The sequence below is a fragment of the Carassius auratus genome, chromosome 23 (genome assembly GCF_003368295.1).
Source record: "Carassius auratus strain Wakin chromosome 23, ASM336829v1, whole genome shotgun sequence".
Classification (NCBI taxonomy): domain Eukaryota; kingdom Metazoa; phylum Chordata; class Actinopteri; order Cypriniformes; family Cyprinidae; genus Carassius; species Carassius auratus.
Window position 1 is genome coordinate 8164828 of NC_039265.1, and position 70006 is coordinate 8234833.

At 37.3% G+C, this 70006-nt stretch overlaps 6 protein-coding genes, 2 non-coding genes and 1 pseudogene across 19 annotated transcripts; 8 read left to right on the top strand and 1 right to left on the bottom strand.

The window, feature by feature from the left end:
* Positions 1-2910: 2910 nt before the first annotated feature.
* On the top strand, positions 2911-7171 carry LOC113041181 (DNA primase small subunit-like). Its single transcript, XM_026199581.1, has 13 exons — positions 2911-3108; positions 3311-3468; positions 4158-4264; positions 4343-4416; positions 4523-4659; positions 4773-4831; positions 4918-5027; positions 5247-5338; positions 5477-5612; positions 5947-6016; positions 6133-6239; positions 6357-6455; positions 6850-7171. Exons 1-13 carry the CDS (start codon positions 3000-3002, stop codon positions 6867-6869), a joined length of 1278 nt encoding a protein of 425 aa, XP_026055366.1. The 5' UTR covers positions 2911-2999; the 3' UTR covers positions 6870-7171.
* A 78-nt stretch (positions 7172-7249) lies between these two features.
* Positions 7250-14716, bottom strand: tfip11 (tuftelin interacting protein 11). 2 transcript variants are annotated; one of them, XM_026199578.1, is made up of 14 exons: positions 14620-14716; positions 13801-14013; positions 13554-13710; positions 12904-13057; positions 12631-12758; positions 12243-12398; positions 11965-12156; positions 10627-10941; positions 9720-9826; positions 9479-9647; positions 9150-9393; positions 8925-9067; positions 7860-8025; positions 7250-7757 (listed from the first exon to the last, which is right to left on the bottom strand). In XM_026199578.1, the coding sequence occupies exons 2-14, from the start codon at positions 14004-14006 to the stop codon at positions 7396-7398; spliced, it is 2499 nt and encodes an 832-aa protein (XP_026055363.1). In that variant the 5' UTR covers positions 14007-14013; positions 14620-14716; the 3' UTR covers positions 7250-7395. The 2 variants fall into 2 exon arrangements, with proteins under 2 accessions (XP_026055363.1, XP_026055364.1); XM_026199579.1 differs by having other exon boundaries at positions 13801-14010; positions 14620-14684.
* Positions 14651-22930, top strand: LOC113041177 (nascent polypeptide-associated complex subunit alpha). Of its 6 annotated transcripts, none has more exons than XM_026199569.1 (10): positions 14651-14763; positions 15631-15706; positions 18310-20111; positions 20151-20454; positions 21400-21485; positions 21604-21681; positions 21781-21927; positions 22198-22326; positions 22463-22585; positions 22806-22930. In XM_026199569.1, the coding sequence occupies exons 2-10, from the start codon at positions 15637-15639 to the stop codon at positions 22818-22820; spliced, it is 2754 nt and encodes a 917-aa protein (XP_026055354.1). In that variant the 5' UTR covers positions 14651-14763; positions 15631-15636; the 3' UTR covers positions 22821-22930. The 6 variants fall into 6 exon arrangements, with proteins under 6 accessions (XP_026055354.1, XP_026055357.1, XP_026055358.1 ...); XM_026199572.1 differs by having other exon boundaries at positions 20256-20454; XM_026199573.1 differs by having other exon boundaries at positions 18310-20051; positions 20256-20454.
* Positions 22044-22119, top strand: LOC113041777 (small nucleolar RNA SNORD59). Its single transcript, XR_003275473.1, has one exon. It is a non-coding gene; the product is annotated as a small nucleolar RNA SNORD59 (small nucleolar RNA).
* LOC113041776 (small nucleolar RNA SNORD59) lies at positions 22658-22733 on the top strand. Its single transcript, XR_003275472.1, has one exon. It is a non-coding gene; the product is annotated as a small nucleolar RNA SNORD59 (small nucleolar RNA).
* Positions 22931-23634: 704 nt separating the features above from the next.
* LOC113041178 (calcium-independent phospholipase A2-gamma-like) lies at positions 23635-33959 on the top strand. 3 transcript variants are annotated; one of them, XM_026199575.1, is made up of 12 exons: positions 23635-24109; positions 24336-24524; positions 26481-27975; positions 28489-29937; positions 30490-30639; positions 30738-30895; positions 31100-31194; positions 31713-31884; positions 31967-32024; positions 32117-32311; positions 32401-32596; positions 33388-33959. In XM_026199575.1, the coding sequence occupies exons 4-12, from the start codon at positions 28579-28581 to the stop codon at positions 33648-33650; spliced, it is 2646 nt and encodes an 881-aa protein (XP_026055360.1). In that variant the 5' UTR covers positions 23635-24109; positions 24336-24524; positions 26481-27975; positions 28489-28578; the 3' UTR covers positions 33651-33959. The 3 variants fall into 3 exon arrangements, with proteins under 3 accessions (XP_026055360.1, XP_026055361.1, XP_026055362.1); XM_026199576.1 differs by having other exon boundaries at positions 26481-27231; XM_026199577.1 differs by lacking the exons at positions 23635-24109; positions 24336-24524; positions 26481-27975 and having other exon boundaries at positions 29832-29937; positions 30432-30639.
* Positions 33960-34083: 124 nt separating this feature from the next.
* Positions 34084-48589, top strand: LOC113041175 (neurofascin-like). 4 transcript variants are annotated; one of them, XM_026199565.1, is made up of 27 exons: positions 34084-34593; positions 37515-37626; positions 37754-37859; positions 38069-38259; positions 38347-38469; positions 39296-39466; positions 39740-39851; positions 39973-40157; positions 40921-41052; positions 41133-41276; positions 41365-41476; positions 41637-41800; positions 41983-42130; positions 42239-42363; positions 42443-42544; positions 42643-42855; positions 44462-44538; positions 44651-44876; positions 44977-45092; positions 45177-45387; positions 45466-45588; positions 46035-46208; positions 46298-46429; positions 46520-46586; positions 46845-46856; positions 47605-47640; positions 47726-48589. In XM_026199565.1, the coding sequence occupies exons 2-27, from the start codon at positions 37539-37541 to the stop codon at positions 47955-47957; spliced, it is 3522 nt and encodes a 1173-aa protein (XP_026055350.1). In that variant the 5' UTR covers positions 34084-34593; positions 37515-37538; the 3' UTR covers positions 47958-48589. The 4 variants fall into 4 exon arrangements, with proteins under 4 accessions (XP_026055350.1, XP_026055349.1, XP_026055351.1 ...); XM_026199564.1 differs by lacking the exon at positions 34084-34593 and adding an exon at positions 34876-36660; XM_026199566.1 differs by lacking the exon at positions 34084-34593 and adding an exon at positions 36673-37420.
* A 2175-nt stretch (positions 48590-50764) lies between these two features.
* LOC113041180 (acidic mammalian chitinase-like) lies at positions 50765-60302 on the top strand. The gene is made up of 11 exons (XM_026199580.1): positions 50765-50874; positions 50968-50994; positions 51181-51385; positions 51801-51857; positions 51943-52108; positions 52505-52629; positions 52771-52894; positions 53036-53224; positions 53328-53444; positions 53530-53662; positions 59854-60302. The coding sequence occupies exons 1-11, from the start codon at positions 50847-50849 to the stop codon at positions 60120-60122; spliced, it is 1440 nt and encodes a 479-aa protein (XP_026055365.1). The 5' UTR covers positions 50765-50846; the 3' UTR covers positions 60123-60302.
* A 3262-nt stretch (positions 60303-63564) lies between these two features.
* Positions 63565-70006, top strand: part of LOC113041182 (acidic mammalian chitinase-like) — a 7832-nt pseudogene continuing 1390 nt past the window's right edge.

A 70006-nucleotide genomic window follows, 5' to 3' on the forward strand; every position in this document is an offset into this window, starting at 1 on the left:
TTCCATATTATAACCAGTGAACATTTACATTTAATCATTTAGCAGACGCTTTTATCCAAAGTGACTTACAAATGAGAATGTAGCATGTACTCAGGTGAAAGCCAACCATAAAATCAAGGTAGATTTACTGAAACCTGAACCTGTACTCTCAAGACCAGCATGGTAGATTTTTTCCATGTTCATGTTCATATATATATATATATATATATATATATATATATATATATATATATATATTTGTAAATAAACTTCAGATCAGGGCAAGTTGTTACATTTTATAAATTGTTGTACAATTTTAATTAATTAATTAATTGTTTTACACTACCATTACAAAAATTGGGGTAATATTTTTTACTTTTTAAGTCTCCTTTGCTCACTAGGCAATGAGTCAATTAAATATAGTAATGTTGTGGAATATTACTTTAATTTAAATTAACTTTCTATTTTAATATTTTTAAAAGTGTAATTGATTTCTGTGGTGGCAAAGCTGAATTTTAAGCATCATGACTCCAGTCATGATCCTTAAATATTCATTCTAATCTGCTGATTTGAAACATTTATTATTATTATTGATATTAAAAACAAGTGAGCTAATTAAGATTTATGTGAAAACAATTATATATTTTTTTCAGGATTCTGATAAATAAAAAAGTTCAAAATACCAGCATTTATTTGAAACAAAAATCTTCTGTAACTTTTTATCAGAGTCTTCGCTGTCACATTTGATCAGTTTAATGTGTCCTTGCCTAATAAAAGAATTTATTTCTTTCAAATAATTATCTTACTAACCCAAACTTTCAACGGTAGTGTACATATGTCATCTGGGTTTCATAATTGCTTTACTGTTATAATTTAGCTGAAAAGCTATTTAATCATAGGTTGCATTATGACAGCTTACCTCCTTACAGTACAACAACATGCTCTGCTATTAGAGGAAAGCATATCTTCAAGAACAGGAAGACAATTATTCAAAGTGCTGAAAAAGGATCTGTGAAGGACGACAGGAAATGCACTTCTTCAGGGAAGGATATTAAGCCTAAAATAGCACTGACCAGTTGCTACATGAGAACGTCTCTGCTGAGCCACTCAGGAAGCTGCTAGTCATTAATATAGAGGCTTGCTGACGAAAGTAAAATCCTATAAAATGCATAAGGAACAACTAGGCATTGCTTAACCTGAACGTACTGAATTCAAAACGAAATAAAAGAAAGTCAGTGAGAGGAGTAAATGAGACTAGTACACTCAGACACAAGTGCTCTCAGTCAGACACTCTCTCTCTGTGAGAGCACTCACTTGTACAAGAGTTCCTGTGAGCTGCACTCCATTAGGATTTACAGTCAGTTATTCAAATAAAATATGAGGTTTCTTTAAAGTGTTAGCGAGAGGATGCATCCCAGTTTCTGTTTTAGTGCATGATGCCTGGGACAGTGTTTGTTGTTCCATCACTGGATTCCTTGGTGGGGCCTTTCATTCACTGGCACCGGACAAAGGCCTGGGATAATATTCCTGGTGATGGGCCAGTGCAACATCATACCCACACATCTTTACATAGACACAGGCATCATATCAAACATTTATACACCTTCACCTGTTTACTGCGGTGACTGTGGACTCAGCACATTGGATCTACAGAAATGTCAGCTGCAGAATTATCAATATGCATGCAGTCAATATGACTGTCGCAGTCTCTCCAGTACTCAAGTGGTTTCTGCCCTCCTGTGGTAAGACAGAGACTCTGAAAGAGAAATGTAGTTCAGAAAAAAGCATGTCAGTGTTGGATGGTTTTATGCTGAATGCAGATATTAAAAGGTTGACTGGTTTTCTGTTTGAGCCACATATTTTAGTACATAACCAATAATATTTGAAATGGCTGTTACCTCTGACATTTACAAAAAAACATCTTAAAAGGATAGTTCACCCAAAAATGTAAATCCAATCTCATAAGACTTTGATTAGTCTTTGAAACACACCTTAAAGGGATAGTTCACCCAAAAATGAAAATTCTGTCATTAATTACTCAGCCTCATGTCGTCCCAAACCTGAGAGACCTTCATTCATCTTCGGAACACAAATTAAGATATTTTTGATGAATTCTGAGAGCTCTCTAACCAGACAGAATTTTCATTTTGGGTATCCCTTTAAGATATTTTAATGAAGCCTGAAGAGGTTTCTGTCCCTCCACTCAAAGTCCAGGTAACCAAAACTTAGGATATCCCAAAAGGTCCTAAAGGCATCATAAAATACAATGAACTTCAAAAGATGACAGGATTTTCATTTTTATGTGAGCTATCCCTTCAAACACACTATTCACACTATTAGTACTTTATTTATTTTGTCTTCTAACAATGTTTAGTGGTACATTCAGCAGCATATATTTTAAACAAATAAAACAATTCTACCTTTTGTGTTTAATAGCATTCTAGTTAGAAAATTATGTATTTAGATTAATATTTATACATTTTTTTTTACAACTCCTTCCTTTTGCTAAGGCTAATTACGCATTTAGCATTCAAATACCCTTAATACACACACAATTTATTCACATTTCTTGCATAATAAAAAGTATACTGTCCAAGCCTGATATTTAACAGATGTTCCACTGTTATATTCACAAATTTCACAAATTTCTCAAACTCTTCTATTGATACTGTTGTCTTTTAGAAATGTATTGGGGCAAAACTGTTAATCTGTACGAGTTCGCCTGATGTAAATCACACATTCACCATCCATCTTCTACCCGATGTAACGTCTCGGGATTGCAGGAGTGCGAAACAGGTGTGTGGACTGTCTATTTTTAATCACGAGTCTGTATAATCATAATCATAACCCACTCCTTTCCGAACCTTTAGGTGGCAGCACAGCAAGCGGAAAATAGTAACATTACCCGTGCGCGAGACCAACGAACAAGAACCGAGTACGTCATTTCCTACTTACGTAAATTTTCCCGCGCTGTTTGTAGGGTCAGCTGTCACTGAGAATAAACACTGTACGATTTAAGTATGTCAAACTCAGATTATGATCCAGCTTGTTTGCCTGACTTGTTGCCTATTTATTACCGCAGACTGTTCCCGTTCTCACAGTACTATCGCTGGTTAAGTTATGGCGGGGGTAAGTACATTTCTCAGCCACTAACTTGCCAATGTCGGACTGGTCGGTAAAATGCTGTCTTTCTGTAGTTCTTGTACTATTTGTTTTATGAGTTTTTAGTTTATGCAATATGTCTTTTACATGCATACTTTATCTTTCAACAACATTTATGTCTCTACCTCAACACTATTAGAATCAATATTTCTAATTTTGCCTCTTGCAGTGTCTAAAAATTACTTCCAGAACCGCGAGTTTTCCTTCACCCTGAAAGATGACATTTATGTGAGATATCAGTCCTTCACCACACAGAATGAGCTGGAGAAAGAGATGCAAAAGATGGTCCCATACAAGATTGATATTGGAGCAGTCTACAGCCACAGGGTAATATAACTCCTCTATATTATATTATATTACATTACATTGAGATTATATTAGGTTATATTTCAGTTATAATTGCATGCCCTGTGGTGCTATATGCTAAAACAGCATTATTTTGATTATTTTTTATGTCTATACATATTAATTGAAAGACTTGATGGAATATCTATACTTCTAGAAATGTGTTTGTCACACACAGGATTTAAAATCAAGGAAAAAAGTGGGCAAAATATACAAATAAAATTGTGCTGTGGTTTCATAGTTCTGTAGCTACGTAGATAATAATCTAGTAAGTATATTTATGTCTTTGTTGCTATGAAATATTTGCTGTGTGATTAGATGCTTCTAAAAAACATTCATATTTAAATGTCAATTATAATTACATTTGTTGCTCTTTAATCTGCTTCATCCTGTTTTAAATGAACTTTTTAAACGAAGTATGCTCAAAAGATATTAAATTATTATTATTAATTTTATCTTGTATAATTTTAACTTCTGTATTTGATTGGTTCTTATTTTGTGTTTCTGTAACTCTTGTGTTGTTACTACTCAGTTTTTTTGCAAATAAGATAGCCTTAGATGCATACATGGCAATAAAATAAATTACTACTACTTTAAACTGCTTCATATTTGTTGTAGGGAAAAAAATGAACTGAAATGTCTCCTAATTTCTCTGGTTCTGTGATTGACAGCCCAGTCAACATAACGCAGTGAAGTCTGGGACCTTCCAGGCGCTGGAGAAGGAGCTGGTGTTTGACATTGACATGACAGACTATGATGATGTCAGACGTTGCTGCAGGTATACAGATGCCTTTTCTGCTTCTTTCATCTCATGGACTATTGCTTTAAATGCAGTTATTTTCTTTTTGTTCTTTAGTGCTGCTGATATCTGCTCAAAGTGCTGGACTTTAATGACCATTGCTATCCGTATTCTGGACCGGGCACTTCGGGGTAAGCATAACTTTTTATCAACAGAACTAACAGTTTTGAGTAACATCATAACAGATGTACAAATTGAATTGAATTTAACCAATTTTGTGCTGTTTGTGTGGTTCAGAGGACTTTGGCTTCCATCATCTCCTGTGGGTGTACTCGGGCCGGAGAGGGGTGCACTGCTGGGTTTGTGATGATGCTGCTAGGAAGCTCTCAGTGGCGGCGCGCTCTGCCGTGGCAGAGTATCTCAGTTTAATCAAGGTACCCTCATCAGATAATTGATCATTCTAGAATCTGTTTTTTATGTTCAGCTGTGTAATCTAAAAGCTGTAATTTCATTCATTCAATTGTGTGCCCTGTACATGTTTATTTAGGGTGGTGAGGAGACCTTGAGAAAAGTTGTGTTGTCAGATCCAATCCATCCTTTCATCAAGTAAGGGGAAATAATGACATACTTCCGTAGGCATATAACACGTGCGTGTCAATAATGTAACCGTAGTCTCTCTCTTTTTCTTTTAGTCATTCTCTGTTGGTGGTGGAGCGCTATTTCCGTCAGTATGCCATTGTGGACCAGGACATATTGGGCAGTAAGGAGAGTGTAGATAAAGTGCTCGCTGTGTTGCCTGAAGATATCCTTTCATTCCCAGTAGTGCTGTCACAATACCAGGATTTCAGTAGTTCATATACAAATACCAGTCAGATTTCACAATTCTCTGTACCAGTTTTGATACCATATTAAAAAAAGACTGGAAATACTTAAGCAGGTTTTCATTGTGTCATTTCATTAGTGTAACTCCTTTTATATGAGGAGACTACTTGACCGTTATTTCTTTAAGTCTGACTTGCACATATCAAAAAGGACCTGGCAGTCTCTTTTAAGGATGAAAAGGACCCAATGAAGCGATGGGACCTACTCTGCGATCTGGTTGCACGTAAAAAGGTAAAAGCAAAGTACTGGCACCACTGACCACACAACAACCTTGAGATAACCTCTCCTCTTTGTAGACAAGTGAAATCTTTTACCAGGGAAGGTAGTTGAGTTTCCTATGATTTTCATTTTTCATGTGTGTCTGTGAAGTCGAATAGTAAGAAGGGGGGTCAGTACTTCGATAAGGAGATCATGCTGCAGTACTGTTACCCACGCCTGGATGTCAACGTCAGTAAAGGAGTCAACCACTTACTGAAGAGCCCCTTCAGCGTACACCCAAAGACAGGTGAGAAACGGACTTTATACACTGCTGTTTCAACGTTTGGGCTAAGAAAGTTGTTTTTGTTTGTTTTTCTTTTGGGATGACTGTTTCCAAAAAAACTTAAAGCAGCAAAACTGTTTTTAACATTAATGATAATGTTTCATTATGAGCAAATCAGCGTATTAGAATGATTTCTGAATGATCATGTGACACTGAAGACTGAAGTTTTTTTTTTTTTTTTTTTTACAGAATCGCATAGCTAGTTTTGTGGTGCAAGTTTCATCTGTGCTTTAAGTTTCAGGTACAATGGGTTAACAATTTTATTTCAGTTTGATACTGTATTCAACATTTTCTTTAGGTCGAATCTCAGTGCCAATAGATCTGAAAGAACTGAACACGTTTGATCCTTTTGAGGTGCCTACGATCAGGTAAATGCTGAATATTTCAGTGTCCTTCTTTGTCAGGTTGTTCCACATAATGTGACAACTGCTTATATATATACTTAAGGATGTTCGATATGCTAGACTCACTGGTCTCTCTGTAGTCTGATCTGTGAGGAGCTGGAGAGACCCAGAGCAGAAGAGGCAGAGGAAGATGACATGAAGGACAAGGAGAATGAACAGGAAGCTGGAGAACGACGCAGAATCCGAGGTGAGCAAACATCGACTGTTCAGTTGAATTGGTTTCTACATGTTGGGATTGTTCAAGAGTCAGCTTCCGTTCTGTGGGCTTGTACTGTGTGCTGAACATGGTTTTGTTTATTTGTAGACTACAAGCGGACCAGCCTGGCCAAGTATGTGAAGGTCTTTGATCGGTTTTTGGAGGCAATGGCTCGATCTCGGAAAGGAGATATGCTGAAGAAGAGTGGTGAGATAGAAAATTTTTCTGTTTTTCCACATACACTTGATCTCAGCTTTTACATTACAAATGGATTAGGGATGCACGACACATCGGTTATTGGTCAAAATTGCATATTTAATTCTGCATGCTAATATCCTCTATTTTTACATGTAAATCTTAGCATTAAATGACAACAGAGTTCATCTTTAAAAACACTAATTTAGCCATGTTAAAATGTAATCTTTAGTCAGTATGTTTTTATTTTTATTTAGTTAGACAAAATAGTTCAAATTCTTAATATTGGCCATTATATAATAAAAAAAATAAGGATTGGCTTAAGTGTTGATGGTGGTTCTAGGTGTTGTGAGACTGCAGATTATCATTTGATTGTTTGAATATGATTGATTTTTGGGTTTTGCAGATCTTCAGAAGGACTTCTAAGACAGAAGAGCTGGAACTATAAAACAGCAGTTTATCAGAATTCATGTACGTTTATCTGCTGACTGTCTGCTTCTGTAGATATAGACACCTCCACATTCAAAGATCCACAATAGTTCTGCTCTGAAACATGTCATTGGACGATTATGTATGAAATAATGTCATTTATTTTCATGTGATACTGTGTTTCTTTACTTTACTACTGGGAATAGGTTTTCCCTCATGCTCTGTTTTGTGTAAATCAACCTTTTTTTTGTTTGTTTAATTGTTCTACCAGCTAAATAAAATAACTTGTACAAATGTTATATTTGTTGTCTGGTTAAAAGAGAGGAAAAATACAAAAAGTGGTTGTTGTGACATCTGTATTTCGCATGACTCAAGCATGGTGTTAAAGACAATTTTATTCACAACCAGTTCTTCAGCAATATAAAACAACATTGATAGACAAGTCTGATACAGTGTAATAAACTGCATGGAAGCAGACTAGACAGCAACATTTAAACAGCTTCTCTTTGACGGAGCATCAGTCTCATTTGGCCATGTCAATCAGACTCTGTAGTGATGTTGGAACCCAGGTTTTCTCGCCTTGGACAAAGACCACTCCACGCTCAATGTAGATGACTATTCTACCAAATGTGAACAACTGTTTGCCCATATGCCGTTTAGCCACCAGTGGCATGAAGACGATGCCGTTCTCCTCAGCTTTGGCCTGGACTAGATCTTTAAAGTTGGTAGGTACAGATGCTGGTACTGCTGTGGTGCCTGGTGGCCGTGTGACAGAATTCTCCATGTCACGGCGCTCAGGCTGAGGCTCGCACTGGAAATCTTTCCTTCTCTCAGTTTGAATCAGATATGCAATGTTCTCTCTCGCTCCAGGTTGCATGTACCCACCTGCAAAATACATAAGTGAAGTTGAAGGAAGAATGAGAGACCTGTACAAAGCTACAAACACATTTAGTGGACTTTGTATGTTATTTTTTTCTAGTGACTGACCTAGCCCAGATGCAACAGCACGATTCATGATGTCAAGGGCCTCGTTCAGTTTTTCTTTGACCAGTGGGTGACTGAGCAGGGTCTCTGAGAGCAAGCTTTTCCAGCCCAGATACCACTTGGTGATCTCCTCATAGTTTGGGTTGTTACTGAGCCAGGAACACAACACCTGCACCAAAAGAAAAAAAAAAAACACCTAGTAGTCAACTTGTGAATGAGTTCAATCTGTGAAAAAAAAAATCAAGCTCCTCCCAGTGGTCCTATTGCCATTTGCAAACTCCATCGCTCCCGGTAAAAAATAAACAATCAGAGCTGCGGTCTGTTACTTTGTTTGTGTTCAAAATGTAGAAAAATGAACATAATAAGAGAGTACACCATGAATCCATTTTCCAAACCGTGTTTTTGGCTTTGGCGTGTTTTTGGTCCTGAATCACTAGGGTGCACCTATAATAAGTGTTTATATTCTGACTATTTTAGATTGCTTCGGGGGTACCGCGGCGGAGTAACCCAGCACCTTTGTGATTCTTCATAGACATAAACAGAGAGAAGTAGTTCCGGCTACGATGTTCTTCCGCAAGATGCAAGCAGTTCTGTTTATTAACCGCTAGAGCGTCAAAAGTTACCTACCGCAGCTTTAAGGGTCAACTAAAGCAATTAATATATTTTTTTTTTGTAGTTTTTCTAATGCTAATAGTTGTGTATGTAGTTCAATGTAACAGTAAAATGAATGAATCACATTTTAAACTTTGAATAGAAATGTAAAAATGTACATTTAATATTAAAATGTGTATTAAATATTTAAAATGTTGGTTAAATCTATCAAAAATAATACAATATAAATTAGATTTTTTAAAATATCGGCCAATGTCTTAATAAATAGGTTCATTCAAAAAAATTAATAAAAAAAATATATAATTAATTCCTTCATAAGTGGCACTCTTGGTCAATCACACATTTAGTTCCAAAATGCAAGCCATACTGATGTATTCGCCAGTCAAGTTTGGCTCTAACTGATGTTTATTCTAAATAATTTTTATTCAAAAAAAATTATTCTTTAGACTGACTGACCTGTAGCCATTTAGGGAAGAAATTCTTATCCAGCAGTCCAACCATGGTGGAGACCGAGAGCATCCCTTCCCAGTCCATCACCCAGTTGAACGGTTCCAGTATTTGCTGATGAGGATTCACCACCAGCTCTCCCAAACACAGAGCTGCAACACAGTAGCAAAACCTCCAGAGACTCCCTAAGACTCCCAAAGTCTGACACTGACAATCTAAAAGATAAGGACATACCTAATTTGGGAACAATATTTTTGACCATGAAGGCCTCCCAGGCACCGGGTGTGAAGACCTCTTTCCAGGGTTCTAGAATGAGTCTGGCGGAGGAGTCACTGGGGTGCCAGCGCTGCAGGGCATGGGCTAGTTTACTGCGGATGGGTGCGTACAGCGGCTCAAGACGGGTTTGCATTAGAGGCAGCCAGGGATGAATCCATGAGTGGATTGGCACTGTGTCTGTCAGTGGGTTCCAATTGTCCACCTATCCAAAAACAGAGAGAGATTCGAACTTAATCATACTTATGTTGGACAAGAAAGTGTGAATCGGTCATGTGATCAGCACAAACCTCTCTTTGTAGTCGTGGGAAAATAAGCTGCTCCAAAACATGGTCCAGAATCCACAGCGGCAATACAGGAGCCCAGCACTCCACACAGTCCACCATGGGCCCCACGTTTCTAGGCTGCCACTGAGACACACAGCTCCTCATGACTGGAACCCACACTTCCCATATCAACCTGCACACAAAACACGCTCGAGTCATTTTCTTCCACAGACCCTCCACACACACACTTCCAGTTATGGGTTACCTGTGATAGGGGTCCATGTTAGAAGTGTCTGGGCCACCATGAAGAGATTGTGAGCTTTCAAGAATGGCTCTCCACTGACCGACTTCCTCTAATCCATCCGCACAGTCCTTTAGATCAACAGAGAAAGAGTACTGAATTCATATATAATAATCCAGAGCTTATACAAAGTATGGAAACAATAACAAAATCAATGATGATTAATACAAAGATCTAACAAGATTTTATGAGTAGCTTGGGACTACTGGACTTTAAAAAATTTTTTTTAATTATATAACATTTTATAATATATTCAACTAAAAAACGGTTATTTTAATGTTTAATACTATTTAATTGTATTTTTAATAGTGCCATCAAACAATCATATCAAAAATAAGTTTTGGTTTCCATAATATGTGGGTGTATTTTGTACATTATATATAAATACACATGCACACACACACATGGACATATACATATACATATACACATATACATATATATATATATATATTAGTGCTGTCAAATGAAGTTTTTGTTTGCATAATGTGTACTATTTTTATATTTATTATGTATATATAAATACACACACATATTGTATATATTTCAAAGATATTTACTTGTATTTACGTCTATATTTATATGCATATAATTAATATTATAAATATATTTAATATATAACATTTTCTGAAATATGTAAATGCATGTGTGTGTATTTATGTATACACATAATAAATGTACACTGCACACATGCATATATTAAGTAAAGTTTTATATTTATTTTGGATGCGATTCATTGTGATTAATCGTTTGACAGAACTAGTTTTTAACAAATAAATGCAGCCTTGGTGAGCATAAAGGGCTTTCAAAAACCTTGCTGAGCCCAAACTTTTGAACGGTTTTATAAATACATACTATATAAAATGTATACCTTCAGTGGATCCCAACTGCGAAGTCTCTCCATCAATAAAGGATGCACCACAGACACAGCTAGGTCTCCCAAACCCAAGGTTTTATACTCTTGATAGAACTCTGTCTGCAGATGTTGAAAAATCTTAGCGCACTCCTGAAGGCAGAGCGCAGGGTTGCCCTCCTTATCTCCGGCTTCAAACCGATCCACCAGGTTCATCACCTGCTCCAGCCGACCAAGAGCCTGTTCCTCCTCTGCCAGCCTGACCTGCAGTGTGTCGCTCTCATGGGTCAGGGTCACCACAGTGTCCTTTTCGTGCTGCAGACATCGTGCACTCTATACACACAACACAAACCCAGACAGAAATTAAGAAAATTCATCCAGCCTTCACGTGCTATCAGAAATAATCATAAATACAAATGTCCTAGTCTGAAATTAGACCGTTAGAGCTGTCAAATGATTAATCGCATCCAAAATAAAAGTTTTTGTTTACATGTTTACATAATATGTGTGCGTACTGTGTGTGTGTGTGTATAAGCACACACATACAGTATATGTATTTACATGCATATATTTATATTATATAAAAATATATTTTATATATAGACTACATTTTTCTTATATATATATATATATATATATATATATATATATATATATATATATATATATATATATATATAAAGTTAGACAGAACTAAGAGCCGTAAACTTTAAAAGTGGAGGAGAGAAACTAACATAGCAGTACTGTAAAGTTGTATTTGTTTTTCTTACAACTTGCTTTCTCCTACCGTTACAGTCTTTTATATTTACATATATACATAACCATTTAATGCATATTGTATGTATTGAACACAGCAAAAATAGCATTTATTTCACTGAAATTTAGGAATCATCAGCTGGTTAATATCATCTAGATAGCACTGTGGCGACCAATGGCTATATTTTATTCAAAACCTTTTGGATACGGACTAAATATCTTCTAATCTATACCTTTTGGCTTCAATAAGACTTGCCCAAGAAACAGGCAAAAATAAACAGGCCGTCCTCCATGATTTCTGTTCTTTCAGACAACAAAGCACTTGACCACAATAAACTTGTAATTAAAACTTCAGAAGCAGGAATAAGGAAATTTCCAATAGCACTTGAAAGCAAGCATAAGAACTAGGCCGAAACAAGCATTTATTAAAAGGTGAATTATCATTTAAATATGATACACAAGATGTGAAGGGTTACAAAAAGGCTACTAAATGATTTATTTATTACATACAATTTTATAATTATTATCATTATTACTTAATTGATATGATATATTATTTGATGTCAAATGTAAATCAGTGCAAGTTTCTGAGTGCTGTACCTGTAGGATGTCTTGCTCTGTCAGCTCAATCAGCAGTTCGAGGTTGTGTTCCAGCTCCGGTAAGGAGAAGCCGGAGGTCTTCTGTTCTCGAGTGCTCACACTCAAAGGAGCCTCTTCAGGAACACTGTGCTTCTGACTCATATGACTGTAACTGTGATACACCTTCTGCTCTCTGCCTGTCATATCGATCACCTGAAACACATGAAGGATGGGTTAACTGCTTCCTGTGAGATATATTAAAGACCAATGTGCATTATCTAAGTGCTCTGCACTCTCACCTTAACCTGAGCCAGTTCTCCAGCAGGTCTGCTCATGCCCCTGCTGGTCAACTTGCCATGAGCTTTTAGCTCTTCCACAGTCTTGTAAGAATATTTGGGCTTTTTCTTCGCCGTTCCTGGTTCTTTACGCCACTGGCCCAACTCCCTCTGAAACTCCTTCAAAAGATGAAACAACAATGAAAAAAAATAATTAAGCAAACAATTTGAAAACAGGGCTGCTTAAGAAAGGTTTGAGGTGCTGCTGATCTGTTTAATCAAATGCTAGTTTAGTTTCCTGACTCCATTCTGCATTTTAAAGGATCACTTTAATTAATTTAAATATGCTGATTGAGCATTTGAAATTGATTTATTTACTGTAACCACCAGGAATTTGCTCACGCTGACTTACTTTCTCTTCCTCCTCCTCAGAGTCTACAACAGGGAAATCCTGCAGGGACTGCTGGGTCCTTTCAGTACCGTATGCTCCAACCGCTCCCTTTCCCTTCCGCAGTTTCGCCTCAATCGGGTTCACAATACCTTCACACAAAGACATTCAGAAGAGGACATTCACATCATGACACCATCCCCAAGTAAGCACATGATGCACAACATAATTCGCAATAAGCTGGATGCAGTAAAACCAGTATACTGAAGTTTGAAATAAAGGATTAAATTGTTTTACCTTGAGCATTTTTGCCCAATCCTTTTCCTGGAACGTAGCCCATCTTCTGCAGAAGTTTTTGACCAATGCCTCGTGTGTGTTTCTCCCAGGATCCGAGGTCCTGCCCTGTTCTGATACCACCTGCAAACCTCTGGGATGTCTTGAAGCTCCCACCCTAAAATAAAGAATTCAAAGACATATATGACACAAATGTTCAAATATTTGGGATCAGTAAGACTTTTATATTTGTAAGAAATAAATACTCCTATTCTACGAGCCAAAGACTCATTTAATTGATCAAACATGACAGAAAAGACATGAATTAAAGAATCCTAAAAACATTTCCATAAACTATTAAGCAGCACAACTGTTTCAACATTAATAATAAGAATAAATGTTTCTTGAGCATCAGATGAGCATATTACAAGGATTCCTGAAGGAACATGTAACACTGAAGACTGGAGTAATGATGCTGAAAATGTAAATATTTTAAAATATATAATTTTACATAGTAATACAATGTAACAATGTTACTGTATTTCTGATCAAATATATTCAGACTTCTGGGCTTTCAGAAACATTTACAAAAAAAAAATAATTAACCTTAATACTTTTGGATACGATATTCCAAATGAAAGCCATTGTTATTGTGAACTGACATCTCACTTTACCGTTTGGAGTTTTTTGGAAGCAGCAGTGCGGGGTGGAGGAGGCGCATCTCCGCTATCATTCGAGTCATCTGAACCCTCCTGCTCTGCTTTCTCCTCAGCTGCAGTCTTTCGCAGGCCAGCACTCACAAAGTTCACGGGAGCTGAATAGTCCTTTGATCTGTGTGGATACAATTATCAATATTTAACATTGTCAGTGACATTTACCTCTTATTCAATAAGGTCTCTAGCAACTTAACAGCCAAAATACTTTTTCCCTCCAAAGCTGGGCCGCTCATCATCAGAGTCATGCTCTGCCCAAATCCCGTAAGTTGCTTCTTCTTTAGTCTGTCTGTATCTGCGTCGCTCTGGGTTGAACTCGTTGGCCAAATCCCACTCGGACACCTCAAACTTTTCAATTTCCACACCATCCTCCTCCTCATCCCCTCTACGCCCATACAAATGGGACATAGACATCTCTCTGCTGGAAATAAACAGAAGAAGCTTTTAGGAATCTTTTGGGACCCCCAAGAGGAAGCAAGGGAGTACTAAGGGGTCCATGGAAGATTTGAGAGAAAAACTGTGTAACAAATGTAAGATCAAATCAATTATACATATAAAAAAATAGATAAAACAGTAAAACAAAAATACATCAAACAATGCTAGAGAGAATACAATAAAATAAAAATGTACTAATTATATTCTCTCGTATATAATATTTTTACAGTATAACTTGTGTCTTTAAACATGAAAATATATCGCTGCCAAAATTAGTTCGGGCTAAATTAGTGAAACAACATTAACCTTATATAACACGAAGGTGTTTAACCTACTTAATGTATTTTCTCACATTAAACTCCTACGATAAAAGAAAGTGCTTTTGATCGTAATATTAGTAATGTTACGTCAGGCAAACGATTTTTAAAAAAGCGTCAGGTTAGCATAGCATTGCTCGTTTTCTGTATACAAAAAAAACATGCTTTCTTTTAAAACTGTTAACGTTACTGTGAATTCTCCATCACGTCTAATTAATGTATACACAGATCTGCGCTAAAATAGCAGAGCTCAAGCACCTAAACGATATATTTACCTGAAAATGTGGGTTCTCACTGTCGGCAAAAGCGTATCCAAAAGCAACTTCCTGTCGGAGCCGGAAGCAGAGCTGTGACATCAGAGCGACGCGGGGGTCAGAAGCCCTCTCTTACAGCCATCTTGGATCCTGTGCCCTGAACAAGTGAGTGCTTCTGTGTTAAATCTACTGTCATCCAACGCTGTTTCGACGCGTTTGACCTCTGATTTAGTACTTGTATCGATGCTTTAGTGTTCCTCTGTGCTGAACGGTAAAGATTTGTTTATTTGTCTCGATTCTTGAGGAAATATCTTGATGAACACAACCGGCTGACTGTTCAAAATGGGGGCGCGTTTTATGTGTGCGAGGACTGTCTAACAACACGACGAGATCACATGAAATATAGTTTTATAAACGACTAGAGCGATATTTGTGGAAACTCTTAAATGTAATGACAAAATGAACCTGCTTTGTGTGCGTCAGTAATAATCACTCATTAGAAAGTTGATCTTGCCTATTAAACAAACAGTTTATGAACATACAGAGGTACACATGTCACGGTGAAATTATATTATAAAATATCAAACTAATTTCCTGCTGACCGCTTTGTTTTGTTATTATTTGGGTAGTTTTCTCTGATAGAGGACAGTGCTGCTCCGTTACACACGTGAAGTGTGCGTCACTTTACGCGCGCGCGCCCACAGCCTGTTAAACCATGCTTTTGTGTAGTTATGATGTTTAATAGTCTATATTATGTGTGGGTTTTTATAAAACTCACAGTTTCCATACAGTGGACTTGTGAAATGTTATCAGTCGAGCTGGAAACTTGGATCAGATGTGAACACAGCAGTGGTTAAATTTAATCCGGCTGTTAACAGCTGACTGTAGAGGCCTATGAGAAGAGGCCTAGTGTACTGCTCACTTTGAATAGAAACATGAGCACACAGCACAGTCTAACACATGTCTAAACCTATTATTGACACTATTTTCTGTAAAACTTGTTTATTTGTGTATTGTTGATTTCTGTTGCAGTCCAGAATGCCAGGCGAAGCCACAGAAACTGTCCCTGTTACAGAGCAGGAGATGCATCAGCCCCAGGCTGAGACGGGTCAGTACTGCTGCTAAATGTGCATGTCTAACTAAACCAACCCAGGTTGTGTGAGGAGTCCTGGAGCTATAGTGTTGATCCTTTAGGGAATTCTTTATTTTGGAAAAAAATAAGGCAGTTACTGTGAGTTTGATCATTCTATTTTTACAGTGTTTTTGCACCTGTTTTAGATTTTCTTCAGGGTTTTTTATGGTCCTAGCAGCTGTTGTAGAAACTCCACGAAGCGAGTTTCTCTAGTTGGAGTGGTGACATGTTGTTTTGCTGGGTGGGGATGCTGTTTGAGTCAGATTTCTCCACCTAAAGTTTTTAGGTTAATGTTTTTGAGCCCCTCCCTGGATTTAAAAAGAACTGCACTAGTTCTGGCAGTGGGATAGTTCAGCCAATTTTTATGTTGATCCAAACCTGTATGGATTTCTTCTGCGGAACACAAAATAAGATTTTTTGGAAATTGTTATTGACTTAAATTTAACAGAGTAAAAAAAAACAGGATATATATAATTTCTCAACAAAAAAATTATTGATAGTTTTGGGGGAGAATTGGCTCTTTAAGCTTCAACTCAAACCTTCAGTGCAGTTTTTTTATTTAATGAATTAGCCTACTTATGAATATAGTTATGAGCTAGTAACAACATTTGATTCTGAAAGTGATCCAGGACTGCCTTGCCCAACAATGTGTTTGCCTGTACTGATTACCGTAATATTACACTAAAGTTGAGTTGATATTGAAACCACATGCATCCTTACTTTTTTTTTTTTTTGTGCATGGAATATGGACAGTACCACTCTGCATGAACATTTTCCTAACATTTCACTGAACTTTAATGGCTGCAACCAGAATAGCTGTAAGACATTTATCTTAGACTAGGAAGTGTGTCGTTCTTAATTGGAAGGATTTATTGTACACTTAATATATTTTAAGGCTTTCTGGTCTCCCAATGATTCTGATTTTGAGGAACATGCTTTTGGTGTATATCTTAATGTACGGCATCAATGTAAATATTTATAGCTAAGTGTTAAAGCAACAAAATTAATCATTTTAAGAAAAGTTGACTAAGCATACAAATCATAAATGTCAAAAATGTGAATCATAGATATGGAACACTATCTTTTGGATGGCACTTTGGTAAACCACAGTTATGACAGTATGAATAGGAAATATGATTTATTGGAGCCGTTACAAGGGGCATTTTTGTAAAGCAAGAGAAAATGTTTTTCCACTAGGAAGAATGTTATTGCCTTGGTTTTGAGAGTCATGATATTTTCCATCAGATTTATAGTAAAAAAAAGCTAAGTATTTCATACATTCTCTGATTAAATATATTTAATATACTTCTTGATTTCTTAACTGCTGTTTTGATTTTTATTTGAAGTTGGGACTTGGGCATTGTATGGAATAAATTAGCAGTGGGCTCTCTCTAGTCTGTTGTGAAAGTTATAAAGTAAACATTTATGAAAGTAGTTTTTTTGCTGTTGTTATGAAAGTTAGAAGTGTATCTTGTGACCTATTATTGCAAATTTACCAATACTGATGGAGGGATCACAGTTCATAATTTTAACCAACAACGTGGTCAATTTTACTGTGTCTTTTTCAACACAAATGCACATAAGACCTATCCAGTCTCACACATCATTGCTTGCTTGCACACTGACCCAGGAGGAGGGTGTTTTTGGCCACTATATATTAAGTTTATATTGCTCTGTAATCATTTTCACAATATATTTATGTTTAGACTTATTTTTAATTGGGATCATGTACTGAAGAAGCAATATACCACTTATATAATAACATATACCACTATATATAAATAACAAAAAAGCAGTTCATTACTTGTGCCTCTGAGGGTATTTGCTTTACTAATATTCACTGTTTCAGTTTTGTTACAACTTTATTTGTTGAATAGGCAATACTACACTGTTTAACTGAGTGATTGTTCTTTCAGATTTTGAATGTTTTTTTTTTTTTTTTTTTTTTTGTCTAATTTACCATAAAGTAATGCATATATTTTCTGCATTACAATGCTGAAGTGGGTAGTAACATCCAGTTTACATGAACTTGAAATTAGGGCTGCACGATATTGGAAAATCTCTCTCCCTCTGTCTCTCTCCTGCGCTCTCTCTTTCGCGCACTTTCCGCAAATCACATTCGTCAAGGGCTGGGGAGCAGCTTGGCCGTACAGTTAATGAATAACGGATCAACTACGACAGCCTACATCGCACATCCTGCGATGTGACTTTTGTGGATTCGTACATTGCGATAACTTAAATGACACATCGTGCAGCCCTACTTGAAATGTACCAAAGGTTTGTGTTAATCTTTGAACAATGTTAGTTTGTTGCAAATCTTTTAGTGCCGTAGTTCATTGCCAGTCCCTGTCAGGTTCTCACACGTGCAGTTGACTGGTGTTTTTGCAAAGTCTTAATTCCTAACAAGATAATCAAGGTGTGTTTGGTTTGATTTTGTAGCCTGTTGTCATTTTGTGGAGCAATTTAACACATTTGTGCAATTGACTGCATCCCTCATAACCAGCATGGATGTGATGGTTTACACCATGCACTTTTTAATAGGCAAAAAAAAGTCACTCTAGCCCTTTTATTTCCATTAGCCACACCTGCTGCTGCGGCTCCTGCTCCCTCTCAGGCAAAGCCTAAAGAGGGCAAAACTAACCCCAAGCTGTCCTCTTCTCCTCACACCACTGCTCCTAAGCCAGTTCCTGCTGGACGCAGGAAACGCTCCTCTCTATCTGCCTCCTCAAGCTCCCCTACCTCTCCTAAGTCTGCCTCTGCCCCCCGTGCTACCCCACCATGCTCCCCTTTGGCCTCTCCTCCAGCTGGCTGTCCTGTTGCTGGGAAAACTGAGCAGACTGCTCCCAAGGTGGTAAAGGCTGGCAAACAAGGGAAGCAACAGAAGGCAAAGAATTTTAAACCTGCTGAACCTGAGCAAGCACCTCCCTCTGCCTCTAAGCCTGCTCAGGATGCTGCACCAGTTGCAGCACTGCCATCTCTTGCTATACCAAAACCAGAGGTAGCAAAATCAGCAGGAGATGGAAATGCTCCCCCTGTCTCTCCCAAAGTTGCTGTGGCTCCTGTTGCCTTTAAAGTAACTTCTAAATCTGCTGCCCCAGCACCAAAGTCATTTACAGAAGCTGTTGCCGCCAGTCCACCCAAAGTGGCTGAAGCCCCCAAGGTTGCCCCTGAAGCTCCAAAAGTAGCAACCCCTGCTGTTTCAGAAGCCAAGACTCCTTTGCCTTCAAAAGCGGCTGCTAAGCCTAACGCTGCCCAAGTGCCAAATGTGAACCCTCCCACTGCTGCTCCCCCAAAACCTGCTCCTGCAGCATTTGAGGATGATGATCTCCCACCTCTCTTACCACCTGAGAATCATTTTACAATGGCTGATTTTCCCCCTATGCCTCCTAGTACAATTCCCGTAGTTACCCCACCTGCTCCTAAACCAGAACCGGTCTCTACCAGTAAAGTTGAATCTGCCCCTAAAGCAAAGGCTGCTCCCAAAGCTAAGCCAGCTCCTAAGGCTGAACAGAAAGCAGCACCTGCTCCAAAAGTTCAGGCTGATCCTAAAATTGACCCTGAAGTTGCAGTCACTTCTGTCCCTAAGACTGAGGTTGCTCCTACAACTAAAGCTCAGGCCGTCCCTAAGGTTGAGGCTGCTCCTGGATCTAAAGAAAAGTCTTCCCCTAGCCATAAAGCTGAGCCTGTTCCTGCCCCTAAGGTTGAGGCTTCCCCTAAAGTTGAGGCTTCTCCTGCCCCTAAACTTAAGCCTGTTGCTACTCCCAAAGCTGATGCTGCTTCTGCACCTAAAGTTAAGTCTGCTCCTAGCCCTAAAGCTGAGCCTGTTCCTGCCCCTAAGGTGGATTCTCTCCCTAAATCTGACTCTGCTCCTACCTCTAAAATTGAAGCTGCTCCTGTCGTTAAAGTTAAGCCTGTTGCTGCTCCTAAAGCTGAGGTGGCGGCTGCTAAAGTTGAGGCTGTTCCTGCCCCTAAAGCTAAGCCTGCTCCTGCCCCTAAAGCTGAGTCTGCCCCTGTTTCTAAAGCTGATGCTGCTTCGGCACCTAAAGTTAAGTCTGTTCCTAGCCCTAAAGTTGAGCTTGTTCCTGCCCCTAAGGTTGAGGCTCCCCCTAAAGCTGACTCTGCTCCTACCCCTAAAGTTGAGGCTGCTCCTGCCGCTAAAGTTAAGCCTGTTGCTGCTCCTAAAGCTGAGGTGGCGGCTGCTAACATTGAGGCTGTTCCTGCCCCTAAAGTGGAGTCTGAGCCTGCCCCTAAAGTTAAGCCTGCTCCTGCACCTAAAGGCAAGCCTAGCCCTAAAGCTGAGGCTGCTGCTCCTAAAGCTGAGGCTGCTGCTCCTAAAGGCAAGCCTAGCCCTAAAGCTGAGGCTGCTGCTCCTAAAGCTGAGGCTGCTGCTCCTAAAGGCAAGCCTAGCCCTAAAGCTGAGGCTGCTGCTCCTAAAGCTGAGGCTGCTGCTCCTAAAGCTGAGGCTGCTGCTCCTAAAGCTGAGGCGTCTCCTGCTCCTAAAGGCAAGCCTAGCCCTAAAGCTGAGGCTGCTGCTCCTAAAGCTGATGCTGCCCCTAAAGTTAAGTCTGCTCCGGCCCCTAAAGTTGAGGCTTCTGCCCCTAAAGTTGAGGCTGCCCCTACCCCTAAAGCTGAATCTGTCCTTGTCACTAAAGTCGATTCAGCCCCTGTTCCCAAACAAGTTAAAACCCCATCCATACTGGAGCCAGTCATCAAGAACGACAAGGGTATCTCTTTTTACCTCTTTCTGTCTGTTTTTGCTTTTCATGCTTATGCTGGTATATATTGCCAAATGTTTCCTCCCCACAAATTCTTTAGGGTTTCTTCATCAGTGAAAGTTAGTCTGGTAACTGTCATCTGGGAATTACCTTTCCTTAATCTTTGAGTTAAATTAAAGCTTTAGTTGGATGCTTTTCAGGAAGTAGTTCAAAGAGCATAGGGCCAACAGTTGAATGGTTCATAGTTATATTGTTCAGAGTTATAAGCCTAATGGCAATTTATGTTTGCTTTTATTCTAAAGTTTATTTAACCTGTTAACTGTCACCCGTCCGCTCTGTGGGACGCCTACATTTACTTCACTATATTACAATTAATTCTAATCTAATCTTGACAAACTATATATCATTGGAAAGGTCTAAGACTCCCAAATATATATTTTATCTATGTTTTTTGTTAAAAAATTATGTAGGAAAAGTAATAGATTAATTTATGACAAGAGTGCACCCTCAAAAATCTACATTATAACGGGAATTTTGACCTTTATTAAAAAAACAAGACTTCTTTGTTGCCTTTTTCTATATCACATTGTAGAAATCATGAGAAATTATATATCAACTGAAAACTTAAAATCTCAAAATTCATCCTTTAAAACTCATTTTAAAATCAGACATTGCATTACCATATAAATGGTACATCAATATCATGTTACAAAATTTTTTCATTCATGAATAATAAAAATTTAACTTTGGATTGTGCACTACAAAGTCAATGTTCAAAAATATGAGTGACAGTTAAGGGGTTTAAGTGTACTAAAGTATTTGTGCAATTTAAACGCTGTAAAACCAATCCACCATTTTCTCCATATCCATTGAAGATTTAGATTATTCCAACAGGATTTTTGATGATAATCTATGTCTAATGGCAAATTAACTTGAAGTGTCTTGGTGTTTTAGGGTCTGGCACTGAATCTGACAGTGATGATTCTGTTCCTGAACTGGAGGACCAGGACTCTGCACAGGCACAAACACAGCAGGCACAGGTAAGATTCCTTTGATCAGCACATACAAAAAGCATTAATTTCTCTCCACGTTTTTTTCTCACCGTTTCCATTACAATTTTGCATTAACATGAATTGAAATTACATTCCCTTTCCACAGCTTGCAGCTGCAGCTGAAATCGACGAGGAGCCAGTCAGCAAAGCAAAACAAAGCAGGAGTGAGAAGAAAGCCAGGAAGGTAGGTCATCCACAGAAACTGATAAATGTAATTTTAACACCAAATTCAATTAGAATGAATGCAGTGTTGTTTATCTGTACCCTTTCTTCTTTTTGCCAGGCCATGTCCAAATTGGGGTTGAGACAAGTTGCTGGTGTTACCAGAGTAACCATTCGCAAGTCCAAGAACATTCTCTTTGTCATCACCAAACCAGATGTCTACAAAAGTCCAGCTTCAGATACTTACATTGTCTTTGGTGAGGCCAAGGTAAAGATTGGAATAAAATCTGCTTTCTTATTTAAGGTTGATGTACTTCTCCATTCTCAGCCCTGTTTTGGTTGATAGCTAATTCTACATGGCCTGATGATCTAGACCTAAGTGACCTCTTGATGATGATTTAAACAGTTTGACTTTCGTTCTTCTGAGTCTGATGAAGCCAAACGTTCTGTCCTGAGAGAGGAAACTTTCACAGTGGTGTAAGTGAAGAACACATTGAAGCTCACAAACTAAAATCTGGATGCTTTTTGCTCCTCTCAGATTGAAGATCTGTCCCAGCAAGCTCAGTTAGCAGCCGCAGAGAAGTTCAAGGTTCAAGGAGAAGCCGTTTCAAACATCCAGGAAAACACACAGACGCCCACAGTACAGGAGGAGAGCGAAGAGGAAGAGGTGAGTGTTAACACTGTTGTGATTCTAGAACAGAATAATGCTGAAAATGCTTCATGAAACATAATCTGTTCATATGTTCAACAAATGTGAAAAGTAAATGTCCACATTCATGAGTGATTTGATTTACCATTTGCAGGTTGATGAGACGGGAGTGGAGGTCAAGGACATTGAGCTGGTCATGTCTCAGGCCAATGTATCCAGGGCAAAGGCTGTGCGTGCACTGAAGAATAACAATAATGACATTGTCAACGCTATTATGGTGAGTTAAACTGATAACTTTAAGAGTTCTTAATTTATGCAGGTAAATAAAATGCATTTTACAATTCAAAACTCTTCTGTGATGAATTAACATTTGACTTTCGTTCTTCTGAATTTGCCCTGAAGCCATTTCATTTGTTCTGAGAAGAGCTCAGGCTTTAAATTTGGTGCCATGGTTACTAGCAATATTACTTAATGTGTCTTTTTGCCTGCCTTCACAGGAATTGACGATGTAGATGGAGATCAGGGACTGGGTCACATTAAGATGTTGCTGATTTGATCTACACTATTGTTTGTACAATTTATACCCAAGAGAAATAAATGCGTGGCTTGATGAAATGATAAATTTTGTTGTATTTTGTGCATTTTTTGTTTTTCTTTTGTTTGGTAAATTTGTCCAGCGCAGCTCAAAACATGAACTGGATAGAGCAAGGGGATGTAAAAATCACTCTGAGGATGGATTTTTTATATATAGATATTTAAAATAAAGATTGTAATGTCTAGGCTGTGTTGGATTAAATTCAGACATACAACAATTAAGTAAAACCGTATAAACCTTTACACAACTAACCTACTGACAGATATTGACTATAAATATATATAAATGTTTACCTATACATAAACAAAAAAATACAAACTATACGAATGCTTCACATAAACTGTACCTATACACAACTAACCTACTGACAGATTTTTTTTATATGAATATGCACCGTATATAAATGTCTACCTATATATAGATGGAAAAAGTCAAATATATAGACTATACGAATGCTTCACATAATACTTTACATGTGCAGAGTGAAACATTGTAAGTCAAGCAGCTGGCTGAGGAACCGCAAGATGATTTGTGCATAAGCATGTAAACATCTTGAGTCTTGTGGTATTACGTACACAGCAGTGTGTGTGAAAAGTGTCTAGGGTGCATATTTACATATTACATATTTACGTTTTAATAAGTGAAAGACATGGTCACATTTTTCTTTTGAGTCCCGGTTATTATTATTATTATATTTTTATTAGTTTTTCCAGATATTTGGAATGGACAGTGTGTGGGACTTTTATTTTGGAAAAGCAACAAGGAACAGCAGCAGTCGGTGAGCTCACGTGCGCACTGACTTTTGTCTTGAATAATATACTAATGATCAAATATAATAATTAACTTGATGCCGCGATACTGAAATGTCTTCGTCACACATGCTTGCAAGACCTTACTCGGTATGCAAAAATAAGTGTGAAGTTACTTTGACTCTTAATGCGTTAACGTTACCTAAATGTGTTGTGTAAGTTAGAGAATTAGCTAACAGACATCGGAACAAGTCATCGATGTCATAAGTCATACAGGACAGCACGTGATTTTAAATGTTCCTTACTCTCAGTCAAATCACTTTATTAGACTAAAATGGCTATGAGATTAGCTTTGGTTGGAGCTGTACGTTATATCGACTCCAGAACGAGTGTCGTTTCTGCACAGAGACTCTTCTGCTCTCAAGCTAGAGGACAAGGATCTTCTGACACCGTAAGGGTGAGAACACACTCCTCTCTTAGATCCTTAAGCTAAGTACAGCCACGGTGTTTTTACATCCAGGTTTGTCTAATAACTATTTTGCATACATACTATATATAGACTGGAGTGTATATTTCTGAGTTTGCACGCATCATCCAAGACGTATCTTAAAGACAGCCTAGTGAGCTTTCCACCCAGCCAGGCATCTTTATAAGCAGTGTATCATGTTCATTTTGTGTCATAGGTGCTGTATGATGGAGAATGCCCAATATGTGTTAAAGAAATTAGCTTTCTTCAGTTTCTTCAGAGAAACAGATCAGGTAAAGTAGATTTTGTGGACATCTCACTGTCAGAATATGACGGGAGCAAATATGAAGGAGTGAGTTATGAGATGGCAATGGAGGAAATGACAGTGATCGATGAGAAGAACAAGGTGAGGGATTTTTATTTGCTCTATTAATTTTTTGTGTAAAGTCATTTTTTAATGTCCACACAAAATTAAGATATGTCATAATTTACTTATAATTTAATAATTTTGGGAACTTAAACTAGTCAATAAATAAATAAATATAATAAAAAAATAATAATACAATTTGAGTCTTTGGAGTTTTCCTGAATCATTTTATTTTATTTTTATTTTTATGAATGTCTATAAAACATTCAGAAATATTTGTATGGTATTTAAAAGGATATTAAAGTAACCTTTACAAATACAGTATTGTTCAAAATAATAGCAGTACAATGTGACTAACCAGAATAATCAAGGTTTTTCGTATATTTTTTATTGCTACGTGGCAAACAAGTTACCAGTAGGTTCAGTAGATTCTCAGAAAACAAATGAGACCCAGCATTCATGATATGCACGCTCTTAAGGCTGTGCAATTGGGCAATTAGTTGAATTAGTTGAAAGGGGTGTGTTCAAAAAAATAGCAGTGTGGCATTCAATCACTGAGGTCATCAATTTTGTGAAGAAACAGGTGTGAATCAGGTGGCCCCTATTTAAGGATGAAGCCAACACTTGTTGAACATGCATTTGAAAGCTGAGGAAAATGGGTCGTTCAAGACATTGTTCAGAAGAACAGCGTACTTTGATTAAAAAGTTGATTAGAGAGGGGAAAACCTATAAAGAGGTGCAAAAAATGATAGGCTGTTCAGCTAAAATGATCTCCAATGCCTTAAAATGGAGAGCAAAACCAGAGAGACGTGGAAGAAAACGGAAGACAACCATCAAAATGGATAGAAGAATAACCAGAATGGCAAAGGCTCAGCCAATGATCACCTCCAGGATGATCAAAGACAGTCTGGAGTTACCTGTAAGTACTGTGACAGTTAGAAGACGTCTGTGTGAAGCTAATCTATTTTCAAGAATCCCCCGCAAAGTCCCTCTGTTAAAAAAAAGGCATGTGCAGAAGAGGTTACAATTTGCCAAAGAACACATCAACTGGCCTAAAGAGAAATGGAGGAACATTTTGTGGACTGATGAGAGTAAAATTGTTCTTTTTGGGTCCAAGGGCCACAGGCAGTTTGTGAGATGACCCCCAAACTCTGAATTCAAGCCACAGTACACAGTGAAGACAGTGAAGCATGGAGGTGCAAGCATCATGATATGGGCATGTTTCTCCTACTATGGTGTTGGGCCTATTTATCGCATACCAGGGATCATGGATCAGTTTGCATATGTTAAAATACTTGAAGAGGTCATGTTGCCCTATGCTGAAGAGGACATGCCCTTGAAATGGTTGTTTCAACAAGACAATGACCCAAAACACACTAGTAAACGGGCAAAGTCTTGGTTCCAAACCAACAAAATTAATGTTATGGAGTGGCCAGCCCAATCTCCAGACCTTAATCCAATTGAGAACTTGTGGGGTGATATCAAAAATGCTGTTTCTGAAGCAAAACCAAGAAATGTGAATGAATTGTGGAATGTTGTTAAAGAATCATGGAGTGGAATAACAGCTGAGAGGTGCCACAAGTTGGTTGACTCCATGCCACACAGATGTCAAGCAGTTTTAAAAAACTGTGGTCATACAACTAAATATTAGTTTAGTGATTCACAGGATTGCTAAATCCCAGAAAAAGAAAATGTTTGTACAAAATAGTTTTGAGTTTGTACAGTCAAAGGTAGACACTGCTATTTTTTTGAACACACCCCTTTCAACTAATTGCCCAATTGCACAGCCTTAAGAGCGTGCATATCATGAATGCTGGGTCTTGTTTGTTTTCTTACAATCTACTGAACCTACTGGTAACTTGTTTGCCACGTAGCAATAAAAAATATACTAAAAACCTTGATTATTCTGGTTAGTCACATTGTACTGCTATTATTTTGAACAATACTGTATATAATTCATTATTCCTCTGTGACTTTTTGTTCTTCTGAGGGCAGATTCATCGTGGAGTTCCAGCTTTCACAGTGATGTACAGTGCAGTGGGTTTGGGTTGGCTTGGCTCGTTCATCTCTCTTCCACTGTTCAGGCCTATAATGGAGCGAGTGTATGGGGTGTTTGCAAGAAACAGACTGAAGTGGACCAGCAGAGAGGGTTGCACCACTGGACACTGTGCTAAAAAATAGTCTTAAGGGATAGAGAACATCAGGTCAAAGGATGTATTGAAAGTAACAGCTGTTATTGTTATTTAAGTTTATTGCATTTAAAGTATAATATTCAGAATATAACTGTAATGTCAATATGTGCACAGAATAAATGATCTTTTATTAAGACCTACAACTTAAAAAAAAAAAAAAAAAACATAAGTTGCCCTTAATAAACACACTGTGATATATGTGTATATACAATAAATTACTGTGAGGGTAAAAATGCCAGAGTGTTGACACTTTGAACAGCTCTAAGGGAACTTTCTCTAAATTTAGAAGCCTCCTGACTGGTCATCAACAGTTAAGATGCAGAAGGACAGATTGTCCTTTAATGAGAAATAGCCAGGGGTTTGATCAGTAGTCCCTTTAAACCAACCAATAGGATTTTAACTTCAGAGTAGGGCGGGATTAAAAACCACAACAAAACAAGTGTAAACACTAACGGACATAATCCAAGAGAAAACAAGCAAGTGTTTTTAGAAGGAAAGTCAGCATTTATTGTTCACTTTGAAGTCAAGTTCAGGAGAAAAACAAGGAGCGACAGGTAAGACAAATTAACTAGTTTATTTGAATGAAATCTACAAGTGACCCTCAAGGTTGAGTGTGCTTTGTTGAATTGGACTTAACTTGACCTTAAGTTTTAATGAAGAATAAAATATATTTGTTTTATGTTACAAGTTGTAATCATTACTTAAGCTCCACACTGTAAACATTCACAGTCTTTATCTTACATAATTATGACCAATGGATAGTGTGTGTATGTGTGTGTGTGTCTATGATTTGGTTTTATTAAGGCCAGTGAGATTTATGACTATAGATTTCTATCATTCATTAAAATGTGTATTGCTTCTTAATAACTTTTTTATATAGAAAATATAAAATACCTCATTTTACTTGTGCATTTGTAATTTTTGCTGAATATGAGTCTGATAATAGATACTGAAGATTGTGTAGCATTTAAATTCTCTGTTTTTTATGATATACATTAAGGTCAGCCTTGTTATAATACACTAACAACCAGTTAATATTTCACGTTGGAACAAATTGCAAAAGAGAAAGCAGTAACTGGGTCTGCAGGTGAATTTTTACTATGTTTGGCATTTTAAATAGAGGACTTGTTGGTTCACTGTGCCTTAGCACATGGATATAGGCATGTTGTGTCCTGTACACATCGTGACTCAAAGCCGCAGTCCTCACAGATCACAACAAAGACAAGAGGCAAATAGCTGCACTTCCCTGCTGTCTGTCTTCCATGTGACCTACATGCAACTATAAATATGCACCGGAGGTTCGTGGAAGTACTAAACGGTATTTTTCTGACCTACAGTCGACACCTTGGTGTCCCATTTCATAGTTCTGTGCAGTCACTCTGTTCTCATGCCCAGGATGGCTTATAAAATCCCCAAAGAGATTGTAGAATTAAAGGCTTAATTAAACTTGGCTAATTAAAACATCACGATTAAAAAGACTGCATTTCTATGAATCAAATTGGCTCATTTATTTCTATAATTTGCTTTGTAATCAGCATGGCGGTGTGTGATTAATTAGAAGATATTGCTTTGAATTACTATTGATAAATTAGCATTAGCATATAACACACGTATCGTCCATAACTGACCAGGAGGGGGCGTACAACACTGTGGTCCGCATTGTTAAACACTATAATAATCTTCGTTATTTTTCCTATTTATGTGGAAAAAAATACAAAGAACTGAATTTTCTCTAGGTTATACACCATATGGACAGACACATTATGAATAAGTATCTATTCCCCTTTGCTGATTTTTGTTTTCTATTTTAGACATCCCATGATTCTGATTCTGCTGCCAGTGCTCATTCAGTCCTCGTCCAGATCATCTGCTTGGTCTCTGTTGTTGTTGGTGCGTCGCTGATGGCTTGGTACCTCAACAAAACCCGGGTCGCTCACCTTGGGTCAAAGCGGCTCCGGTTACTGTACAAGATGAAGTATCTGTTCACAAACATCAGAAATGTTTCTCACCTTGTCAGGAGGCCTCATAGGTCATGTCAGAGTATCTGCTCCTCTCAGTCTACAAGGAGAATCCCTCCCAAATCTCATAGATCAAAGACGACTATAAGATATTTTGGAACAATTAGCAGTAATATGAAATATGACAATGTATTTGGCCTTCAGATGTATCGATTATATTCAACCTCCAGTAGAGAGACTTCCAAAGCAGAAGCTCCCATTGGAATTTACCAGCACAACAGGACTACTTTTCAGCTGCGCTTACTTGGACTGAGATTAGGAGAGTCTTTTAATCATCTCTCCAGACACATAAACTTGTACTTTAAGCAGAAACAGGTATATGTGGTAGATCATGGGCAAGGTGGAATGATGTCTGCAGTGCAGGAACCGCTAACCAGAACATCAAGACGTGTTCAACGTGTAAGACGCACTGCAGAGTCCAGAGCTTTTATAGGGACACCTGCCACTGAGCAGGTCTCTGAATCATCCTCACATCAACCTTTGACCTCAACCTATCCTGGACTACAGTTGTTCCACATCAGTTCCTTGGCAAACAGATTTGGGGAGAGTTACAGCTATGTGGCCAATCACATTAACTCTGTATTCTCTAGAAATCCAGCACAGCAAATTCATATGGCGGTATCACCAGATGATGGGCTCAAAAGATTTAGAAGCAGAAAGCAAAGAGTTATGGGTAATAAAAGTGCTCTTTGTAGGGAAACTGCGCAAACTCAGCAAAACATTAGTATGGGTACAAGACCAGAGATTGATAACAATGTATCTAGTTCCTGGGATGAAGGATATCTCCATTTTGCCCGTCACATCAACCAATACTTTGGCGCAAAAGTAGAGGACACTGTTGAGAAAACAGCACATACTGAGATCTTGAAGACTTCAGTCTCACTGGACTCTCTAAATAAACCTAAAGATCCACTTCCTCAGCCCAAATCCCCAGGATTGTTCCACATGAGCAGCCTAACCACACGCTTTGGGGAAAATTACACTTACATGGCCAATCACATAAACCGGTACTTTAAAGGATCTGCAGCTTCAGAGAATGAGGAGGGAGACGGAGAGTTAAACCTTTACAGAGGTTCGCCGAAGTACACTGTGATCTGGGAAAAAACATCCTTTTTTGAGTGTCTGCTAAAACCCTCCACTATACCTGGTTTTGTGGGCAGCTACCTGGGAATGGGCTCTTCCAGGCAAAGTGACCAGAACACAACTGTAACAAGGACCCCAGAGGAAATTCGGGATAAAACAGTGAGTCTTGCTGACTTTGAGTTCCATTGTGTGAATGACAGCTAGGAGTATTCATATATATATTTTTTTTTCCCCAATTTGTCCGTGTGCGACGGATGCACAATATAGGTACCATATCAGTTACCTGAAGATTTTAAAATTATTATTATGATTGTTAAAACATGAATAACCTAATACCCTTACTTATTATTATTATTTTTTTTTTTTTGCCAATCCCCAGATTTATCTACATTTTTCATTCTGTACATTATAATGTTGTGATGCCTAAATTCGATTTGTAGCATTTAAAATTATGGATTTAAGTTTTTAGTGTTTTATTTTTGCCTTGCTTATTCAAAATAGAGAGGACTTGTTGGTTCAGAATTGTATTAATCAGTTACCGACAATTACTTGAAAATAATTTTCAGCTCATTGTGTTAGCCAGAAGTTTAATATCAATGCATCCATTTGCATTTGCTTTTTTTTTCTCTGATTTTTTTTTTTTTTTTTTGCAGTGAATCTACTTTGAAGTGAATGAAATTGATTAATTATAGCAGGAAATCTGTTTTAAAGGATTTAAGGAGGAGAAAGGCAGATGAGTTGACTAGAGTTCTACTGAAGAGACTTGAAGAGGCTACAGTAATGTCATCTATCACTTCCCTTGTGGAGGAGCTGAACGCTCACCTCTTTCAGCACCCAGCATGCAAGGCTGTGATGTGGCAGGTATACAGTAAAAAAACACAATCCCTACACCAAATATAGATCTCTCTTGTAACTGTAGAAATTCAGAGTTTTCAATTAAATTATCTGATTAAATATAGGAAAAAGCAGCACTGCAGCTGCTTAGATGCCGTCGGACCTTTTGGATGGATGAAAAACTTCAACAAGCCATCAGGGAAACTCTCGCTCTGATTGGTTATGTGGATCAGGTCAGAGGTCACGGAATCAGGGTGCTTTCCATTGATGGAGGTGGAACCAAGTAGGAAACACCACATTTAATTAACAGTGTATGCCTGTAAAACTAGACAAATATGATCCAATACATTTTACAAAAAAGCTTTTTAATGATGCTAAACATCTGGGAGCAATTTACAGAATAAAGTCAAATATTTTTGTCCCTCATATAAACAAACGTCTTTATGTCAAGATGGCTTTTTACTTAAAGTTATTTTGTGATTTACAGAGGGTTAGTTTCACTTCAAGTGCTAAAACAGCTGGAGGCTCAAACAGGAAAACGAGTGTATCAGCTCTTTGACTACATATGTGGAGTCAGCACAGGTAATAATGCATGACACAACTATTCTACAATTCTAAACATATATACATGAACATTCTAAAGTTTGGGGTCAAACTCTTGATTTATCAATGAAACCTGAAAACATGTATTATGGTTTCCACAAAATATTAAGCAGCACAAACATTTAAACAATGATAATGATAAAAAAAAGTTTATTGATTAGCACATTAGAATAATTTCTGAAAATACAGAAGACTGGAGTAATGATGCAAAAAATGTCTCAATATTAATGTTTTTGCTGTATATGAATACACGCAGCCTTGGTGAGCATAAGAGAATTGTGTCAAGAACATTGAAAAAAAAAATTCTTACCAACCCCAAACTTTTGAAAAATAGTAAAACCTGACTGTATAATTTACTGCATTGGGGTCTCAATCACCTTATCTGTGTTCATTCTGCAATAATGACCAGCTTACTTCATATGTGGTACATAACATACCTATAAATATATATATATATATAATGTGGTCTACTTTTTGTGTCTCTGTTTGGTGTACAGGAGCAGTTCTGGCTTTCATGTTGGGTCTAGCTCGTATCTCTTTAGATGAATGTGAAGAGATGTATCATCGTTTCGGCTCAGATGTTTTTCGACAAAACCCCCTGGTTGGTACTGTGAAGATGGGCTGGACACACTCCTACTACAACACAGAAACATGGGAGATGATCTTAAGGTTGGATTTACACAGTAAAAAAAAACTGTACTGTATTAATGCAAGCATTGCTTTATTAACTATTGCTACACGTTCATCATAGGGAGAAGCTGGGGGAAGAGATTTTAATTAAAACAGCCAGAGATGAGCTGAGCCCAAAGGTCAATCAAAGATAGCATCTGGCTGTTTTGAAACACATTTTTTAAAATCCTGGTTTTGTCAATCTCCTGACTGCTGTTCTCTTCTCACACAGGTGTCTGCTGTAAGTGCAGTAGTGAACTGGGGAAAGAGTCCCAAAGCATTTATCTTCCGCAACTATAACCATGCCCCAGGGCGACTGAGCCGCTATGCTGGAGGATCAGGATACCGGCTGTGGCAGGCCGTCCGGGCCTCATCTGCTGCTCCAGGATATTTCCAGGAGTTCCCTCTTCATGGCGACATACACCAGGTCAGAACAGTCCATTTCAGATGACTTGTAGATTTGAGGACTCAAAACATACTTGTATCCAGACCTTCTTTCCTTTCTTTTTTCTCCAGGATGGTGGTCTTATCCTCAATAACCCTTGTGCTCTGGCTGTCCATGAAAGCCGACTGCTGTGGCCCAGCCAGGGCTTCCAGTGTGTGCTGTCACTGGGAACTGGTCGCTATGATAATGCTAGAAGAGGGCCTGCAACCTCCACAAGTCTGAGAGCCAAAATCAGCAACCTGATCTGCAGCGCCACCGATACTGAGGGTTAGTCTGCGATCACTATGACAAGCATTTTACATTTACTAATATTACAAATAATCATTTTACAATTATTGTGTTCAATACACAATTTAATTGTAAAAAAAGAGGTATCTTTCATGGGGTCTTATACCACTATGAGCATCATTTTACAATTAATAATATTGACAATGATATGATTATTTATATATTATTAATACATAGAATACTTCTGCAGTACTTAATTATGAACAATACACACATAATTATTGAATAGTTAAGAAAAATGTCTCTTATGGTGAATTAATTATTTTGGATAAAAGCATTTGTTATTTGAATAAATGTAAATTTAAATTCTGAATATAATAAAAAAAATAAAGCTACAAACTTTATTACAAAAAAAATAAATTTTTAATTAATTTTTGATGCTATGTATATTTAGCCTATCAAAACTGTGCTGTTTGGCACACACTTGCAAAGAATACTTTTGCAATTATTACTTGTCCACAATACACAATTTACAATTATTTAATGATTAAAAAAACATTATCTTCTGTGGCTCTTAAAATAATTACTTCAGATTAAAACAAAACTTTTAGTTGGATAAATGTTTAAGAATTAAATGATACATTTTTATTATATATATATATATATATATATATATATATATATATATATATATATATATATATATATATATATACGTATATACAACACAGTTGGCTAAATGCACTTATTGTATGTATGTATATGCAATATGTGCATTTAGCCAACTGTGCTGTTTTGCAAGTGTTTGCACTTAATTTGCACATTTTCAGGTGTTCATACTCTATTGGATGACCTCTTATCACCGAATGTGTATTTCCGCTTTAACCCGATGCTGAGCTCAAACGTGACACTGGATGAAAGCAGACCTGAAGTGCTTCATCAGCTGCAGCAAGACACACAGCTGTACCTGGACCGGAACCGACCCAAACTGGAGCGCCTGTGTGAAGTGCTGATGACAGAACGCTCAGCAATCTGGAAAACGCGGGACTGGATCGGTGGGAAAGCGTGGGAGCTGCAGCAGCGCTGGGCTTGAGTGGACTTTACACAGTGCTGAAGAGAAATCAGTTGAATGAATGTCATTATGTGGATGAAAGCTATACTAGACCATCATTAAATTCTGAAGATATGTCCTTACTGGTCTGATTGTGAACAGCTGTGTTTTGACAAGTTACAAATCATGTTAGAGAAGTTACAAATCAAATACACAGCCATTTTACACTGAATGTTTTGAGCACTTATATGCCAATGTAAATTCTGTGTGAATGTCAATATTTATAGACTGATGTATTTATTTCTGTTTCAATTTTTCAGATTTATGAAATGAAATAAAACTAAGAGCACTACCTCTATATAATCACTGGTTTATGTTTTTTATATATAATATTTTTTTAAAATAAGATTAAAGCACATAACAGATGATGTTAAGAATTAAAAATTCAGGTATTTTTAATACATTGACCGTGAAGTTTGGACTAAATGCAGTGGTTTTGACATTTTAAATGTCATGGGATTGATATGAAAACAAAACAAAAACCTATAGATATTCTCTACTAGTCATACTATAAAGATGATAGATAATCGTTACCATTACCAAAGTGACAGATTATGGCAGTGTGACCATTTCCTTTAAATATACAATATGGTATGTTAGAGTCTCTAATCATGGTGATTTTATTGGTGTTTTCCATGCTTAAATGAACCAAACGTAGTCATCACTCATGTGACTAGCGGTGACTGGGACATCAGTCAAGAGCACTGTTTGTTATTTTGGACAGTTGTGCAAATTTGTCCCTCTGAGAAGTAATTTTTCTTCAGCTTCTGCTAGAAACTGCAAACAACTGGTGGATTTTTTGACAGACTGTCATGGTTTAGGAGACAAAACATGGACAAAGAGCACAATAATTATGTTTTTGTAAATTGAAAACAGACCCAGGATCCTCCATCTGAACACTGAAGCCACTGAAATATCAACTTGGGTAAGTTTCATTATATTACATATATGATTTATTTAATTTGATAAATTTAATTTGATACAAATAAATATATTTAATGAATTTATATTTATTTTTATATGTAACTTTGTATTAATAGCACTTTATTTTACAGTCCTGTTCCCCATGTACATACTATGTACTTATTATAGTAATTACAATAACTATGTAATAACTAGGTACTAACCCTGAACCTACCCCTAAACCTAACCTTACCCCATGTAGTTACCTTGTGTTACCAGAACTTTCTTAGATAAATACACTGTAAGTACACTATAAGTACATGTTAGTACACGTACTGTAAAATAAAGTGCAACCAATATTTCTATTGGAGTTCCACCATTACTGGCTGTAAATCAGTGTGATGTCACTGTTAGCCAAACAATGTATGTTTCATTATAATGTCATCCTTCTTTCTGACTTGAGCTGAGAGTTGTGAGTCAGCTGCTTCATCTGAATTACACTTGTCACTGATGACAGAGTCACAACGAACGCAGACATGTATAAACCGAGTTATGAGTCTGTTAAAGTAGTTATGAAAATAAACATAAAGAATTGTGCATGGCTAACTGTAAAATGAGTTCATTCTATTTTGCTTTTAACCTACTCACTAACTGTGAAATATCAATATCTTTCTTCTGAGTTTGGCTATGTCTTTGCCAAAGTAATGCAAAATCAGACCATAAAATAAAGACTTTTTAATGGTACTAAAACCACTGATTATTAATCAGCATATGAAAACAAAATGTGCTATCTTGCAGTTTAGGTTAGCCTATTCTCATTTTGGTTAAACTGTATAGTTTAGATTCAACATCTCATAACAGGTTAACCAGCAGATGTTCTTCCAAACAAGCTTAGTGCCACTTTTACTGATAAAACCCTGAGTTATTCTGTCTGAACAGAGCCAGCTTACTGTGTCCGTGTGGACAGAGGTTTCATTGTCCCGTCTCTGGAGGAAGCGGTTCATTCAGGCTGCTGTCCTGCGCTGTACAGTCTGGTGCATGGCACTGCAGCGCTGCTGATGTCATACGCACCCCTGAGGATGCTGAAGTGCTGAGGAACATGACCAGAATTAGATCATGCTTATGTCTCTGTTCACTAAGTGCGCTGACTCAAGAACTTTTTTGTTCTTTCATCATATTAGCTCATCTGTGGAGTGTACAGTAAGACCGTACTGGCATATTGTACTTTATTTGTCCCTGGATGCCTGAGCCGATGTGGGCTGGGAATGTGTTTCAGTGGTTGAGATCCTGTTTCCACCCACATCTTCTCTCCTGAGTCAAGCTCTGCCCTCTGGGACGCTGTTGTGACATGCAGTTCATTCAACTTTTTTTTCTGTTTTTGACCATGATAATTTATGTTGACTAAGTTTAAAGCTTGGTTATAGTTAAAGTGGATATTTAAAGTACACAAAAAGAGCACCAATTTATTAAAGCTGATTTAAATCTCTTTTAGATGCAGTCACGAGTCGCATGACCGCATTTGAATTTTTGCTGAGAAACAAACATTTCATTCATTACGAGTTAGCTTAGTTTTTCAGGACCAAACAATGAGACCCACACATTGATGTCATAATCAGAAAGAATGCTAAACATCTTTCAAATGGGTTTGGCTATTTGAGGCCTATGTAAATATGAAACGATAATTAAAAGAAGATCAGATATTAAAATAAGGACTTATATACTTGAATCACAATTTACAGTAAATCCTATGTTATTATAACTAAAATATATTTTGCTGTCTTTGGACACCGTCCATAAGTATACTGAGAGAGAGAGAGAGAGAGAGAGAGAGAGAGAGAGAGAGAGAGATGGATGGATGGATGGAGGGGGTGGGTGCGTCATTCATGGTTCATGGGACAATGAAGAGGGGTGTTAGTTGGAGAGGTATACATTACAGAAGACATCTGCTTGGATTGACATTGTTTTGGACCTATCTGAATGCAACAAATAGCTACATTTTAAATTGGAATGACATTTTTGGAAAGTGGGGCAATGATGACAGATTAATATTAGCATAATGAGGAAACAAACTGCAGGGCTGATATAAAAGGTAACAGTCTCCAGATGGTGCACTTGACAAATGTGATACTTGTATAATATATCAGTATTTGTATAATGTATAATATTTGTTTTATTTTAGCACTGTGAAATGACCTGCTGACACGGATACATATGATTTTGTGAATCCTGGATACTCCAGTTCAGTGGCTAGTTTGTGTAACTTAATTGTTTTTGTCACTGTAGGAAACTTATGAAGTAGGATGTAGTAAGTAAATTATGCTATTTTACAAACACAGATGCATTATTTATTTGCATATGTAGGACTATATTGTATTAAATTATCCATGCAAAGGAGTTAAATCGTTTTCTGTTGTTGGTCTTTTATCTTGTCCGTTTATATTTTAACGGCTGTTTCTTTAAACATATTAAACATACACTTGCAATGTACAATTTAGCGGGTTTTACATTTTAAATGCCAAAAAGAATACGTTCGTGCTTGTTCTGAAGGTAAAACAATCATTGACGCAGAAGGATTACGCACAGGGTACGGAGGTGCGTAAATGCAAATAGCTCTATCGTGGGCAGCGAATCACAGTTGAGGAAAGCGGAAGAGGGCGGGAACTTAAAAGAATAGAACCAGTGATTAATTTGCATATGGAATAGTTTGGTTTATGCGCTTCATCATTACAAACACAGCATTTTCATGGTTTACCTGGAACTTCTACGCAACAAAACAAAACAAAGCATTAATAATTATGAAAACTGATTAGTTATAAATTAACAAACAAGGAGATTCAAGACAAGGATATGTAAGTCAATATTTGATTATTTTGTGGTTATCTTAGTACTGGTGTTAGTGTTTTTCTTAGTACTGGTGTTAGTGTTATTATTATTATTTTTTAGGTCACAATAAGGTACACAGCAGAGATGCGAGCTCTGAAGTGTTGGAGGATTCCTGCCATACTTACTATCCTACAGCAAACATGGATTTTAGCCATGGAAATTCCTCCTGATGGTGAGGACCTGCTGTTTGGAACTTGTCCACAGCTGGGCTTGTGACCAGAGTTCATTGTTTATTCTCATACGTTGTCCTTTTAATCCGTTTAACATTACATTTTTATGTGTACTGTACATCCTCACAGTCAGGCAGCCTCCAATGATTTTTAAAGAAAGTCCTCAAGACTACATAGTAGATCCAGTTGACCCTATTATTGTGGAGTGTGAAGCGACAGGGAATCCACCTCCAGTGTAAGTATCCTACAAGCATTTTAGTGTCCATACACTGTAATATATAATCATAAATGTCAAATCTTTATTGGACTAATTGATTACTTGCCTTAACCTTTTTTGGCCTTTCCTTCCCTATTATTTGTCTTTGTGTCAATAGTGCTAAAATATTAATTGATTGCAATGTAAAATGTATGCATTGACTGATATATGACACTTATTGCATGTAGCTTCACATGGACACGTAATGGAGTGTACCTGAATGTGGCTCGAGATCCTCAGGTCAGCATGAAGTGGCGTTCTGGCACATTACAGATTTTCTTCTGGGGTCGTCCTGATGACTATGAGGGTGTCTATCAGTGCACGGCGACTAATGAGTTTGGCTCAGCTCTGTCCAGTTACATCAACCTGCGTGTCTCCAGTAAGCCTGTATACAGCATGCAACTGTTAATTCACAGTAATAACATTTGGTAAATGGGTTTTTTGAACATGTAATTTCTCTGATCAGAGGCCCGTACCTGGTTGAAGGAGTATCTGGAGCCGGTCTCAGTAGTTGTTGGGCTTCCTCTCATCCTTCCCTGCAATCCTCCTGTAGGTCCTCCAAAACCGGACACTTACTGGCTGAACAGCAGTAAGTCTCCAGCTTAGATGTTTCTGATATGAAAGATAAAATATGACCCTGGACCACAAAACCAGTCTTTAGTCGCTGGGGTATATGTAGCAATAGCCAAAAATACATTGTATGGGTCAAAATTACAGATTTTTCTTACATGCCAAAAAATAATTAGGACATTAAGTAAAGATCATGTTCCATGAAGATATTTTGTAAATTTCCTACTGTATACATTTAAAAACTAAATTTGTGATTAGTAATATGCATTGCTAAGGACTTAATTTGTACAACTATTAAAAGCAATTTTCTCAATATTCAGATTTTTCCAGATTTTCAAATAGTTTTATCTCGGCCAAATATTGTCCTATCATAACAGACCATACATTAATGGAAATCTTTATTTGTTCAGCTTTCAGATTATATATAAATCTCAATTTTGAAAAAATTGACCCTTATGACTGGTTTTGATCTAAATGATCTAAAGTTGCTTTGGACGCATCAGAGTTAGTGCTCAGTTGTACTAGGTTTTTTAAAGAAGTTAAAGTTATGTTACAGAAGATTTCAATATCAAATAAATGCTGTTCTTTTAAACTTTCTTTCCATCAAGAATTTATAATTTTTTTTTTACCATTGCTTCCACTAAATTAAGTAGCACAACTGTTTTCAGAGATCATTGAAGAAAAACTGATTAAAAAATAATTAAATAATAATTAACGCGTCAATTATTTTTACCGAACCCACACTTTTAAATGGAACTGTTTCTGTATCTTATGTTTGTTGAATCTTAAATAAGCCTTTAAATATACTGGCTATAGTTTGTATCCAATTTCATTTTATTCCATAGCCATGGCACCAATCCGTCAGGACCGTCGAGTATCAAAGGCAGAGAATGGAGATCTGTACTTCTCCAGTATTGTAGCAGAAGATGCTCTTACAAACTATGTGTGTGTCGCGCGCTTCCCCTTCACAAACACCATCCAGCAGAAACCGCCCCTCATCCTGCAGGTGCTCACAGGTCTGTGTCATGAAATATTTTCATTCTTCTTTGGGATTATTGCTTAAACAATTGATTTAATATTCCGCCATGCCTATGTCTGTGTGTGTTCAGTTTGAGGAAGAACCATGATTAAAACCATCTAACAGTCTAACGCTACGGTGAGTTAGGACTCTTATGCTTCTTTATAGTAAACACTGAACAGACTGATCCACTAACTATTCACTTCTGCTTTGGCCAGGTTTTAAAGTGCCATGTTCTCTATCAAATTTGTGTTATTTTATGTCTATGTAGCTCGAATGGCAGCCCATACTGCACCCAAGTTTCTGAAACCTAAAGGAACTGCCAGTACAACCATTGCATTGCTGGGGGAAGAGCTTGTTTTGGAGTGTTTTGCTGCTGGAGTGTGAGTTTTAAAATCATTTTGATGATCTGTTTTCTGACACCAGTTGAATGTAGGTTGATTAGCTTGTTGTGAAACCTGTTTCTAACCATTAGTAGCTCTGATTCTTTCTTTTTTCTTGTAGTCCGACTCCCTCCATCAAATGGATTAAAGATTGGGAGGAGATGTCCATGACAGGAAAGAAGTTGGAGAACTTTAATAAGACGCTAAGAATAAAGAACGTCTCTATGGATGATGTAGGAGACTACATCTGCACCGCTTCAAACAGGATGGGCAGCCTGGACCACGTCATCACTGTCAGGGTCAAATGTAGAATACTTCATTACTTTATTATCATTGTTCATGACTGTCATTAGTTAGATTCACCCAAAAATGTGTTTTTCATTCTTTTCTATAGAACACAAACAGAGAATTTGAAAGAAGTTTACTCTGTTCTTTTTCATACAATTCCAGTTAATGCTTCAAAGTGACAAGACCACATCTGTCACTGAACAAAAACACATTATAAAAGCACCATAATGAAACTCCAAACAGCTAGATATTTGATGTATACATTGTGCGAGGAACAGACCAACATTTTTGTCTTTATTCTCTAAATTAAAAAATCAAATTTGACAACATTTCAGTGTCAGTTTTGACATTTAAAACATCATCTAACATAAGTGACATTACACCTGGTTCCATATTCACAGTTCTGTTCACAGTTTGAGGCCTCTATAATTGTAAAATATTTTTAAAGGATATCTTTATTGCTCAGTAGGGCTGCATTTTTATTTATTTTATTTAACCAAAAACAGAAATGTGAAATATTATTGCAATTTGAAATAGATTTCTATTTGGATATATTTGATGGCAAAGCTGCATTTTCAGGAGTCATTACTCCAGTCTTCAGTGTCACATGATCTCTCAGAAATCATTATATTATGCTGATTTGGTGCTCAAAAACACAAATCTATACAGAAAAGCATCATGGAACAATATGAAGATGAATAAACAATAACTACATTTTATTTACTCAATGAATGACAAAATCAAGATGGCTATCTATTCTCAATTCTCTTTCCATCTGCAGCGGTTCCGTTCTGGGTGGAGAAGCCTGAGAGTCTGGTTTTGTCTCGTGATGACAGTGGTAGTATAGTGTGTAGTGCTGATGGAATTCCTCGACCACAGATACAGTGGCTGGTTAATGGAGAGCCAATCAGTGGTGAGAAAAAACACAGGTTCATATACAACCAGGTGCACTGCTAAGCTTTTTAATGCTTATTTTTTCTGTGTTCACTTTAGATGCTCCTAAGAGTCCAGGCAGACAGGTTTCAGGAGACACTTTGACGTTCAGGGCTGTGGTTCCAGACAGCGCTGCTGTGTTCCAGTGCAATGCTTCAAACCAGTATGGCTATATCATGGCAAACGCTTTCTTGGCTGTAATGGGTAAGAGCTAGAAGAAGCTGGATTGAAAATTCTAGAATTTACGTGCACCATCAGCTTTAATGATTAATTGCAACTATGTTGTTTGCAGATATGAAACCTCGCCTGTTAGGTCCCAGAGATGAACTCATTAAAACAACCGAAGGCAATCATACTCATTTAGACTGCCCATATTTTGGCTCTCCAAAACCTGCCCTGCGTTGGTAAATATATTGTCTTACTATAATTTAAAATTGATACAAATACAAGAATAACACCAGGAAATATATATATTGTGATGTTGTTAATAAACAAAACATGCAGTAATTGCATGAAACATTTCAAAAGTGTATATAGCAAAGTTTTCAATCAACCTGTGTATAGGTCAAAAGGAGGACTCGGTCCCTTAGAGGGAGGTCGTCATAGGATTCTTCCAAATGGTACACTGGAAATCAGAAATACAAAGCTACAAGATCAGGGAAGCTATGTGTGTGTTGCAAGCAATGTCATTGGACGAGATGAGAAGGAGGTCCAACTAGAGGTCAAAGGTCAGAATCTAGACAAGTTTCTTCTTTGAAATGTCTACTAAACATACCCATATTTCATAAGCATAAGAAAATACAAACTTTTTGCTTTATAGAATCGTGATTCTCCTATTTACTTGTAAATGTGTCATAATAACCCAAGTTGACTTGATTGTTTGAAGATTAAACTTATTTTTATTTTATAGAGCCCATTAAAATCATCCGTGCCCCACACAATACTGTTGTCATAAGAGGAAGTCTGGCTCGCTTTGATTGTAAGATTAAATTTGACCAAACTCTGGATGTCACCGTTACTTGGCTTAAGGACAAGAAGTTCTTGATCTTAGGAAGGAGGTAAACACAACAAATTGTTACATCTGGCCACAAGCACAAGTGTCATGAATTATTCTAGTGGTTTACTACAGGATAACAGATCGTATTTGACTGCTTTGTGTCTTACAGGATGACCAAGGATGAGGATTCTCTGAGCATTGCTGATGTGTACAGACGAGATGAAGGCGTCTACACCTGCAGGGTTAAAAGTGAACTGGAAGAGGTCACTGCCTCAGCCAAACTCACTGTGATGGGTACCAACACATATACAGTTTCTGAACATGTATGCATTATAAACATGAGCATATTATTGATGTATACTTTTGCTTTCAGATCGTCCAGACCCACCCAGTGACCTAGAGATATCAGACCCATCAGAGAGGAGCGTTAGACTCACCTGGGTACCAGGACTGAGCAACCACAGTCCTATTAAAGGTACACGAATACACACATCCACACAAATATAGATGCAAACAAAAATTTGATACAATCTAGCTTTACAATGACATAATCCTGCATTAATTCTCTTTTAGAGTACCTGGTTCAGTATACTGAAGATCTCCTTGCAGACTATTGGCTGCTGCCAAGTGGCTGGAAGAACCTGTCCAGCTACCCAGGAAGCCTGAACTCTGTCATTTTACAGCTGACACCGTTTGTAGAGTACAGATTCCGGGTCATCGCTGTCAACGGTATAGGTCCCAGTAAACCCAGCTGGCCATCTGAATACTACCAGACAGGAGGAGCTGGTAGGTCCCTAATCTGTTCTATTCTCATTCAAAATTTGGGGGTCAGTAAGAATTTATTTATTTTTTCTCAATCACAACTACTGACAAGATCCATTCATACTAAGGACGACAACTGTAATGATAACAATAAAGATGTTTTAAAAATGTTTTTAAATTTAAAAATAGAAGCACAGTCCACACCACAACTATAATGATTACAGCACAGTGGAACAATATTGTTGGAATAACTTTCAGATTGATGAATAAAAACATTAACAGCCAATCAGAATCCACATGATTTTAAAGAGCTTGAACATTTAAAGAGGCAGACAACAAAACTGCAGAATATGCTTATAATAAACATGGACACTTGTATAGTTACCAATATAGTTATCATATTTGTTTTGAACAGGCCATTATTAGGAGCCAAGCACCGAAAGTGCAAGGCACCTATTGTATCCGTTAGCGTAATTTTTTTCTTCCACTGCAAGTCTAAGGCAGCCCATAGAACTGATTGTGGGAAAGTATAATTTGGCACACTGATAGAGGACAGTCCCAACGTTAACTATAGCAAATTTGAAGTCTCTAACTCCAACTCTCTAGCGCCACCAATTGTCCAAAGTTTCGATATTTTTATGCCAATTACTTTTGAACTGTAAGCCAGAAAATTAAAATAATTTTTTCCTCTGAATCCTTGGCTCATGTCAAGTCAAATATAACCCAAAATTAAAAAATTGCTTTAAAAATTAACAAATTTGACGAAAAGCACGCATAAATGTATGTGAGACTATATCTCGGCAATGGTTTGGCATATTGAGACCAAACTTGGTGTTTGTCATAATAACCATGACCTGAGACTACCTGCAGTGTTTCGACGCAGTGCCTCCTAGTGGTCAGCTGATATGAAAAAAATCATATTTTTGCTTATAACTTTTGAATGGTTTGGCCAAAAATCACATAACTGGTCTCTTTAGATTCAGTGAGTCATGTTGAGTCAAATGCTATAAAATTTTCCTGTGTCAGCCATTGTAGGCGTCGGCCATTTTGAATTATGTTTTAAAATGCTGTATTTTTTGAACCTCAGATGATCTTCAGACTGTGCTGACAGTTATGGATTGTGTGTCGATAGAAAAAAACTTTTTTGCATACCACAGCAACGAATTTGAGGCATCATGCCAAAATGACACTTCAGCTTGTATCGCTGCAATGCTTTGGCATTTTAACACCAAACTTTCTGTGTGTCATCTCTCACAGAACATTACAAAATGATTTGATTACACCAACACCTCTTGGTCAAAAGTGATAAGCCATTTAATCATATTACTAGTGGTTGTATTTATGATTTTTCAACCATTTCTATTACAATCATCCTAAAATTGCTGTTATTGCTCACTGTTGCATTTGTTGTGGTCCTCCATGCCATGCTTAGCTCCTAAATTTGCCGGTGGAGTGCTTGGCCCGTAATTGCTGCTTGCAGCTATATTATTATAAATGTTTTTTTACTGTAACTTTTTATAAACTTAATGCATCCTTGCTGAATAACTATTAATAAAAAAAAAACTTTGAATGGTTATATTATATTATATCATATCATATCATATATTATAGAGTTATGTTTTGTCTTTAGTGCCTGATGCCATCCCAAGGAACATCCAAGGAATGGGAAGTGGAGTGTTCAGAAATAACATGGAGATCAGCTGGGAGGTGATTTAATGTTGATTGGTGGATGGCAGTTATTGTAGTCAGAGATGCTGACTGGGATGTAATCGCATGCATATGATTTATATGAACTGTGATGTATTTGTTGTGTATGAAGCCACTAGAGTACAGAGAATGGAATGGGCCGAAACTGGGCTACATGGTTTGGTGGAGACGAAGGGATTCAAGGGAAGAGTGGAAAAACTACACAACATACTGGTGGTGTAGCTACATCATCTATGACACTGACACCTTCACACCCTATGAGATTAAAGTTCAGGCCGTCAACTTCTTCGGCTATGGCCCAGAATCCCCTGTTGTGATTGGCTACTCTGGGGAGGACCGTAAGTTCACATCTACTTCAGTAACCCTGAAGTTCTGTTCAACATACATTAGAAAAAGAGATGCGAGTCAGTGTTTCGCTCATATTGGGTTCTCTAACAGGTCCTGTTGCTGCTCCATCTGACCTGGGAGTGTCAGACATTGAGAGCTCAACGCTGACAGTCCACTGGGAACCAGTGGCACGAGCTGACATCATGGGTGAAATAAAGGAGTACAAAGTATACCTTCTTAGATGCTCAGGTCAGTTGATTTGCATGCAGAAATGATATGGGCTGCTGATGGAGCTGTGCTTGGTTTCTCAGGTTTATTATTGGAGAGAGAGCAGTCGCCTGCCCTGGCACACTGTGAGCAGGAGGATTAAGACCAAGAGTTTCAAAGCTAATGGACCTCGTCTGTCTGGGACCCTAACCGGTCTTGTACCATATAGTAACTACAAGATGTATATTGTAGTAGCCAATAATCGCTTTGAGGGTCCGCCCAGCAACACCATTGAGTTTCAGACACCTGAAGGAGGTATTAAACTGTTCTCTTAACATAATAACACACAGAACACATACTTGACTTCTTGCATGCATCTCCCTTCCCCTCTAGTGCCCTCGATTCCCAGATCATTCAGAATCATGCACCGGCACTATGACACCATTTACCTGGACTGGGAAGAACCTGCAGAACCCAATGGCATTCTGACCGGATATATCCTCAAATATCAGTCATGTAAGTGCACTTACATCACTTCTCATGACTTTTTTAAAAGCATTAGTCACAAATGCATTTTTTTTTATTAGAAATTTCAAAAGAACAGATATCTTTTGTACCTTTATAAATGTTTTATTGCTAATCCATTTAATGCATTCTTGCTAAATAAAATATAAATTTATTTTACTGACTTTAAACTTTTGAATGGTGGTATATGTGTAAATTATACAAACTATTCTTACGACACCATCATTCTCTTGAACTAATATTTAGTTCAAAATATTACTGTGGTAAAAAACATCTTTTCTCCAAATAGCATTACTAAAAATTATGACATTATTTGTAGGTTTTCAGCATTTTATTTATTTTGTAAACATTAACATGAAAATGACTAAATGAGGACACACATCGGGGTTCTTAATGGTATCTAGCCTTACCAGACTGTGATCATCATGTCTCTGTAGTGAACGTCTCTCTGGGTGACAGAATCCAGGTTGAATACATTCCTCCGAACATCACCTACTTCTCCCTGCGGCGATCTGACCGTTACACGCGATACAAGTTCTCACTGGCAGCACAAACCGAGGCTGGAGTCGGGGAGGCCTTCACAGAGGAATCACCCCATTTTACAACTGAGGGTACGGTGTCTTCATTTACATTCATATGGTGATTGTTCCGCAACTATGATTCCTGACACATCTGCATGATTGACTGTGTGTATGAGCAGAATATACCCGGGATCAAGTGGACATTGTGACGCAGGGTTGGTTCATTGGCTTAATGTGTGCAGTCGCTCTCCTTGTTCTTATCATGCTCATAGTCTTTTTCATCAAGAGGAGCCGAGGAGGAAAGTACCCAGGTGCGATAGAAATTTCTTGAGACAAGTTGAATGTAATTATATATAATATATGTGGCAAAACATTATTTGGTTTGTTTTTGTTTTTATAAGTGCGGGACAAGAGGGACTTTGCATTGGAGCAACTGGATGATAGAGAGAATGGAACGTTTGATTACAGGTGACTTCAAAGTTCTCTGAAGTTTATTTACTACAGACACACTTTATTTTCAGTGATACACTTACATAAAAACAGCCTGTGAGGGTGAAAAATGAATCAATCCTATCATTTACATCATAACATTATCACATTAGCACAAGTTGATCTGGAGCATGTACTGTACACCACAATAATTGTTCCTTTTCCATCACACATTTCTCACTTTGTTTATTCCTCCTTTATTTTTGTTTCATGTCTTTTGCGACTGGACCATTGAAGGTCTCTTGAGAGGTATGATTCGTGTCATTTTTAACAGGTTGTTTATTAATTAAATGGCCCTATTCTACTATAGTACTTTAATACACTACAACTATTCCAGTCTAACGATCAAGTGTTTTTTTAAACCATTTTTACACTGCTGGTTCAATGGTTTGTGAAAATGAATACTTTTAATCAGCAGATACATTAAGTTGTTCAAAAGAATATTTGTAATAATAATTTGAAAAAGAGTTTCAAATAATTCCAAATAATTGCTGTTCTTTTTAACTTTCTGCCCATAAAAGAATGTATCACAGTTTCCACAAAAATATTATTCAGTAAACATTGATACTTGTGATCTTAAATGTTTGTTAAGCAGCAAATCAGCATTTGAGAATGATTTCTAAAGGGTCATGTGACACTGAAGGCTGGAGTAATCCTGCAGAAAATTCAGCTTTGATCACAGGAACAAATACATTTTTTAAAATATATTCTAATAGAAAAAAATTATTTGTAAAAAAAAAATTAATTTAAGAAGAATTGTAAATTTAAAAAAGAAAGAGAGAAAACAATTATTTATATATAAAAAAAATAATAATAAATTGTATTTTACAATATTAATGCAATAAAAAACTTTCAAAAGCATTAAAAAATCTTGCTGACCACAAACCTTTGAACGGTAGTGTATTTTTTTTTATTGACTACTCTTTTGTTTCATGTTTTGTATGTAATGTTTATGCTTCACATCATATTAATTGTGACTTCTTGGCTTCTATATCAGGATAACACGAGTGTCCACAATGCCCTATACCAGGCGGTATGCATCTCTTTAAGCTTTATGTGCTTTGTTTGCAATAATGAAGATCTTCTTCCCTGTCTCAAATGAATAATTTCCTCCTCAGTGAGGAAGAAAGTCGACAGGGACGCAGTCAAGCTGCGATTGAGCACATCGGCAGGAGAACGAACAGTGACGACAGCCTCATGGAGTACGGTGAGGGTGAAGAGATCGAGTTTAACGAGGATGGCTCTTTCATCGGCGAGTACACGGGCGTCAGTAAGAGGAACATGGACAGGAGCCCGTACCAGGACAGCTCTGAGCCCACGTCTCCTGTGGCCATCTACTCTTTTGCTTAGAGCTCATGGTGGGATGCCTACAGTGTCCAACTGAATTAACTTTACACACACCTCAAAACACACAACACAAGATTATGATCCGTTTAATCTGTCGGACAGGCTGCAGATGAGTAGTGCATATAGAGGTGTGATTTAAAGCTGTTTCTGGTGATTTACAGTTAAAGTAGCAATCAGTGTTTTTCAAATCCACAAATCATGTGCGAGGAAGCCAAGCGAAGATGCCTTGATGTGTTTATCATGTTGATAAGAAGACTGAAAGAAAACGGCTGATGGAAGCTTGATTCACTGAACACATAACATTCAGGATCATTTCACACAGATTTAATTACACAGATGTATGAAGAGATGTTGAGCATCAAGAACGCCCATAGGGCTTTACTGTTTAACCAGTTTTTGATCTCACTGATATTTGCTACTAATTCGTGTATATTTTATTTTTCAATATATTTGTGAATTCGCTGTTCTGTAGGTCACATTAATGAACTACAAACCATTTATTCTTACACAAAATACAATCTAACCCTTCGCTGCTTATTATAGTGTGAAATATATCGTTTTTTTGTATATATTTTTGAGTCTGTTAAGAGTACTATCATAAGTGTAGTGCTTCAGCTATTAAAATGCATCAAGAGAATTAATGTTATTGTCATAACTGAAGTAAAGGTCATAACAGTTCATGGTGACCATGGTCTATCATGCTCCAAAGAGAGCAAAACACAATATTAAGCACCATAAAAAGGTTTTGTGTGAGTCATTCACTGTTATCTTCCAACTCTTTTAAAGTCATATTAAAGATTTGTAGAGGGATAGATCAGAATATATAATCTTGCCTTCCTCCAAAGCTCACATCTGTCCCACATACGAGGTTTGAACTACATGAGAGTAAGTAAACAATAATTGTTTTCATAAGTGTGAACTCCTCATACTTTAGGTGGCCTTTATGAGTCTGATATGGCAATATTCTCCATTATAGGACAGAATTAACTGACCATATCCTCAACAACACGAACACACACACCTGAGCTATATTCAGAAACTCTCTGTAAGCTGCATTTTATGTTTGGTTTTATGATCTTGAAACAGAAAAAAAAACATGTCTAACAATAGCAGAGCTGATCATGATTTACAGTAAGTTCAGTGATTTAGTTCATGTCTCAGTCACGTTTCCTGTGCTAAACGAGCATTGCGTGATTGGCTTGCGATATTTAGTGCTACTTGACATTTAAAATACAGCATTCTGTGCAATCATAGAAGGAAGTTCACACCAGGGAAGTGAAAAATCACGTCCCACTGTTAAATGACTGTTTTCTTTTTACAACAGATTATGGTATGCTAAGACTTGTTCCTTTTTCCTCTGTGTGAAAATCAGCTTCATTTGACCCTGGGAGACCAACAAGTCTAATTGTGTTAATTGTGATGAAGGGTAATATCTGGGTTAAGCACATCATAGATTCCAATTTAAGGTTACCATTTAAATGTTTAGCATTGTTTTTTTGAGTCATTTGTAGGTTTCAACTCCAGTGCAAATGAAAGTGGCAGCTGTGATCATCAAGCCTGTCAGTTTATTTGGGCCATAAAGATGAACATAATCATGCAGAACAAGTGTTAAAACCTAACCTGACATTATCTGTGTCAATTACTTTGTTCCTTGTGGTTCTCCTATCAAAGGCCTGTAAACCACTGGTTTTGACTCTGCTCAAAAATACAACAATATGGACAGGAGTAGGTTACCTTGTTCAATTGGTAGTGCATGCCAACATCTTGTTTTAATAAAAGCTTACTGTAAAATAACAAGTTGTATGCCAACGGGATGACATGCAACACTAATATTTCACTAGTCACAAGACACAAGTCAGATTAAGCAGAGGACTTGTCTGACAAGGTGACAAGGTCTTAGCAGAGGATCTGTCGAAATGTGATCAAAATAGCACACCTAGGTTCCTAACTGATGACAGGAATTAACAGAGCAACCGTCAAGCATTAGATAGTGTTCTAGGTTATTACATGATGAGGTTTTTGGTCCGATAATTAATACTCAGAATTCTTTTTTTTTTTTCAGGATTTAACAGTAGAAAATTACTATACATATCCAGTTTTTTATATCAGCTATGTATTCTGTTGATTTACCACCATCACCATAGCAGTGAAACTTTTATTACTGACTATTCAAATCAGCTTCTAACATACAAATGGAATAATGACATACTTTTCAGATCCTTGAAGCATGAAGAGCAGGTGATCAGACCGGATGTGTTCTGAATATGTTGACACCGGGAGCAACCTAATGTTACTGAGTATTACTTTGTAATAGGAATTAATGGTGCATTATATTGCTGCCTGAAAGTTGTGTTTCATAGAGATGGAAAATAAAAACATAATTTCCCCTCTAGCCTCCTAATCAAGTTACTAGATTCCTGCCACTGTGCACTATGAATGTTAATGTCTCTATATGACAGCTTGTTTATGTTTGTCCAGTTACTTTGGAAAAAATGTAAATCTAAGGGATATTTGACAGTCTTTTTTGATTAATGTATATTCTTTGCAGTAAATGTAGTTTTGGATCAGAGGGCCTGTATCTTTGAAATGACCATTACAATTAGACATTTGATTCACTGAACTCAGTTATTGAAGTTGAAAAAAAGGAACAAACGCTCCTACAATCCCAATGTACAAAACATTAAGACTGTTAAAATGCAATGTCTTGTGTGATGACATCCAGGGCAGATGGGGAACAGTTATTTTGGGGAAATGAATGTGTTCTTGTTTTTGGTTAATCATTGGTATTATGCTAGAATTTCTGTGTGTTGGGGGTTATATAAACAATAACTTCTGTCAGTCATACAGCAGCAGCAGACAAAGATTCTTCTTGACTGGTACAACCATCACATTATGATGACCAAATTAATTTTTCTAGCTGGTAAGTGTCTGCTGATCTTACAGAATTACATTACAAGAGCTTGATTGCCTCGGAGTCTTTTATATGTTAACATTTCTTTTTATCTTGTTTTAGGCTTTTCCCTTGCGTTGTGTCACTTTGGTAATTTTCTTTTAATTTGTTGTTTCTTCTTAAATACTGCATTTAAAAACCACTATATAGTACTTCTAATAATAATTTAGCCATTCTGAAAAGTTGCTTTCGATTATATTTCTAAAATGTATTGTAAATAATAATTGCATATTATATTTTAATATGTATTATGAATGTATGTATTATGTATTTTAGGATGGGCCTCCGAACTGGTTTGCTACTTCACAAACTGGTCTCAGTACAGACCTGGTGTTGGCAAGTACATGCCAGAAAATGTGGATCCACAGCTGTGCACTCATTTAATTTATGCCTTTTCCATCATTAATTCGGCAAATGAGTTGAGCACTTTTGAATGGAATGATGAAACTCTCTACAAATCTTTCAATGGACTAAAGGAAAAGTATGTTTTATCTGATGTTTTGTTTGTGAATGCGTTTTATAATCAAATAGAAAGCATTATGTATTTTTGAATAAAATCTTAAAAATAAAGGTTCTTTATTGGCATCAATGATTCCACAATGAACCTTTACCATTCATGTAAACTATTCGTTCCACTAAAGGTTGTTTACAGTGATAAACAAAAAGTTATTTAGATACATAAATACATATTTAGATACATATTATTTAGAACATAAAATGTTCTTCACACAGTTTCTTTTAAGAACTGTTCACTGAAACGTTCTTTGGGGAACCAAAACTGGTTCTTCTATGGCATTGTTGTGAAAACCCTCTTTTGGAACCTAAATTTTTAAGAGTGTTGTGTTAATTTACAGAGACATTAATGTGAATAATGATACAAATATTTGACATGACAGAAATCCCAGCTTGAAAACTCTCTTGGCTGTCGGAGGATGGAACTTTGGCTCAGAACAGTAAGAATCCTGCTTAAAACAGTGAATTTTGAAGGATGTGTGTTAAATGTAAACGTAATTTTATCTTCATGGTACTTCTCTTCAGATTTAGTATCATGGTGTCCTCACCAGCAAACAGGACGACGTTTATTCAGTCCTCCATCACATTTCTGAGGAAACATGGCTTTGATGGTCTGGATCTGGACTGGGAGTATCCAGGTTCCCGTGGAAGTCCTCCAGAAGACAAGCAGAGGTTCACTCTGCTCTGTAAGGTACTGCAGTATTTACAGATATTTTACACAATATAGTAGTTTTAAAAATCGAATTATGGTGTTTATATGATGAGATGATAACATGGTTGAAAGCTTAAGTACAATACAATAAAGATAATAGATAATCAGAGAAAGAATGAGTTTGTAAGTCCACTAGTGAAATACTCTTTTCTTTTGTAAGTATTTGAACTCCACAAGTTTGTTTTAAACCTAAAGGGTTCTGACCATCTGTAAAAATAGTCATGATCAATGCCACAAATATAATAAATTGATTAGTGACCTAGAAAGTTGTTGTTTATATATATATATATATATATATATATATATATATATATATATATATATATATATATATATATATCCTTTTTTTATTATCATTTACTTTGACTATTACAGGAGCTCTTGGAAGCTTATGAGGCAGAGGGTGCTGCTACTGGACGTCCCAGACTCATGCTCACTGCTGCAGTGGCTGCTGGGAAAGGAACCGTTGATGATGGTTATGAAATTGCAGAAATTGCCAAGTATGTCTTCTGAAGAATTTTTAAATGAATGAATATGAATCAAATGAATATGTAGTCTGGCCAAGACCCACACAGTCTGCCTCATTATTTGCTTCTATGTCTTGAGTCTGAGTTGATGACTCTGAACTTCTGGTAATGCAGGTATTTGGACTTCATTAATGTGATGACCTATGACTTCCACGGCTCATGGGAAAATGTCACCGGGCACAACAGTCCTCTGTACGCTGGCTCTGGATACCCAGGAGGCAACATCTACTATTACACTGTAAGACGGCCATATATCCTACTGTATTCTTAACTTCATGTGTAACATTTAAATGATTGTGAATGAGACTGTGAGTCATTCCAAATAACAAGAAGCTGGAAACATGCAACAGGAAATAAGTGATTTGTCATGACAATGCAGGATTTTGCAATGAGATACTGGAGAGATCAGGGCGCTCCTGTGGAGAAGCTGAGGATGGGCTTTGCTACATATGGAAGAACATTTCGCCTGTCTTCACTTTCTGGACCTAGTGGAGTTGGAGCTTCAGCTAATGGTCCTGGATCAGCTGGAAACTACACCAGAGAGGACGGATTCTGGTCCTATTATGAGGTCTTACCTTCAACCTGCGCATGCATTTACTGTACATTACAGCTTGTTCTTTTATTGTGTAAAATAAAATCAGAAGAGTAATGAACCAATAATCTCCCATCAGGTCTGTACTTTCCTTCAAGGAACCTCTGTGGAATGGATTGAAGATCAGAAAGTTCCTTATGCAACAAAAGGACAAGAATGGGTGGGATTCGACAACAAGGAAAGCTTTGAGAATAAGGTTAGGATATATCATAAAGATTGGTAAATACATGAAATGTAATGCAGCTCTCATGCTCAAAATAACTCCATCTGTTCTGCTTCAGGTGAACTACCTAAAGAAGGAAAAGTTTGGAGGAGCTTTCGTCTGGGCTCTGGATCTTGATGACTTTAAAGGACAGTTCTGTGATCAGGGCGAATACCCCCTCATTGGACATCTCAGCACACTTCTTAATAGAGGTACATCTCATATCTTTATTAAGGGCATTATTGTCACAGAAGAAAAAATCATGCTTTGGTAAATCAAAATTATGACATGAAAAGTCTTTAAAACTTACTTTATAATTATGAGACAAGAATTATGATGAGATGCTAAGTAATAAATATAAGACAAAAAGTAGAAACTGAGATTCACAATTATGATTTCATAATGACTTAATATCATATTGTAATATGAATTACCAATCCATTATATTTTTTTTTCTTATGTGGCAAAAATTAGTTCTGATAAATCATTATAATTAACACTGTGATTGCCTTATAGTACTTTTTAAGATGATAAAAATAATTGATAATCTACAGTCAGGTCTGTGTCTTAATCTGTCACAGGTTATTTTGTGACAAATGACTGAATTTACAGTAATTATTTACATTTACATTTATTCATTTAGCAGACGCTATCCAAAGTGACTTACAAATTAGGACAAAGGAAGCAATCAAAAACAACAAAAAGTGCAATGATACTGTATATCAGTGCTATAACAAATCTCAGTTAGCTTAACACGGGACACGAAGCAAGGGCTTTTAAATAATATAATAAATAAAAAGGAAACAGAAAGAATAGAAAAAGAATAGAGCAAGCTAGTGTTAGAGCCCCCCCCCCCCCCCCTCAATTCAGAATAAACTCAGTATAATCAGATATAAACTCAGTATTATCAGATATAAACTGAATTGTGTGATATGAACTCACAAAAAAAAAAATATATATATATATATATATATACATACATACATACACACACACACACACACACACACACACACAGATACATATATATATGTACATACACACACACACACACACACACACACACACACAGATACATATATATGTACATATACACTCACCTAAAGGATTATTAGGAACACCTGTTAAATTTCTCATTAATGCAATTATCTAATCAACCAATCACACGGCAGTTGCTTCTATGCATTTAGGAGTGTGGTCCTGGTCAAGACAATCTCTTGAACTCCAAACGGAATGTCAGAATGGGAAAGAAGGGTGATTTAAGCAATTTTGAGCGTGGCATGGTTGTTGGTGCCAGACGGGCCGGTCTGAGTATTTCACAGTCTGCTCAGTTACTGGGATTTTCACTCACAACCATTTCTAGGGTTTACAAAGAATGGTACCACTCATCTCCACTACGAATTGGAAAAAGAGGCTACAATTTGCAGTTGAACAGTTGAAGACTGGAAAAATGTTGCCTGGTCTGATGACTCTCGATTTCTGTTGAGACATTCAGATGGTAGAGTCAGAATTTGGCGTAAACAGAATGAGAACATGGATCCATCATGCCTTGTTTACACTGTTCAGGCTGCTGGTGGTGGTGTAATGGTGTGGGGGGTGTTTTCTTGGCACACTTTAGGCCCCTTAGTGCCAATTGGGCATCGTTTAAATGCCACGGCCTACCTGAGCATTGTTTCTGACCATGTCCATCCCTTTATGACCACCATGTACTCATCCTCTGATGGCTACTTCCAGTAGGATAAGGCACCATGTCACAAAGCTCGAATCCTTTTAAATTGGTTTCTTGAACATGACAATGAGTTCACTGTACTAAAATGGCCCCCACAGTCACCAGATCTCAACTCAATAGAGCATCTTTGGGATGTGGTGGAATGGGAGCTTCCTGCCCTGGATGTGCATCCCACAAATCTCCATCAACTGCAAGATGCTATCCTATCTATACAGTATTGTTCAAAATAATAGCAGTACAATGTGACTAACCAGAATAATCAAGGTTTTTAGTATATTTTTTCATTGCTACGTGGCAAACAAGTTACCAGTAGGTTCAGTAGATTCTCAGAAAACAAATGAGACCCAGCATTCATGATATGCACGCTCTTAAGGCTGTGCAATTGGGCAATTAGTTGAATTAGTTGAAAGGGGTGTGTTCAAAAAAATAGCAGTGTGGCATTCAATGACTGAGGTCATCAATTTTGTGAAGAAACAGGTGTGAATCAGGTGGCCCCTATTTAAGGATGAAGCCAACACTTGTTGAACATGCATTTGAAAGCTGAGGAAAATGGGTCGTTCAAGACATTGTTCAGAAGAACAGCGTACTTTGATTAAAAAGTTGATTAGAGAGGGGAAAACCTATAAAGAGGTGCAAAAAATGATAGGCTGTTCAGCTAAAATGATCTCCAATGCCTTAAAATGGAGAGCAAAACCAGAGAGACGTGGAAGAAAACGGAAGACAACCATCAAAATGGATAGAAGAATAACCAGAATGGCAAAGGCTCAGCCAATGATCACCTCCAGGATGATCAAAGACAGTCTGGAGTTACCTGTAAGTACTGTGACAGTTAGAAGACGTCTGTGTGAAGCTAATCTATTTTCAAGAATCCCCCGCAAAGTCCCTCTGTTAAAAAAAAGGCATGTGCAGAAGAGGTTACAATTTGCCAAAGAACACATCAACTGGCCTAAAGAGAAATGGAGGAACATTTTGTGGACTGATGAGAGTAAAATTGTTCTTTTTGGGTCCAAGGGCCACAGGCAGTTTGTGAGACGACCCCCAAACTCTGAATTCAAGCCACAGTACACAGTGAAGACAGTGAAGCATGGAGGTGCAAGCATCATGATATGGGCATGTTTCTCCTACTATGGTGTTGGGCCTATTTATCGCATACCAGGGATCATGGATCAGTTTGCATATGTTAAAATACTTGAAGAGGTCATGTTGCCCTATGCTGAAGAGGACATGCCCTTGAAATGGTTGTTTCAACAAGACAATGACCCAAAACACACTAGTAAACGGGCAAAGTCTTGTTTCCAAACCAACAAAATTAATGTTATGGAGTGGCCAGCCCAATCTCCAGACCTTAATCCAATTGAGAACTTGTGGGGTGATATCAAAAATGCTGTTTCTGAAGCAAAACCAAGAAATGTGAATGAATTGTGGAATGTTGTTAAAGAATCATGGAGTGGAATAACAGCTGAGAGGTGCCACAAGTTGGTTGACTCCATGCCACACAGATGTCAAGCAGTTTTAAAAAACTGTGGTCATACAACTAAATATTAGTTTAGTGATTCACAGGATTGCTAAATCCAGAAAAAAAAATGTTTGTACAAAATAGTTTTGAGTTTGTACAGTCAAAGGTAGACACTGCTATTTTTTTGAACACACCCCTTTCAACTAATTGCCCAATTGCACAGCCTTAAGAGCGTGCATATCATGAATGCTGGGTCTTGTTTGTTTTCTGACAATCTACTGAACCTACTGGTAACTTGTTTGCCACGTAGCAATAAAAAATATACTAAAAATCTTGATTATTCTGGTTAGTCACATTGTACTGCTATTATTTTGAACAATACTGTATGTGCCAACATTTCTAAAGAATGCTTTCTGGTTGAATCAATGCCATGTAGAATTAAGGCGGTTCTGATGGTGAAAAGGGGTCAAACAGAGTATTAGTATGGTGTTCCTAATAATCCTTCAGGTGAGTGTATACATATATGCATATACACACACACAGAATTGCACAATAAATGAAAACATATACAAAATAGAATACAAAAAAGATTAGAAAGGTAGTTATTATTTTTTTTAAATTTAAGATTAGAATTAGAATAGTGAGTGCTAAAGTAAGAAAGTCAAAAAAAGATGGAAGAGATGGGTTTTAAGCCGATTCTTGAAGATGGCTAAGGACTCAGCTGCTCGGATTGAGTTGGGGAGATCATTCCACCATGAGGGAACATTTAATTTAAAAGTCCGTAAAAGTTACTTTGTGCTTCTTTGGGATGGCACGATCAAGTGAAATTCACTTGCAGAACACAAGCTTCTAAAGAGCAAATAAGTCTGAAGTAATAAATTTAGGTAAATGGGTGCAGAGCCAGAGGTAGTTTTGTAGGCAAACATTAATGCCTTGAATTTTATGCGAGCAGCTATTGGAAGCCAGTGCAAATTGATAAACAGAGGTGTGACGTGTATTCTTTTCGGCTCATTAAAAATTAATCTTGCTGCCGCATTCTGTATTAATTGTAAAGGTTTGATAGAACTGGCTGGAAGACCTGCCAAGTGAGCACTGCAATAGTCCAGCCTGGACAGAACAAGAGCTTGAACAAGGAGTTGATGTTGAATAAAGCAAATCTGCAGGATCGGACAGTTTTAGCAATGTTGTCTGAAAAAGCTGACCATCAATCATAACTCCAAGGCTTCTGGCTGTTTTTGAAGGAGTTATGGTTGATGTGCCTAACTTGATGGTGAAATTGTGATAAAACGATGGGTTTGCTGGAATCATAAGCAGTTCTGTCTTGGCAAGTTTGAGTTGAAGGTGGTGGTCCATCATCCGGCAAGAAATGTCTGTTTAGACAAGCAGAGATGCAAGCAGCTACTGTCGGATCATCAGGATGGAATGAGAGGTAGAGTTGAGTGTCATCAGCATAGCAGTGGTATGAAAAGCCATGTTTCTGAATGACAGAACCTAATGATGCCATGTAGACAGAGAAGAGAAGTGGTCCAAGAACTGAGCCCTGAGGCACCCCAGTAGTTAGATGTTGTGACTTCAACACCTCACCTCTCCAAGATATTTTGAAGGACCTATCTGATAGGTAAGACTCAAACCACTGAAGTGTGGTTCCTGAGATGCCATTTGCCAGTAGGGTTGATTGGAGGATCTGGTGGTTAACCATGTCAAAAGCAGCGGAAAGATCAAGCGGGATAAGTACTGAAGATTTGGATTCCGCTCTTGCCAGTCTTAGGGCTTCAACAACTGACAGCAGTGCAGTCTCGGTTGAATGTCCACTTCTGAAGCCTGATTGTTTGCTGTCAATGAATTTGTTCTGTGTGAGAAATGCAGAGACTTGATTGAACACAGCTCATTGCAATGTGTTTTTGCAATGAAGGGAATAAGGGAAACTGGTCTGTAGTTCTCTAAAAGAGATGGGTTGAGGGTGGGTTTCTTAAGTAGTGGAGTTACACGAGCCTGTCTTAATGATGAGGGAAAAACACCAGTGTGGAGGGATGTGTTAATGATGTGATTGAGTGCAGGTACAACTGCAAGAGAAATGGCTTGAAGGAGATGAGATGGAATAGGATCAAGTGGGCAAGTGGGATGATTATAAAGGAAGAGTTTGGAGACTTCTGCCTCAGAGAGTGAAGAGAAGGATGTAAATGAGTGTATGTTTGCTGGTGATATGAGCTTGACTGATTGTGGTGTAGAAAATTGTGCACTGATGTTTTTAATTTTATAAATGAAAAACGTGGCAAAGTCATCAGCTATTAGCGATGAAGCAATAGGGGGAGGAGGAGGACAAAGAAGTGAGGAAAATGTTTTAAAAAACACGCGAGAGTTGGATGAATTGTTCATTTTGTTATGATAGTATATCCTTTTAGCAGTGGATACATTAGCAGAAAAGGAAGATAGGAGTGATTGATACACATTAAGGTCAATAGTATTTTTGGATTTTTGCCACACCCTTTCAGCAGCTCTAAGCTTAGAACGGTGTTCGAGTAGAACATCAGATAACCAAGGGACAGAAGGGGTGTTACGGGCTGGCCTGGAAGATAAGGGGCAAACAGTGTCTAAACAAGATGTAAGAGTGGAGCAGAAAGTATCAGTAGCACTGTTAGCATCAAAAGATGCTTACAGTTTAGGGGAAGTAAGTGAAGATGACACCATCGCAGATAGCCGGGAGGGTGAGAGTGAGCGTAGGTTACGTCGAAAGATGACATGTGGAGGGGTAAGTGATGTATCAGGGACCATGTTGAGGTTAAGAGTGAGGAGGAAGTCATCCAACGTGTGCAGTGGAGTAACCAAAACATGATCAGTCGAGCAGTGTCATGTAAATAAGGTCCAGTTGGTTACCTGATTTGTGAGTAGCAGTAGTTGATACTCGGTTGAGATCAAAAGAGGCAAGCAGAGTGTGGAAATCAGCATACAGAGTATTAAATGTAATATAAGGATATATATAGTATAATTATAAGGAGTATTGCACAGCTACTTTCCTTACATATATGTAAAATGTTGATTTAACTTAAAATGTGTTAATAATGGTTCATTAACGCTACATTATTTTAAAGCTTCTGCTAAAAAAAGCAGTATTTCAGAAAGTTGTGTATAATAAGATAGATTAATAACTTAGATTAATGCATTTTGTAAAAAAAAATGTACTAGTCAATAAAATATCCAATTAAAATTTCCTCCTCCAGATTTCCCACCAGTTTCACCAAATCCAACACATGAGCCTGGTAAGACAACAACAACAGCATCCAGCACTGGATCTCATGCCACAAGACCTCATGTTGTCCCGACAGTCCCCTCAGAGTTCTGTGTTGCCAAAACAAATGGGCTATATGTAAACCCATATGACCCTGCGACCTTCATTCAGTGTTCTAATGCCATTCCCTATAAAATGGATTGCCCTCATGGGACTGTCTTCAATCCTGACTGCTTGTGCTGCGACTGGCCTAAGAATTAAACTCATGTTGTCACTGTTCCACTCCTGCAAGGGAAATGTTTAGAAATTTGGCAGGTTTTTGCAAAACTATTTGGCTATGATTAATACTACTTTCATAAAATAACATGCTACATTTTGTTGTGTCTTAAAAAGCAAGCACAGTCTTACTTACCTGATTAAAACTATGAGATTTTCTTGAGATCTGCGGCGTTTTTATAAAAAAAAATCAAAAATGTACATCTGAAATGCTAATTTGTGCAGCGATGTAAAAGGTTATAAATAGCATATTTTTACAACAGTAAACGACCAAATTCCACCCCTGATCACTAAAGGAAGTTATTATAAACACTCAATCAGGGTTTAAAGTGAGTTTTGAGTAAAAGTGTACTAATAATTTCATAAATTGTCTGATGTAGCTTGATGCTAATGTTAGCTCTAATGCTACTAATAGCAGGTGCAGTTCTTCTTCATAATGCATTTTTGTCACAATAATTCACGTAAGGTCGTAAGAAAATGTTTTGTTGTATTTTTGTAGTAAGACTTTTGATAAATAAGGGCTAAATACAAACAGAGACTGAAGTGAGATCGCTGCTTTGTGTCTTTGTAAAGCCTGAAAACCCACAATAAAGGCTAATAAAGGTGGAATAAAAACAATAGAATAATGATAATAATGCGGATAATGTGTCATACCTGGCAGAGGTGTGAAAGACTCGTTTGGTTAGAACAATAGAACAATTAATTGGGCAGTTTTGCAAAGCCAACACACATACAAAACACACAGGAGAGTTTACATGCGAGATCTTACAGAGATGACAAGTGCCATAAATCAATCTGATTAGCCTTCTCTAAAAACACACATGACATGAAAATATTTCATAAAATTCACAGTTTTACAGATTCGATTATGAATTTTTTTATATAGTTTTAGAAAACTTGTGGTTTTAGCTACAGTGTTTTCAAACTCATATCCTACATCAACAATTTTTAAAATACATTTGAAAAATATGTTTTTAATATATATATATATATTTTTTGTTTTTATGTTTGAGCTTATATATCTTAATTATCATAACAGTCTGAGTGATTCTGATTCCTGAACAGTAAACTTTGAAGTGTCAGCTTTGTGAACAAAGGTTGATTATGTATCTAGTCAGAAAGAATCATGAACAGAAACCTTTTTATTTTTGGTATGTAATTTCTATCTCCATGCCAAAAAATATGTGTGAAAAATATGTAATCAATTTAAAGTTAATTATAATAAATTATAATGATTTTTTTTTTAAATGTCATATAGTCCTACTAGTACTACAAGTACTTAATTTTTGGAATCTTATAATGTAATCCACCTGACATGTGTTCCCAGCACTGCATGACAATCACATGCACATTAAATGTATGTTCCTTTCTATGGCAACAGTAGAGTCCTGGCTTTCTTTCAGAATCATCATTGGTTCAATTAATTTTCAATATTAAAAACATAGAAATACACTGTAATTTGCACAATGAATCATTGGACCCTGGGGGACCAATGCAGAAGCAGCGCTGGTGGCAAGTTGGACTGTGGTGGAGATAAATCCTCTCCTGGGCCCTTTTCACAGTTGAGCCCATGTGTTTCAGGAACTGTGAGATGGTACTCAACTGTTGTCTCTGTGCTGTTCATGATGATGAGTGAGTAGGGGTAATGCTGGGGTATTTCTCCTAATATTCACAATCATCTTGTGAGGCAGATGACTTCCGAAACTTCAGAAGCCAGACAGAGGGGTTTTTAGAGGTACATTGTAAAAGGAGAAGAGCAGTGGGGAGAGCACAGATCCCTGGAGGGTGCCAGTGCTGATTGTAGGTGTTGGACATGAATTTCCCCAGTCTCGCTAGCTGATGCCTATCCGTCAGAAATCTGGTGATCCACTGACAGATAGAGCAAGGAACAGAGAGCTGGGCTTATTTGGTCCGGAGAAGAGCAGTGATGATGGTCTTGAAAGCCAAGCTGAAGTCCACAAACAAGATCATCACATAAGTCCCTGTTTTTTTTTTTCCAGAGGTTGCAGAATGCAGTGTCCAATATTGACTGCCGTGGGGTGTGAGATTTGCAAAACTTTGCTATTGTTGTTAGATAATCAAGAACTTTCAGATCTAGATTTTATTAGAAACTTTTATTAAAAGCATTTAGCATTCATGATTATATAGTTTATATTCAAATTTACATTTAGGAGAAATTTAGTTTTTATGAAAAGTGACACACAAATGAAAATCTGCCTGGTGGTTTACCACATAATATTAAATGCAAATACTGAGGCCTTTATATTAATGCCCTGTGCTTCAAGGTCAGTCTTTTTTGTGTTACACTAATCAGGGTATTTATGAAATGTAAAAAATAAAAACAATGTTCTTTGTATCTCTACAAATGTGAGGGCATGGTTTAAAGTGTGGTGAACTTTTATTACTGGGAAGCAAACATGAAAGTTGCTAACCGGCCACACACTGAATCTAATAAGGCTGGGAGAGTTTTTATTGGATTCTATTGAAATCTGTGTGCGGACAGTCACTTCCTTATTTGCTTCCAAGTATTATTTTGGCTCTACTCACCTGCAGCAAAAGGGTTGATTTTTTGCTATTTGGAGCGCTACAAACTATTTAGAATTTTTATCACTGGCCGTGCAAATGATCTTGAAACATAAAAATGGAATGATAACACACTCATTCGAGAAACGGTGCTTTATGTAACATTGTAGTGTAATAAGTGTTCATGATAAATCAATTTTTTACATTTGTACTGGTTACTTTATAGGCCACCAGAGTAACACACAGACTTCTTCTATTTGAGATAGTGATGGCCGCTGAAAAAAATCTTAATTGTTGGTGATTTTTTTAATGTCCACAATGATAATGAAAAGGATAAATTGTGATCAGCGTTTATATAGACATTCTAAACTCTATTTGGGTTTGACAACTTAGTCACTTTCGTAATCATCTAGATGTAAAACGGTCACATTTAATTGATGTTAAGGCATTCTGCAACAGATCATCATCTTGTGTGTACTCCATATAGCTAAAGCTGCAAACTCAACTCCATGTAATAAATGAGTTAGAACCATCACTTGTACCACAAATGAGTAACTTGCTTTGTAACTAATCTTTAGGACTTGTCCCAATTCCCCAACATATTCAATAGCTCAGAAAAACTTGTCTTTTGTATCAGAAACTATGGACTCATAGATATCTAAAAGATGAAGATAAAGATAAAACAGTCTGAAACTGTGGTATAAACTTTACAGATCATCTTTATGCACCATGAGCTTGTAACACTCTAAAGATAAAAGAAACATTTTAATTGCATTATATGACCCCTTTAAACGATGGAACAAAGTCTCCGACTGTTATAACAAAACTGGGCCAATGACAAAGGGAAAAGATATTTCAGGGAAATTCAGTTCTCGTGTTTTTTTATTAATCTTTGGTATATGAAGGAGTGACACTGACGTGTTATATAAACGATAACTTCTGTCTTTCATACAACAGTAGCAGACAGAACTTCTTGACTGAAACAACCATCACATTATGATGACCAAATTTATTTTTCTAGCTGGTAAGTTAATGTTGATCTTACAGAACGAAAGAGCTTGTTGGCCTTGGAGTGTTTTATATGTTATAAATTGTAACATTCTGTTTTGTCTTTCAGGTTTTTCCCTGGCATTGTCACTTCGGTATTTTATTTTTTTTATTTGTTTTTCAATTCCTAATAATAATAATAATGAGAAGAAGAATATATTATATCATATCATATCATATCATATCATATCATATCATATCATATCATATCATATCATATTATATTATATTATATTATTTTTATCAGGATGGGCCTCCGAACTGATATGCTACTTCACAAACTGGTCTCAGTACAGACCTGGTGTTGGCAAGTACATGCCAGAAAATGTGGATCCACAGCTGTGCACTCATTTAATTTATGCTTTTTCCATCATTAATCCGGCAAATGAGTTGAGCACTTTTGAATGGAATGATGAAACTCTCTACGAATCTTTCAATGGACTAAAGGAAAAGTATGTATCTGATGGAATGCATTAGTTTTCAAGAGTGATAATTTGTTAGACAGCATTACACCTATTAATGATATAAATATTTGACATGACAGAAATCCCAGCTTGAAAACTCTCTTGGCTGTCGGAGGATGGAACTTTGGCTCAGAACAGTAAGAATCCTGCTTAAAACAGTGAATTTTGAAGGATATGTGTTAAATGTAACTGTTTATTTCATCTTCATGGTACTTCTCATCAGGTTTAGTATCATGGTGTCCTCACCAGCAAACAGGACGACGTTTATTCAGTCCTCCATCACATTTCTGAGGAAACATGGCTTTGATGGTCTGGATCTGGACTGGGAGTATCCAGGTTCCCGTGGAAGTCCTCCAGAAGACAAGCAGAGGTTCACTCTGCTCTGTAAGGTACTGCAGTGTTTACAGATATTTTTTTTACACATTTCTTTAAAATCTAGTTGTGCTGTTTATATGATGAGATAATAGCATAGATTAATGTTTAAGTAAAAGACAACAAGGAAAGATAATCAGGGAAAGAATGAGCAAACATGAACAGAAGTCCAAAGGTGAAAACACTTCTATTTGCATTTTTCTAAAACTTCAGAGGAAGAAGAATATCTGACCGTCTGTACACGATCAAACCCAAAAAAATTATCTTTTGACAAGTGACCTAAAAATAATGCAAAAATAATGTAATTTGTAATATTTTACATTTTTTATTTTATTTATTTATTTATTTTGAATAAAAAAACAGACCTTAATCTACTGCAAACATGTGACTATTACAGGAGCTCTTGGAAGCTTATGAGGCAGAGGGTGCTGCCACTGGACGTCCCAGACTCATGCTCACTGCTCTAGTGGCTGCTCAGAAAGGAACCATTGATGCTGGTTATGAAATTGCAGAAATTGCCAAGTGTGTCTTCTGAAGAATTTTTAGATGAATGAATATGAATCAAATGAATATGTAGTCTGGCCAAGACCTTCACAGTCTGCCTCATTATTTGCTTCTATGTCTTGAGTCTGAGCTGATGACTCTGAACTTCTGGTTATGCAGGTATTTGGACTTCATTAATGTGATGACCTATGACTTCTACGGTTCATGGGAAAATGTCACCGGGCACAACAGTCCTCTGTACGCTGGCTCTGGATACCCAGGAGGGAACATCTATAACACTGTAAGACGGCCATATATCCTACTGTATTCTTAACTTCATGTGTAACATTTAAATGATTGTGAATGAGACCGTGAGTCATTCCAAATAACAAGAAGCTGGAAACATGCAACAGGAAATAAGTGATTTGTCATGACAATGCAGGATTTTGCAATGAGATACTGGAGAGATCAGGGCGCTCCTGTGGAGAAGCTGAGGATGGGCTTTGCTACATATGGAAGAACATTTCGCCTGTCTTCACTTTCTGGACCCAGTGGAGTTGGAGCTTCAGCTAATGGTCCTGGATCAGCTGGAAACTACACCAGAGAGGACGGATTCTGGTCCTATTATGAGGTCTTACCTTCAACCTGAACACATGCATTTACTGTACATTACAGCTTGTTATTTGATTGGGCAGAATAAAATCAGAAGAGTAATGAACCGATAATCTCCCATCAGGTCTGTACTTTCCTTCAAGGAACCTCTGTGGAATGGATTGATGATCAGAAAGTTCCTTATGCAACAAAAGGACATGAATGGGTGGGATTCGACAACAAGGAAAGCTTTGAGAATAAGGTAAGGATATATCATAAAGATTGGGAAATACATGAAATGTAATGCAGCTCTCTTGCTCAAAATAACTCAAAATAACCAAGCTCTGGATCTTGATGACTTTACAGGACAGTTCTGTGATCAGGGCGAATACCCCCTCATTGGACATCTCAGGACACTTCTTAATAGAGGTACATCTCATATCTTTATTAAGGGCATTATTGTCACAGAAGAAAAAATCATGCTTTGGTAAATCATAATTATGACATTAAAAGTCTATAAAAAAATGTATGAGACAAGAATTCGAAATGACCAGATACTAAGTTATAATTATAGAAACTGAGATTAACAATTATGATTTTATAATGACTTCGTATCCCATTATGTCATAATTATGAATTACAAATCCATTATTATTTTTTTCCTTATGTGGCAAAAATTAGCTTCCATACACCTGATAAATCATTATAATTGATTAATTAATAATAATCGATTGCCTTTTTAAGTACTTTTTTTAAGAATAAAAATAATAATCTACAGTTGAGTCTGTGTCTGATAATGACTGACTGACTGTACAATAATTATAAGGAGCACAGCTACTCTCCTTAAATGAATACATATACTGTATGTAAAATATTGATTTGACTTGAAATTTGTTCATAGTGGTTCATTACCACTACATTATTTTAAAGCTTGTGAAAAGCTTATGAGCCTGGTAAGACCACAACAACAGCATCCACCACTGGATCTCATGCCACAAGACCTCATGTTGTCTCGACAGTTCCCTCAGAGTTCTGTGTAGGCAAACAGGACGGGTTATATGTAAACCCAGATGACCGTACAACCTTCATTCAGTGTTCCAATGGAATGCCCCATGAAATGCATTGCCCTGATGGAACTTTCTTCAATCCTGACTGCTTGTGCTGCGACTGGCGTAAGAATGAACCTCTTGTCAATATTCCACTCCTGCAAGGGAAATGTTTAGAACTTTGGCAGGTTTTTGTAAAACTATTTGGTATCGGTAATGCCATAATAATTTCACATTTTACCTTTACCTCTGGTAAGTGTTTTATTTTATAAATTTTTAAATCATATGATGCGATTTCTATTTTTCCTTTTCTTTAGTGTGTTATGTAGCTATTTGTGCATGTATAAGATCTGCAGAGTTCCAAAGCGTAAAGTCTCCCACTAAAGGATTTATTCTGTCTAAAAGAGAAGGCTGATCCATACTGGGCTAAAACGCCTCATTCAAACACGCCCCCACATGTGTAACAGAGGCCACCTCTGTTACCTCACTCGCCTGATCTCAAGAGACGCACTAGTGACTGATGCTAGTGGCTGCAGTCATTTAGCCTCCTTGTTAGTGCGTCCACCTCCCACGCCAGGAAGATTATTATTATTTTAATATTATTATTATTATTATTATTATTATTATTATGATTATATAAAGGTGTCATATGATGCAATTCTTATTTTTCCTTTTCTTTAGTGCTATGTAGCTATTTGTGCATGTATAAGATTGTCTAGGTTACGTATGTAACCATTGTTCCCTGAGAGAGGGAAAGGAGACGTTATGTCAGAAAGAGACTGATAAAAGTGGGATCTCACCCGAGAGTCCAATCACCTTCGAGTGGTAACAAAACGAGCCAATGGTACACACAGTACCTTGGTCTGCTGAATTTGCATCGCGAGTGCAGGTATATAAGGAGCAGCACGAGCAACTTGCACTCAAGTCTTCGCTGAGGAGCCGAGTCAGTGACCTGGGCGTTCAGCAGAACAGCGATGTGGCAAAGGGACGTAATGTCTCCGTTCCCTCCCTCAGGGAACGAGGGTTACATATGTAACCTAGACGTTCCCTTTCAGCTGGTCATGTTCTACGTTACGTCAGAAAGAGACTGACGAATGGGGTCCCTTACAAAACGCCACATGGCTGTCTTCCAGTGACCCGTGTGAGTGATAGCACCCTGTCGTGAGGACAGCACGAGGGAGGGGCTATAGCTGACACAGAATACACTGGGTAGCATATTCCAGCTGGACATATGCTAGCAGGCTGTCTGCTTGTAGGACGACTTACAAAGGCAGGTGTCAACCAAAAGGTGGTGATACACTTGAACTCTGAGGTACCCAGCCCACAGGGTGGAAGTCAGTGATGTGTGGGTCAGTGTATAAACAACCCGACCAACGTTTTCAACTAACCCACCGGCAACTCGGACCGCAAAAAAAGAAAAAGAAAATATTGTACCCGAACTGCTTCCTGACCCGCATTTTTTAAAAGTATTAAATGCTCATCTTAGTGTCATTGGGCCATAGACATAGGAACTAGGCAAAAAACTGAACTGAATATATTCTAATTTTGTCAAGAATTATAAAAAAATTATTGTAATTAGTACTTAAATAGTCTAGTCTGGCTATGTCTATTTTGATGTTTCTGCAAGTTCAGCAGACAGTGACTTTCGGGTCTGTTCCGATCAGGGCTGAGTTTCCCAAAAGCTTTGTAAGCCTAAGAAATTTTTAAAAAACGATTGTACAACTGGTCTTAATATTACGGTCTGTTTCCCAAAAGCAACGTAACTTAATTAGTACTTGAAAATCATCATAGATCTACGGGTGCTTGAGTAATCGTAAAGCCCTTGTGCTTTGATTGTGCTTTATTGTACACTTTATGACTCGTTCTCTTTTTTTTTCCTCTTTTTATACATTTATAAATGAAACAATTAAAAGGGGCAGAAAAAAACAGAAATACACATTTAAATTGAATGACTGAAAATAATAATAAAAAACTAATAAAATAACAAATGTACGAAATGCTTCAAAGACTCGGGGGGGGGGGGGGGTATGTCAAAGAAGAAAACCAATAACGTCTCTCTCTCTCTCTCTCTACTGTATATAAAGTACATTATATATGATTATGTCAAGTATAATACGCTATAATATAATATAATGTTGCATTGTATTAAAGTTATTATATCCAAGTTGTCTGTCTGGAATCGCGTACTAGGCCTACTATTACGAGCCATTCTAAGATGACATTTCAGCACTTGACAAACAGAGAGCGACTCCTAAGTAGCACTTAAAGCCCGTGAAACAATAATGAACGATCGTAAAATTACTCGTAGGAAACACTCTCAAACGCTAAGATCAATCGTTATCAGGAAAACCCGCCAAGAGCTCGTGAGCGGAGAGCACATTTCTGAATATCCCGCTCCGCTCACTCATTCCGTGAGGTTGCTCGCTCAAACCAGAATGGCCTGCTGGTTCGAAAATATGAGGAATAAGGGCTGCCGCTGACTAATTTTTTTTCTAGTTGACTAGTAGTTGTTTATTTAAGCCATTCGCGGACAAATCGCCCCTTTTAATTTAATTAATTTAATTACTTAAATAGGCGATAGTCTACAGCAGTTATCCTCAAATATGGCTCGCGAGATCCAGTTTCCTGCAGAGTTTAGCTCCGACTCTAATTAAACACACCTGCCTGTGATTTTCTAATGATCCTGAAGACACTGATTAGCAAACTCATGCGTGTTTGATTAGGGTTAGAGCTAAACTTTGCAGGAAAGTGGATCTCGCGAGCCAGATTTGAGGATCACTGGTCTACAGGATAATAAGCGTTATTACTGCACACAAGCTTGCCACGAAGAACTGGCTAAAGTAATGATTAAGAATGTGTCTAAATTAGCAAGGAGACATTTAATTGTTTAGAAATAAACTGGTGTTTTCTGTGTCGCTGCAAAGATAAAGTTGACGATGCGGACTCACCATGAACGCCAGAGAGAAATACACATTTCATATGGATATATTACATTATTACATAATCAGAGAGTAGCCTATTTATTTTGGTTAGAATATTTTCGTTTAAAAGTATTCACACTTTCTGTAATATATAGCCTATATTTCTCAAATCTGCGAGGCACAGGCTGAGTTTCGGCGACCTGCAGTTCACATGCAATGCAAGTGATCGTGCCAATATATTTGCTTCTTATTTATTAAATATGGGCAATTGATTGATAAAACATTGATCACAATTCAAATACAATTTATACAAAATGAAAATCCCCAGTCTTCACCTTTTCTCTTGCCGCCTCCATCTCTACCTTCAGAGTCATCTTTGTGCCAGTTATTCAGCCAATAAAGTGTAGGCATGTATTTCAAAA

Coding starts and splice junctions, on each gene's coding strand:
- LOC113041181 (XM_026199581.1), top strand. CDS start 3,000: ATGTCAAACTCAGATTATGATCCAGCTTGTTTGCCTGACTTGTTGCCT. Junction 3,469..4,157: donor GAGCAGTCTACAGCCACAGG/GTAATATAACTC, acceptor TGTGATTGACAG/CCCAGTCAACATAACGCAGT. Junction 6,456..6,849: donor AGATATGCTGAAGAAGAGTG/GTGAGATAGAAA, acceptor TGGGTTTTGCAG/ATCTTCAGAAGGACTTCTAA.
- LOC113041175 (XM_026199565.1), top strand. CDS start 37,539: ATGCGAGCTCTGAAGTGTTGGAGGATTCCTGCCATACTTACTATCCTA. Junction 42,545..42,642: donor CAACCACAGTCCTATTAAAG/GTACACGAATAC, acceptor ATTCTCTTTTAG/AGTACCTGGTTCAGTATACT. Junction 45,388..45,465: donor GTTTCAGACACCTGAAGGAG/GTATTAAACTGT, acceptor CTTCCCCTCTAG/TGCCCTCGATTCCCAGATCA.
- LOC113041178 (XM_026199575.1), top strand. CDS start 28,579: ATGGCTTGGTACCTCAACAAAACCCGGGTCGCTCACCTTGGGTCAAAG. Junction 30,896..31,099: donor ATTGATGGAGGTGGAACCAA/GTAGGAAACACC, acceptor TGTGATTTACAG/AGGGTTAGTTTCACTTCAAG. Junction 31,195..31,712: donor CATATGTGGAGTCAGCACAG/GTAATAATGCAT, acceptor TTTGGTGTACAG/GAGCAGTTCTGGCTTTCATG.
- LOC113041180 (XM_026199580.1), top strand. CDS start 50,847: ATGATGACCAAATTAATTTTTCTAGCTG. Junction 51,386..51,800: donor TTCAATGGACTAAAGGAAAA/GTATGTTTTATC, acceptor TTGACATGACAG/AAATCCCAGCTTGAAAACTC. Junction 53,445..53,529: donor AGGAAAGCTTTGAGAATAAG/GTTAGGATATAT, acceptor GTTCTGCTTCAG/GTGAACTACCTAAAGAAGGA.
- tfip11 (XM_026199578.1), bottom strand. CDS start 14,006: ATGTCTATGTCCCATTTGTATGGGCGTAGAGGGGATGAGGAGGAGGAT. Junction 13,058..13,553: donor CTTCCAAAAAACTCCAAACG/GTAAAGTGAGAT, acceptor TCTTTATTTTAG/GGTGGGAGCTTCAAGACATC. Junction 9,068..9,149: donor AAATATTGTTCCCAAATTAG/GTATGTCCTTAT, acceptor ACTGTGTTGCAG/CTCTGTGTTTGGGAGAGCTG.
- LOC113041177 (XM_026199568.1), top strand. CDS start 15,637: ATGCCAGGCGAAGCCACAGAAACTGTCCCTGTTACAGAGCAGGAGATG. Junction 21,682..21,780: donor GTGAGAAGAAAGCCAGGAAG/GTAGGTCATCCA, acceptor TCTTTTTGCCAG/GCCATGTCCAAATTGGGGTT. Junction 22,327..22,462: donor AGGAGAGCGAAGAGGAAGAG/GTGAGTGTTAAC, acceptor TACCATTTGCAG/GTTGATGAGACGGGAGTGGA.